This window comes from Barbus barbus, assembly GCF_936440315.1.
Source record: "Barbus barbus genome assembly, chromosome: 17".
In the NCBI taxonomy this organism is placed as follows: domain Eukaryota; kingdom Metazoa; phylum Chordata; class Actinopteri; order Cypriniformes; family Cyprinidae; genus Barbus; species Barbus barbus.
This window is the reverse complement of record NC_136745.1, coordinates 6,778,997-6,851,085: the sequence shown is the minus strand read 5'-3', so window position 1 is coordinate 6,851,085 and position 72,089 is coordinate 6,778,997. Positions and strand designations below refer to the sequence as shown.

At 39.3% G+C, this 72,089-nt stretch overlaps 1 protein-coding gene across 1 annotated transcript in view; it reads right to left on the bottom strand.

The window, feature by feature from the left end:
- The window catches only part of LOC306883289 (fragile X messenger ribonucleoprotein 1 homolog), a 10,289-nt gene extending 9,109 nt beyond the window's left edge, over positions 1-1,180 (bottom strand). Inside the window, exons 1-2 of the mRNA XM_079438449.1 lie at positions 867-1,180; positions 1-38 (exon numbers count right to left, since the gene is read on the bottom strand). The exon at positions 1-38 is cut by the window's left edge and continues 15 nt beyond it. Coding sequence (XP_079294575.1) covers positions 1-38; positions 867-917 — 89 coding nt within the window. The 5' untranslated portion in view covers positions 918-1,180. The remainder of the gene's footprint in view (positions 39-866) is intronic.
- Positions 1,181-72,089: the final 70,909 nt, after the last annotated feature.

Sequence of the window (72,089 nt, the reverse complement as noted above, 5' to 3'; positions counted from 1 at the left end):
ACTGTGACTGTACTCTCATGAACATCTTTAACAAAGGCCTGTAAGAAATTAATGAGGAATTTAATGAACATCGGAGCATCACAGGTGTCTACAATGTCCAATAACAGTCTAAAAAGAATAAATGAAAAAATTACTATATAATAGATAGCATTATTATATATAACACTACGAACAATGAATTTACTTGACTTTCACTTTATTACTTTAGCCAGGGTATAATTTATAGTTGATTATTATTATTCTTTAGAGTGGATTATATCTAGAAAAGTAATTTTTCAGCATTGCATTAATTTATTAATTGCATTGCATTAATTTCAGTGACTGTTTCCAAGTGTGTAAACCAGCATTTTAAAATCCCCTGATATCCCCAGGTTTGCCATGAACATAGAAACGGTGCTGATTTATTATTAGCTGTAATATATATCATAATTCATTGCCCTGAATCTATGGATGATGGCATTTGAAAGCATTCAGGAAACATCAACTAATATTAATACCATTTGCATTAGGTCTAGAACCATACATTTGCCTTTATAATGTATAATAAAATACATTTACATAATTAAGTAAGGTTAGAGGACTCGGCGTAGCATACCAGCACACTGACACATTCTGGTGTCAACACAGATGATATGCATTAATAATATGCATGCTATCAAATTATTGCGATGAATCTTTAAAGCCTGTTCATGCAAACCCTCGTCGAAGAGGCCTTGTGTTATAGGCAGACTGGGCCTACTGCACCATCGTGCATGGAGATCTGCGTTCACGGCGGACTAAATCATACTTTCCAGACATTATTTTCATCATCCGGTGAGTTCGACACACACACACAGGAGGCATATAGCACGACACCTGAAACCCACCTTGTAGAAAGCTCCGCTCGCTCCTCGCACTTCCACCGCGAGCTCGTCCATGACGCCAGTAATCTAATACACACCCGATCACAGCTGCAGCAGAGGCGCGCGCTCTCTTAATCGCACAGCGGCGCTACGCTCGGACGCGGTCGGAACTAAGTTACCGTGTGTACCGATGATCGTGCTCGTTTTTAAAGAAACGAAAGCAAAACATGGATGTGTAGACGCTCTGTTGAATGCATTGATGTAAACACAAGAGCCTCCCTATTTCCCCCGTCACGTGACACGGGCCAGCTTCCCTTCACTCGAGAGGACACGCCCCCGTCACGTGACAAGCATCGGCTTCACTTCTTCTGCACGCATTTTCTGGAATTATGTATTATGTTATGTTTTTTTTTTCTTTTCCCCCTCTAAAAATCTATACCTAAAATTCAACTATATTAAAATAAATAAGTTAGTAAATTAATTAACTAATTAATTAAATTATATTAATTTCCCCCTATCCCATTACTACTTTTTTTTTTTTTTTTTTTTTTTTTTATTGATCTACAACACATTTAAATAACAACAATTACACACTTTGTCGAGTTAATTTATGCAATTTGAAATTTACATAAATTTACGCAATAATGGCATTTACCCAAAGTTATAAAATAAATAAATAATAATAATAAAAAAATAAGCATCCTTAATTTAATAGTTTACCCAAAAATGAAAATTTACTCACTCTCAGGCCATCCAAGATATAGGTCAGTTTGTTTTTTCATTTGGATAAATTTTGCATCAGTTGCTCACCAGTGGATCCTCTGCAGTGAATGGGTGCCGTCAGAATGAGTCCAAACAGCTAGGCTAATAAATACATTTCAATAATCCAGAAGTAATCCACACCACTCCAGTCCATCAGTTAGCATCTTGTGAAGCCAATGTGCTTATGTAATAAGCAAATAATAATTAATATGTTTTAAACATCAAACCATTGCTTCCTCTATCCATACCCATATTAGTTTGTCCATGTGAGAAAACACATTCTCAATCAGGAAAGAAATATGCACAGATCAAGCACCGTTTACAAGTGAAAACAATCCTAAACAGTTCTGAACAAACATGTTGTTGGACTTTGATGTCAGAGGACAATAGGAGAGTAACTTTTTCACTGGAGGAAGAGTTATTATGGATTATGGACTTGTATTTAGAAGCAATGTAAAAAAAATAATAAGAAAAAAAACATGATATACATTCCGTACAAACACACAGATTTTCACCATAAACTCTATTTTGATTAGGTAAAAAAAAATAACTAAAAAATACAGCTAACTAACACAATAAAACACAATAAAATCATAATAACATAATAAAAAAATATTTTATTTTTATTTTTTATTTTGCAAATAAACTCTTCATATGTTGAATGGCATGTCATGTATACAGCCAATCAGCACATTTATTGCATTTTTATACCTGTAATGTTATAATACACCACTGGATGTCAGTATTGTATAATGACTGTTTCACAAATCCAATCACAGTGTTACACAATGTAGTGCTCTGTTTATTGTGTATATCATCCAGACACCATGTAATAGATTGTACAATATCAGGTTTCTCAACACTTTGATCATAAAAAATGAGATTCAGTTGTCAAAAATGGTGAGCAATGTTTCCTTAATTTTACTCAAGACTCAAGAGATTGAAAAAATAAAATAAAAATGTTTTAATGAAAAAGGTCCAGAGGCCAGGTTTACTCGTGTTAATCAACAGCAGAGGCAACATTTGGTCACATCACACTCTCTATTTGTTCCAAAACATTTACAACACAATCCACATGGTTTGTCCACTCTCAGTGCACTGGTGTAGTCCCTGGACACATAAGAATATGAAATCTGACTGTGTCTGACCACATTACGCTGAAGACGAGCGAGAATGACGTAGGCAAGAGGAGAAACATGTGGCTGGTGTGAGCGATACATCCCTGGCCCTCTCAAGCCCCCGCTGAGCGTGATCAGATCAGTTGTGTTTGCTCGTGTCACCGGGGCTCTGGCAGGGTGGGTGGCTTGTAGGTGTGAGCACCGAAAACTCTCTGTGCAGACGGCAAGTGGCCTGCCAGAATACATCAAGCAATCATGTCTGCTTGATACAGGAGGTGAGGAGGTCTATCAGAGACAGAGACACAGTGCGGAATGAAATATACAAAATCTGTACTTGGTCTAAAAACAGATGAAAAATTACTCCAGGAAACGCAAAAGCAGAGGTAAACAGGAATAAAAGCCACCTTTAAAGATTTAAAATTTTTATTTATTTTATTTAAGAAGAATAATTTATTATGAAAACTATTCATAAAATTTTTATTTATTTATCTTTTGAAACAAATATGTTTATATTTAAAAATATATTTGCAATCAAAATATATGTACAGCAACATCAATAATAATGAAATGAATAGCAATTATTATTATTATTATTATATGCTGTTATGAAACAAATGTTTATATTTAATATATTTAAAATATATATTTCTAATCAAAATAGGTGTACAACAACAACAACAATAATAATAATAATAATAATAAAAAGTATTATTATTATGAAAAAAAAAATCTAGGAAAAGTAAAAGCAGAGGTAAACAGGAATAAAAGCCACCTTTCAATATTTTTTATTTTGTTTTGTTTTTTAAAGAAGAATAATTTATTATTATTATTATTATTATTATTATTATTATTAGTTTTTTATTATTATTTTAATTATTTTTGTTATGCTATTTTGAAACAAATATATGTTTATATTTAAAATATATTTGCAATCAAAATGTTTGTACAACAGCAGCAGCAGCAACAACAACAACAATAATAATAATAATTATTATTATTAAATGCTGTTTTGAAGCAAATATGTTTGTAATTCAAATATATATTTGCAATCAAAATGTGTACAACAACAGCAATACATCAATAACAATATTATTATTATTAATGTTGTTGCTGTTATCATTTAAAAATATATGCATTTTTTTATTTATTTTATGTTATAGGAGGATATTTTACTACAGTGAAGTACAAATCTACAAAGGACAAATTATTTTTATTTCTATTTTGTTTTATTTATTTTATTTGGAGTAGAACATGGCGAAATGAGTAAAACACTTAGTGGCCACAAAATTGGACAAACTAAAGTATTTATTATGTATTTATTATTTTATTTATTTATTTTTATTTAATTTTGAACTTACTGGATAAGATGCCTTTGATACATTCAATAAAGCAAATATCAACAACATCACACCAGTGAAATAATTAAGAAATATTAATCAATATGGTGTCCAGCTGCAGCCTGACTTTCATCATGTCGTGTTTAAAAATGCATAAAGGTTTTTGCACAGATATTTTATGTTACATCTCTTCCAAGACATAGCTAACGTTCATCCCTTACTACAGCCTAACAGAAAACGTAATATTTCATTTCTAATCCTGTCAGGTGCCAATCAACCATTTCAAGATGAGAAATTGGAATGATTGTCACCTCGATAGATGGACAGACCTTTAAAACATGGCTGAGGTGACAGACACCCGTGGACAAAGAGAGCCCTTCTAGACTGTAAGAATGGAGCAGAAATTGATGGCGAGTGTCTAATTTAGCTGCCTTGTCCATCACCGGACTGTGATCAGGGCAATGTGGGGCCAAGGCCTTGTCATTTTTCCCTTTGTTGTTCATCTGACTTGCTTCATAGAGCTTGTCTGCCACTGTCACACATGTCCAAGTGAACCCGGTGAAAACCTGTCTGCCAATGTTCGAGAAGCAGACACGTCTCAAAGCTCTCCTGGTGACTGAAGGTGTCTCAGCAGAGTGCAACTGCTCAAAGCTATTTTCAGCAATTTTTGAAGGTGAGGCACCTTTGGATCTGCTGGGGATCAATATGGCATGAAGCAGAGTGGATATCGACAGAAGAGGTTATTTTGAAGCTAGGAATATCAGAAAATGGACAAATATCTGGAGCAGGCTATAAATGGAGCACACACGCACTCAAATACACAGTAACACTTGAAGCGTTGCGTATTGTATGAATACAGAAAAAATGACGAGAGAAAAAGGAGAAACCCTGGAGCTATCTGTACTCAAGCCTGACCTCTCAAAATCTCTTAACACTGACAGAAACACAAAAAACATGGACTTACTGCACAGCTTCACATGGTAGCAAATCATCTAAAACAGTTATCATTTTACGGTTTCCATGTTGTAGACAAAATAAAAGCAATATATAAACATCCTTTGATTTTTGTTTTTTTTTAAACTGTACTTTAGATACTATAATATTGATTAAATAAAAAGGTAATTTAAGTGTACTTAAGGAGAGACACTTTCATGAACACACTTACAGTTTTAAAAAGAGCACTTTGTATTAACATCAAATTAAAATTATTAGATTCAAGTACATTTTTAATCCTTTTGATAATCTTTTGTGATTTTTTTAACTACACTTATTTTGGTGTTTTGACGAACATACTAAAGCATGTGCAAAATACTTCATAATTTGAACTGTAGTATGTTTTAAATTAATATATTTTAAATATTCAGCATTTGTCAGCAGATAGACACAGGACACAGAAGTAAGTGCAATACAATCAACTGGTTTATTGAGTAGTAGCAGAGGGGAAGAATATGAGCAGAATGTCCAGGTAAGCAGGCGGGGAATGGGAATGTTTCTAGGGGCTTATCGGAGTGTGAATGTCCTTATTCCTTTTCCAGGGGATCCACAGGAGCGTGAAGACGGTGGAGAACAGGGATAGGAACTCTGGGGCAACTGGTAAGTAGACAAAAGGTAAGTGGGTCAGGTTAGTCAACATGGAAAGTTTGAGACCAGACAGTGAGTGAACGGGAGGAGTGCAGGGATATAGTGCTGCTGATTAGTGCTGACAGGTGGCGGTGATCAGAAATCAGGGGATTGGGATCTGGTGAGTGTCGTTGGTGCAGACTGGGGTGACTGTGGTGACTCTCTGACAGTACCCCATCATCCAGGGGCGGCTCCAGCACATCGTCTCAGGCCACCCAGGATCTTTCCTCCAGCCCCTATCCCTCCCAGTCTATAAAATATTCCAGGGGACCACCCCGTCGCCGAGAGTCCAAAATGTCCTGCACCCTGTAGGCTAGATGCTCCTCGATCTCGGGAGGAGGAGGTACTGTAGGCTAGTCGGGTTCCTGTAGGGAAGTCGTGGCCTAATGGTTAGAGAGTTGGACTCGTGATCCAAAGGTTGCGGGTTCGAGTCTCCGGCCGGCAGGAATTGTAGGTGGGGGGAGTGAATGTCCAGCGCTCTCTCCACCCTCAATACCACGACTGAGGTGCCCTTGAGCAAGGCACCGAACCCCCAACTGCTCCCCGGGTGTATGTTCACAGTGTGTGTGTGTTCACTGCTGTGTGTGTGCACGTTGGATGGGATAAATGCAGAGCACAAATTCCAAGTATGGGTCACCATACTTGGCTGAATGTCACTTCACTTCACTTCACTTCTGTGATGGAGGGAGAGAAAGGCTTGAGGAGTGAGACATGGAATGCTGGATGGATACGATACCATGCAGGGAGTTGGAGATGGAAGGTGACCTCATTTATCTACCTCTCGATGGAAAAGGGACCGATATAGTGGGGACTCAGCTTCCGGCAGGGCAGGCGGAGACGCAGATCCTGGGTGGAAAGCCAGATCTTATCTCCAGGACGATAGGCGGGGGTTGCAGACCGATGGGCATCTGCATAGGTCTTGAGTCTCCGCACCGCCTGCTGGAGTTGGACACGAGCTGAGTTCCAAACTCTCTCGCTCGCTCGGAACCAGTGGTCGACAGCTGGAACGTTGGAGGGCTCTTCTGTCCAGGGAAACAGAGGGCGTTAGTAGCCGAGTATGCACTGGAAAGGGGTGAGGCCGGTGGTGGTTTGAGGGAATTTTGTGCATACTCAGTACACGGAAGGAAGAGGTTCCAGCTTGACAGTAGGCCTGGAGATATCTCCTGAATCCTCCGCTCAGTCTGGCCGTTAGTTTGGGGCTGATACCCTGAGGAGAGACTGAGGGTGACATCGAGGAGTTTGAAGAATGCCTTCCAGACACTGGAGACAAACTGTGGCCCACGGTCAGAGACAACATCTTCCGGGATGCGGAAGGTGCGGAAGAGATTATGGAAGAGGGCCTCTGCTATTTCGAGGGCTGTGGGTAAACCCTGGAGGGGAATTAACTTGCAGGCTTTGGAGAATCGGTCAACTGCAACGAGTATGCAGGTATAACCTTCTGACTTGGGGAGATCTGTGACGAAGTCGACTCCGACGTGGGACCAGGGGCGACGTGGAATGGGTAATGGAACTAATTTTCCGGCGGGTATGTGATGTGGAGTCTTGGAGATGGCGCAGACTGAGCATCCACAAACGTATTGGGAGACATCCATGGCCATACTATAATATAAATTTAAACTGCACTTTTATTTAATTGAAAACATTACGTTCAGTTTGCAGAACATATATATATATATATATATATATATATATATATATATATATTTATTTTTTTTTAAAGTGTACTATATTTCCATTAAAAGTGCTCTTTTAAGAAGTACACTAAAGTATGCATCTTTTTTTACACCATGTGTTTGCACATGTACCATGGTAATAAAATATTGTTTTAAGTGATTTTTAATATATTCTTTTAAGTTTTATTTTGCCTCAAAGCCTCTGGCTGCACAGTCTGAGAATGCAGAAGGAAACATGAGACCAAGCTAACCATTAGGCTTCTCTGTGAATATAACACGAGCTGAACACTTTTACTTTGTAAGTTTTTATAACGTAAAAACGTTAATTGACAATGGGGCTGATGAGTTTAAAATCTGAATCAGAACCAGAGCTTTATTGCCAAGTCGGTTTACAAACACAAGGAATTTATCTTGGGGACAGGAGCTTCCACTGCAGAATAAAGTGCAGACATTGGACATAGGGCAGACATACATAAGAATTAAGGCAATAAAATGAAATATGACACAATAAAAAAGACAATAACATTTAAATGTAATGCCATACAGTAAAAAATGGCACTTGCTAAGAGGAGACTTCAGTGGAGATTGAGGGTGACCTTGTGCCATATACAACATCAGAATCATTGAGTCAAATGCAACAACATCTAATCACCAAATATATATATATATATATATTGGTATGATATATTTACCATTCTTACTTGTCACTCCTGAGATCGTGAGAGATATATTTGCCACAGTTTGGCTTTCCTCTCCTCTTCATGTAAGTTATGTTTTCCTCACTAAATGATGCATATCCTACATACAGTACAACTTCTCTGATTTGAATATACTCATAAATTTACTTGCGGCCCAGCATACAAATTAGTGCATGGACATTTTATTTAAATCTCTGCCTGGAGAAAAACATAATGAAGGATTTGATTCCAGGACTTTGCAATTACAAAATGTCTTAATATGGTATCTCAAATTTAAAGTGTGCATAAAATGTACACATACAATTTCACATTTTTCTTGAAATCAAGGTACATAAAGTAATAAATGTATAACATCCAGTTTCCCATTTCTAATACATGAAGGAGCATTGACAGATTTTTATTGATACTGTGTTTAAATGTGCGTATTCAATGCGTATTCAATTCTAAAGTAGCAAACAAATGTTTAAACCATTCCAGAAAAACAGCTTTTACCGACAGTGCATACTAACTAATGAAAAAGGATGGTATTTTACCTGAGGCAAAACATGAGCTAGCAGATATAATAAGAATACATACATTTTAAGCTACAGCCGAGTAGATGCATTTCGCTGTTGTCAGCGAGTTCAATGAACACGTTTTTGAGGATATCAAGAATACATTATTGATGTAAACTTGGATTCATAATTGAAATGAACAAAATATTATGATTGCTATGTGCTCTGTTATCCATGTTTTGAAAGTGGCAGCCAGGAGCCAAATCAATTACTGTGCAGGAGACATTATGATGTGGATTACTGCAGTGAAGCATAGTGCTTGACCACTGTCCATATTTATGCCAGCGCAAATTCAATCACAGACAAGAAGACCAAGTCTAGTTTATCCCAAGGCCCACATGGAATCTGCAGCAGCTCGATTTCCATAGAATTCAAATACTTATTCACTAAAATCTGCAGATCTCCACTCCTTAGGCGTTGCTCTGCTAAATATCTTGGCCAAAAGAGCTGTTCTGCCCATTTTGAAGGGCAACACAGAAAACTAATTCATCACAGGTTCCTTTAGAAATTTCTAATGGCTTTGTAGGATAGTGGTTTTTGATTTATGAGTAAAATAAATTCTGTGGTTAAAATTACTTGAAGAAAGTTTTATAGTATACAGTACCACCTTGGCACACCCATCCAAAATCAGTCATAACCTGGGTCTATACTCATCTATTTAAACATTTCAGAGAGCTGTCCTTGCTACTGTCACCTTTGGTTTACTCACTGAAGGTTATTATGAGCTACATGAACCTATCACACTCATAGCTGTACGATATGGCTATATATTAGCATGGCTGTGATTCGGCCGTAGGTAATCACAGCGTGCCGATATACAGCCGAAATACAGCTACAAGTGTGGTACTGCGTTTATACAACAGTTTGACGGCATGAGTGTGTAAATACATAAGAAACAACAACGGAGTGTCTTTAAAAAACTCTCTTTTGTGCAAACTACTTCCTTCCGCCACGGATTCTAATCTCAAATTGACAATCTGTACCAGTGGGGGGAGTGTCAATGAGAAACATGGAGGAATCGGTGGATGCAACGATATTCCACAGTACTTATAGGTAATAGGCAGTGACATTGTCAGGCTTTTTTATTTAGAAAAATAAGATGTTTGAATTAAATATGACATGACTGTAGCATAACAACACATTTTTTATACGATACAGTTTAAAGTTGATTCATAAATTATAATGTGCATTCTTTGCTCTTCATTTTCTAAAAGCAGTGTTAACAAACATTGCTGTATTTTTGTGTGATCTATTAACAGAAGGTACACCACCATCTTGTGCCGACAAAAGTGACTTGATCGCACCTGACGTCGTAAATACAACTTACTAGTAGAGAAACAGAGTAGCGACAACGGAAGTTCAAAATGCTCGATCGTCACGTGATTCGTGTAGACCTCAAATAGTTCATAGCTGGGTGCATTGAGTATGATCGGCAGAACTGCGATTTTTGGTAATTAGTAGACAATAAAATTATTTATTTATATTATTTATAAAATAATGTATACGTAGCATATGTAGCTGTATCAGTTTTGTTTTTAAAAGATAAAATCCGCTAATATTTGAGGATTAATTTGGTGAGCTATGCTTACCTGCCTTGTTAACATATTTTAGGCTGAAGTTACCATTGTCTGTGTAATTTAAATGACATTGTGGTATTTTACCAAGGTAACTTCCGACTCTGAATATATATATATATATATATATATATATATATATATATATATATTTGTATGTATGAATGTGTGTGTGTGTGTGCATGTTTATGTGGTTTATGAGGACACAAATTTGTATAATGACATGGGTATGACAGAGGTATTACAATATGAAGGTGGCTTATGAGGACACTGCCTATGTATGTCTATCTATCTATCTACGTGTTTGTGTGTGTGCGCGTGTTTGTGTGTTCTTGCAACTTATATGTTGTAGTCAAGTGCAATCACATCTAAATGTTCATTTCATATAACTAATCGCATGGTAAATATTAAGTTTGTTCTTAGAAAGTGCATTCCAAATAAGATATTTTAAAATTAAGTGAAAATGAATCTTGTTTAACGTTTTTGATTCTTGTGCACCCCTCAGTAATTAATATATAAAAATATATTTGTAGTATATTCAAATTTAAAACAACTTAAAACATTTTTACACATTTAATCATATATTTTATGTATGTTGACTTTTGTTATGCTCTTATTTACAGAAATCTATTTATATATTTATAATAAACTATACAATTAAATAAATAAATAATTCACATTTATTTGTATAGCACTTTTTATTATACACATAGTTTCAAAGCAGCTTTACACAAAATTAATGTTTCTATATTACAAATAAGAGTTCTGTTAACAGGTGTAACGGTGTCAAAGTAATCTTTGGCAGAAATGTTCTAAAATTAGGCTATACACATCATGCAGTTAAGTAATGTCATGTATTCAGAAACAATGAACAAATTAAAGCAATGGTTGATGTGTATCTAGATAGATAGATAGATAGATAGATAGATACAGATACCCCCTTCAAAGATAATGCTTTCAGCTTTCTAAAATAATGTTGTTAATCACAGTTCTTTCATGATTTAACAGGAGGGGGCAATATTTTTTTTCCACGTAGGGCCAGGCAGGTTTGGACAGCTTTTTTTCCCCTGCATTTTGTATTTACTCGGGTTATTGAAAAAAAAAAAACAGGAAGGGGGCAAAAACTTTTTCACACCACTATATATATATATATATATATATATATATATATATATATGTGTGTGTGTGTGTGTGTGTGTTGACAACTTATACAAGCTAATCTGTTATCACTCTTGCATAAAAATTACAACCCGAATTTCGGAAATGGTGGGACGTTATTTAAAAATAAATGAAATGAAAACTAAAAGAATTTCAAATCACATGAGCCAATATTTTATTCATAATAGAACATAGATTACATAACAAATGTTTAAACTGAAAAAAATTAGCAATTTTATGCACAAAATGAGCTCATTTCAAATTTGATGCCTGCTACAGGTCTTAAAATATTTGGGACGGGGGCATATTTACCACGGTGTAGCATCTCCTCTTCTTTACAAAACAGTTTGAAGACGTCTGGGCATCGAGGTTATGAGTTTCTGGAGTTTTGGTGTTGGAAATTGGTCCCATTCTTGCCTGATATAGGTTTCCAGCTGCTGAAGAGTTCATGGTAATCTTTGATGTATTTTTCGTTTAATGATGAGCCAAATGTTCTCTATAGGTGAAAGATCTGGACTGCAGGCAGGCCAATTCAGCACCCGGACTCTTCTACTACAAAGCCATGCTGTTTTAATAGCTGCAGTATGTGGTTTTGCTTTCTCCTGCTGAAATACACGTCGTCTGGAGGGGAGCATATGTTGCTCTAAAACCTTTATATACCTTTCAGCATTGATAGTGCCTTCCAAAACATACAAGCTGCACTTATGCACCCCCATACCATCAGATATTGGCTTTTAAACTGAACGCTGATAACACGCTGAAAGGTCTCCCTCCTCTTTTGCCCGGAAGACACGGCATCCGTGATTTACAACAAGAATGTCAAATTTGGACTCGTCTGACCATGGAACACTTTTCCACTTTGAAACAATCAGTTTTAAATGAGCCTCTGCCACTTCTGAAACTTTGCTGCATACAGGGTTTGTGTACGTTGGTCCTGTTATCAGCACGTGAAGCAAAACTTTTATTCAAATTCTGAATTGACTATAGCCTAGAAAGTGAATAAATAGTGCTTTTCTATAATCACTTAAAAGCTGTCACTCACTTCAATTTATTGCAATCTCACAATGTTCCGTTATAATCAATGAAGCTCTCTGAACTGCAAATGATATCTTATTTACATCGTGTCTACTTGTGACGTTTAGCATTGAGTGAATTCTGACTGTCTCACGCTGAATGCATGAGAGTTGGCAGCCCTGGTTTATCTATTTATATCTGTATTAATATCTTAATATATTATTACTTCTTATATTAACCATATGCACACACAAGCATTATCCGACTCGGCTCCTCCCAACCACAGACGCAGGTTTACAAGCCAATTTTTCCTGCATTTTTCAGTCAATTTCTTGACTTTTCCTTCCTTATGAACAACACATTTTCATACAAGATTTTGATCTCCTTGTGTTTTCTCGGTTTGACCGATTTGAGCATTCATAAACAACACAAAACACAGGCATTTTGAGTTTCTGCTATTGATTCCTATGGAGAAAAATCACTTCCTGCCCTCCAGCTGCATTTCGTGCCATAGCAATGACATCATGTGCAAACAACCTATATTGTCTAAATTGCCTTATGATCACAATCTTTGGGCTAACAACATCACATCAATGTTTCTGTAACAGTGAAACATGTATTTTGTTAAACATCTGTTGTATTAAGCAGAAAGGATGAAAATGTTATAACACAATTTTCAGAAAAAAAGTATTTGTGCTTGCTATGTAATTTTTGTAAGCAAATAGTGTCATATTGTTTATTGCATAATTTTATTTTTTCAATAAATGTGACATACATATACATATACAGAGAAAACTTGGCCTACTTTACTGGGTTCAGTCTTTGGGTCAGGGATTCTTACAAATGCACTTTGTTATGTAGAAGCACAATATGAACACTGATATAAACAACACTCTTAGAGAGATAAACCAGAGAGCTATTGTCTCAATTGTAAGAACTGGCATTTCATATCGTCTGGATGTATTAAACAGCATAACAGAAAACAAAGCCCGGTTTGTTCAAGTATATCAATCAACCTGACACAGAAAAATTGGCTTAACCAACCGCTTGAGTTTTGGGTAGGACATTCATGAAACCGGTTTGTAAACAGTGTCTATTTTTTAGCTCTGGAAATTGCACACTTCACTTTTAATTAGGCACTTGAGCTTCGTACGAATTTATCATAAAACTCATACTGCAGCATATAAAAACGTTGCAGTGTAAGTTTGTTTTCCGAGAGGCAATTTTTGTGTAAACAGCAAATTCTGAATTTCTCATATATTTATGACCTAAATCGTTGCAGAAAACAATCACAAACGCTGGATGTGATGCTTTTTTTTTTTATGAAGTACCAATTCGTAAATAATATTGCCTATAAACTTTAGATTTAGTCTAAATTGTGAATCACTTCAGCACTTTTGATGCATAATAAATGACATTCTACCAAGTTTAGTATAATTACTAAATAATTACTTTTAGTATTTTTACAAATTATTGAGTCTCTTTCCTCCTATGGAGCAGAGGGCCCTGCATCAACAGTTTTAATTAGACAAGCAATGAACCATCAAGAGAGGCCTTCACACCCCAAGGGCCCAAGGGAGCTTACTGTGAGGACAGAGAATTAAAGCTAAAGTAACCTTAAATGCCATCCAGCTTTATGAACCAGATATTCTCCAACCATTATAAACCACAGCTACTGAAAATATATCAACCGCTCAAATATAGAGGTCTGCTGAGCGCAGGCCACTCTTCTCATCTCAACGGTACTTTAAATCAATGCCTTTGATGATCCTGCACTGATTAGACCATGTGTTTAATGGCTGCGCTTTCTGATTGCTCATGCTGCGATGCTAAACTGCAGGTGTGTTGAATCGCCATTAGCAGATTATAGGAAAACAAAGAGATTGATTTTAGATTATCACTTCTCCTCGAGGCATTTTTTTCATTGTAAAACAATTGCTCAGTAGCCTGAAGATAAACCGAAGTATGTGTACATTTGATTAAGTGGGTGCACTTGAATATGTGTTTCAAAATACTTTGCTGCCATAAAAATGTTGGACATAATAAAAAACCTCACAGCTTGTAGGAACCTGAAGTTTGATTGACATACAACGCTCTCCTCCAAAAAGCTAATTTGCCCAAATTTCAATAGATTCAGTGGATGAATAATTCAAGAGATCACACTTAAAAAAAAAAAAAAAAAAAAGTACATTTACATAAACTCAATATGAAGTATTAGTATCCACATTATGTCTTCATCTCCAAGCCTCTGGTTGAAAAACAGACGGGATAATAACAGACGGACAGGTCATAAACTGATCTAAACAATCTTTGCACCATGGCTCAGCATGACGACCCGATCCATCTTTGTTCACCTTGGAATATTCTTTAATGATTTCCCTGCAGTGACCCTTCAAAGCCTGGAGCATCAGTGGTCAAACTATATCTTCAAGGCATTCTCTGTTCCCTTGAGACCGAAGAAGAAGGGTATGTTTGACCTCTGCTTTGTTAAAAGATTCCCCCATGTTTTGGTTCTGATGGGACACAATTTCTACAGCTGTTATTATGAGCCAAATTCTTAATTGTAACCAGCAGCAAAGGTTGTGATGGATAGGAACCTCCTAACCATAGGGCTTTTGGTTTTGGTCAACTGCCCTGAACTTGGGTCCATTCCACTATCTTTATTGAGACCAATGTTACAGAATACTCAACTAATTATGAAGCCAGTATTGGAGTTCCTTTCTTTCTGTCAATGAAACAACCCCATAGAGGTTTATGTGAATAATGTTTGTGTTTTATCCACTTATTTCCATGGCATTTGATTGACTTCAAAGACATTTTTCTGGAAAGGATTAAATGATCCGGTAAAGTCTTGTTTGCCACGAGTAGAATGGTCATTAGTCAAGTTTATAAACTTCACTCTATGCCTGAGTGGTTCCTCCTACATGATGGCTGTGATTTCAGAGAACCGCACTCCCCCAACCAAGAATCAGCTTTCGCGGGGGCCTCCATTAGCACCCTCACATCAACAATAGACCCCTGCAGTCTCTGAGTGTTCAGCCACGAGTCTTGTCAGGGAAGGCCCTACATTTCAGAAGGCCCCTGCTGATCCTCTTGTTGGGTCTTGTCTTGAAGGCTCACCCTGAGTTTACTGTCTCAGCCACTTGCCATGTCTACTCAAGTTACCCTGTGTCTTCAGTCCCTCAGACTCAGCACCACAGTCCAGGCTTGCCTCAAAAACCAGCCCTGAAGCCTCCATTCACCTTAACCTAAACTTGGTTGAACACACTGGTTTGTAGCGCAAACAGTTTTAGTGTTTAATGCACTTTCTTATTCTTCTTGTGACTTTCCAATGGTGGCTAATGAACCGGACATCTCGCACATGCACAGAAAACAGCTTACTCAATGTTTGATGATCACGTTATTTTGCATATGCGTACATATGCACTTGCTTGTTTCTGCTTCTTCTTCACCATGTTGTCATCCAGACATTCAAGACTCTTTCAGAAGATGTGCTATAGCACCTCTTCTGTATAACAGTGGAAACACGGAGAGCTGGAAAATTCTGTCAATGGTGGATAGTCTTGAAATTCTTGTGGTCCTTTTGTCTTGTTCATTAGTCTTGTGTCATTAGTTCCTTGTGTGTTTATAGCCCTTGTATTTTACCTAAACTAAATAAAAAAAATACAAAATTTAAAAAACTCTCACCCACACAATTTCAAATTGCCCAAAATCAATTACTCTAGATCAGCTTTTTCATCTTCCTTCACTGCCTTACTGAACAAAACACCAACACTTGCTCTCCCATTAAGTCTAGAAACAGGAAACATTCAATCTAACACTAGAAACAGGAAACATAATTTCCTAGGATGGGTCTGTGAATGTGTTCTCTGGGCCAATTAGCTTAGACAGGTTCTCGGATTGCCAACTAGTGAGTCTCCTGCACTGGCAGGCTAAACAAAAACACAACCAACACAGGCTCTTTGGAAAGACGCGCTTATGCGACATTTGTGCAAAATCATATTATGCTGCTTCTTACATTTTTCACAACACTTTCAAAGATGTCCATTGAGTAGCAGTAAAAGCTCATTCAGTTTCCAGTGAGTGGTGCTAAAGGGTTAATCAGATTTGAAAATAACATACCACATACACTAAACCCAACCCCATACCTAATCTGGTGTTAACAAAAGCAGATGTGATATAAAAATGCATTTGCTGATGCAACCATGTCAGTTTATCTTGATTCTTTTTTCGTACTCTTTCACAGGGCTATTTGAGCACTTTACAACTTAAGTGAAAATTTGTACCGGGTGAGTTACTGAGCAAGTTTACTACATCAAAAAAGCTATCATATGGAATAGGTTATTTCATGCAAATGTCAAAATGTATTAGTTTATAAATCATGCACTATGGTGAAAGAGTTTTGAGGTGATAACATTGTATTTAGCAATGAACCTTGTGAAAATAAGGTTTTATTAATGGATAATCTGCCCTGTAATCATAATTTGTGTGAAAAGTAATACAAGTTGTTGGTGTTTTACTGCCTCTAGTGTTCGTTTCACACTCTTAAAAATAAAGGTGCTTCAAATGGTTCTTCACAGCGATGCCATAGAAGAACCATTTTTGGTTCCACAAAGAACCATTCAGTCAAAGGTTCTTTAAAGAACCATCTCTTTCTTACCTTTTTATAATCTGAAGAATGTTAAAGGTTCTTTTTGGAACCCTTTAGACCAAAAGGTTCTTCTATGGAATTGTGAAGCTTTATTTTTAACAGTGCAGCTGGAAACTGCAATAAATTGTATGTTTGATTAGAGTGTCAGAAGGAAATATATTTTCAATTGTCTTCATATAGTAACCTGTTACATGGTGTTTTAAATGCTTTTACAATCCAACTTTTAATCTCAGTTCAAAATGTTTGTTTATACAACAGCTCTTTTTGGTCCTTGAATCTGACTGACTCCAATGTTTTTATCACTCCACTTTCAGTATTTCTCACAGCGAGTGTCATGGCAGACACCCAAATCCACTATAATTTGATAAATAATACTGTTTTTGTGTCCTGGAGTGTAGTTTTACATTTACGTAATTGTAAGTCTACAGTTTTTAGGTGAGAATGTTCTTGTTTAGACTTCAAATATCTGGTTTATTAATAAAGGTAATGCATATTTTAAGATTTGCTTCGACATTTTCGGAGAGGTGAGCTCCAGAGCGTCAGCAGCCGCTCAGCACTCATGAACCCACTGAGAGCAGCCTCACCTTGGCTAGATCCTCGGGAATTTGGCGCTGCCTTTGATTTCTCCATAGTTGTTAAAATAAGATATAATTAGTTTTGAGTGAATCTAACGGGCAGTCTTTGGTCTCATGAATCTATTATTTGTTCCAGAGCAAATAGATTTGGCTGAGGGCAAAATCGCATCATATTATATTTTATGTAACTTTAATGCTGTATTGTATGCCCTTGTACTTTTGACAGAATTGCCCAGCAACTTTTATGATGGCTGTTGTTAATATATATTTTTATTCAACAAATTATGTCTTATATAAATAATAATAGTATTTAGCATTGGGAAACGTGTGTTCATGCTGGTGATTTTAGTTACATTATTCTGCCATTAGATGGTGACAAGAGACTGTCTTTATGAATGAGTCAGCAGTGAAGACTTTTATATTAAAAGAGACTGAAACAGAATTGTAAACAAGGAAGTTGTTTTTATTTTCAACAAAACCTTGTAATGCTGTATTCAAGCCCCCCCTTGGATGTTCATACCAGAGCCATAGAGAGAGGGAGAGTTGCGACAACTCCGTTGACTCCAATGGACCGTTTTTTTTACAGCAATGGCGGAGCGTGGAGCCAAATAGTTCCCAGAAGTTCGCGCTAATACTATCAGCGCCATAGAGATGCAGCAAAAAACGTCTTAGCAACTATAGAAGTACTGTGTTGAAGGAGCAGTGATGCCACAGGACTGAAATGTGATGGAGCATCACTTAACCATTTCTCCTGTGTTTTTCTCCTTCTCTATCTTGCTCAGAACAAGAACCACCTGAAGACTCCCTGTAATGAAACATCACCCTCACAATGAGTCTCTTCACTGGGTTAGGCAAGTCTCTTCATGTTCTTTGTGAAAAAGTGCCAGTTCCCAAGTATGATTCCATCACATTTTGTTGTTGTAATCTATAGATTGCTCCTGTTGACTATATCCAGGCTCTCATGAAGACTTCAGATGACCCAACACTTGTGAAGATATGACGCCAACCCTTGAGAGGACTTCAGATGAAGCTGACTCTGAATAAACATACAAAACTGCTAAATTTTCCTTGCACTGTAATGATCACAGCATGTAACCATTGCTTTAATTTGTTCATTGTTTCTGAATACATGACATTACTTAACTGCATGATGTGTATAGCCTAATTTTAGAACATTTCTGCCATAGATTACTTTGACACCGTTACACCTGTTAACAGAACTCTTATTTGTAATATAGAAACATTCATTTTGTGTAAAGCTGCTTTGAAACTATGTGTATAATAAAAAGTGCTATACAAATAAATGTGAATTATTTATTTATTTAATTATATGTATAGTTTATTATAAATATATAAATAGATTTCTGTAAATAAGAGCATAACAAAAGTCAACATACATAAAATATATGATTAAATGTGTAAAAATGTTTTAAGTTGTTTTAAATTTGAATATACTACAAATATATTTTTATATATTAATTACTGAGGGGTGCACAAGAATCAAAAACATTAAACAAGATTCATTTTCACTTAATTTTAAAATATCTTATTTGGAATGCACTTTCTATGAACAAACTTAATATTTACCATGAGATTAGTTATACGAAACGAACATTTAGATGTGATTGCACTTGACTACAACATATAAGTTGCAAGAACACACACACACACGCACACACACAAACACATAGATAGATAGATAGATAGATAGATAGATAGATAGATAGATAGATAGATAGATAGATAGATAATAAATATATGTAGAAACATACATAGAAACATTACAAATCAAAGTGAAACAAAAACTGATACAAAAATGTGTATTTTCCTGTGTTAAGTGTGTCCTTTATCATAATTGTTTCAAAACACAAACATTTTTGAGCTACCTGGCTGCTCAAGGTCCAAAAAAGATACTCTGCTGAAATAAAAAAAAAGAATCACACTGAGATTATTTAAATGGTACCAAACATGATTTAGAATTCACTGAACATTATATATCGATTACTAACATTCTTAAGAAACTTAAGGTGACCCTGGTCCAGTAGATGAGGAGGAAAGTGGAGGGATATGGGTAAAGCATGAGAAGGACTATTAAATGAATGAATGAATGATGCATTTATATAGCGCTTTATTGTGTATTGCTGTACACCCAAAGTGCTTTACAATCATGTGGGGGGGGGGTCTCTCCTCAACCACCACCAGTGTGCAGCATCCACTTGGATGATGCGACAGCAGCCACACTACAACGGCGCCAGTGCGCTCACCAAACACCAGCTACAGGTGGAGAGGTGAGAGAGTCATAGAGCCACTCAAGTGTATGGGGATTATAAGGAGGCCATGATAGACAAGGGCCAGTAGAGGGAATTTGGCCAGGACACCGGGGTTACACCCTTACTCTTTACGAGAAGTGCCATGGGATTTTTAATGACCACAGAGAGTCAGGACCTCGGTTTAACATCTCATCCGAAAGACGGTGCTTTTTGACAGTATAGTGTCCCCGTCACTACACTGGGGTGTTAGGACCCACACAGACCACAGGGTGAGCACACCCTGCTGGCCTCACTAACACCTCTTCCAACAACAACCATTTTTTCACCGGCGGTCTCCCATCCAGGTACTGACCAGGCTCAACCCTGCTTAGCTTCAGTGGGGAACCGGTCTTGGGCTGCAGGGTGATATGGCTGTGGCTATGGGAGCTCTCACGCAATCCTTCCCAGTGGAATATAAACCAGACCTGCAAACTCATCAGAGAAAAAAGGTGACAGTGTTGCGGGGGTGGGGGGGGGGGGGTTGAATGGGCGACGCCGACACTGTGAACGCATTAGCCTTGCACGTTCGCCAGATTCTAAATAGACATTGTTTACAAGTACAATGTAAAAACAGCCAGGTGTTAAAAGCCACTCTATCAGTTCTTCTCAGCTGTGAAGTTTGTATTTCTAGCGTGTCGTCCTGATTCTGCTCTAACAAACCTAGACTGACTGTTTCTTGTTCATTCTTGACAACACATAAAAACGTCAAATTAGTGCAATAATGACAGAGCACCCCTAAATGAAGATCGGTCCTGTGTCAGATCAGTGCTTGCAGACTTGATTGAAATATATCATGTAGAATTGGCAGAGTGTCACAATGCTGCAAACGCTGTAAAATCTCAGTTCAACATTATCTTTATTCTTATTTGAAGGGTTCTGATAACATACATACGTGTTAAAATAAAAGACGTTACAAAAGAGTTACGGAAAAATACACTGAAAATAAATAAGTGCATGTTTGTCCAGGCAGCTTTTTTCCCCTCCATATAATGAACATCAAAACTGGCTAATTATTCAACAAGAGCAATAGGCAGAGTCACTGAACACCGTGCAACACTATTCGGATCCCAGATGACAACTTACGATGCTTGACTTCTTCGTAAAAAAGGATTGAAGAGATTTTTGCCGCTTTGAACTCATCTCGACCTCTAATGAATGATGGATACAGCGTGGGACCGCGGGCGCAAGCCTGGGCATGTCGTGACGTGACAAACTGAGTGACTGATTGCCATGGAAACGTAAACGTCATGTATAAATTATCTTGTCTTTTTGAATTTTAAATCATTCTGCATTTATATACATTGCTCCATTAAAACCTCAACATGTCAAGAACACAACTGTCCAATGAAAAAGTGCGGGGGACGACTTTACTTTTTATAAAAAGTGGGGGGGGGACGTCCCCCACGTAATCTACGCCCCTGCATCTACCCACATCAACACATCAAAAACGCTTTAAAAGTAGGGCTACATCCAGCTGACTTGAATGACTGCTGCGCACACGACAACCTCCATAACGTGTCGTTAATCAGGGTAGCTCAGAATTGGAGTAGTAGCAAGAACTCAGGGCAGAGCACCTGGCTTAAGTTAGGGGCTAATGATAAGGTTGCAACCTAAGTTGGCTATCTGAAATACTATATATTTACGTAGCAAGCTAAATGGTTAACTTTAGTTAGCAAGACGGTCAGACAATGCAGGAATTAACATTACAACTAGCTAACAATGTTAGATGGCTAGAAAATTTGCTATCTTGCTAACGGAAATTCCAGCATTGGATCCGCTTGTATTGCTTGCTATTAAGCATTTTGCTCGAAGCATAGGCTAACTGTATGAAAAAAAAACACTAACTTAGCTGACGTTATTTGACTTAAGCAAACAAATATCTATTGTTTAGCTCCAAAAAGACTGATTTACCTTGAATTCAATTTCCATCAGAGTTTCCACATTAGGTCAGGTGTCTCTTGACAGGCGCGAACACAGATGGCAGTGTGTTTCAAGATCCTGAACCAAGCGCTGAGATTCCGATTGGTCCAGAAAAAATTTAATTTATAAGAATTGTCCAATAATGGCCTACATGGCACGCAAGCCCACCCCCACCTCCCTCTCTTGACAGGCGCGAGCTCAGTAGAGATTCCGATCGGCCCAGATGTCAATTAACGCAAGACCCCCCCCCCCCCCCCCAACCCCCCCCCCCCCCCCCAAAAAAAACTCTCCGGTTCTACACGATTCACGTGAATGACCCAATTGACAATAAAAGCGGCGATTGTCGCCGAAAAGCGACAAGTTTGCAGGTATGATAAACCCAGGCGTAGGTTTATTCTTTTATTGAGTGGCGCTAGTTTCCTCTGAAACTTCTTGGGCCCATGAGACTCCAGCCTTACATATTTCTTCACTGTTCAAAGTAGACCTTGATCAAAAGATGAAGACAGTGAAGTGTCAAGAAAGAACAGCAGCTGTGCACATCTATAACTGAAGTGTACTCCTATTTTATCCTGAAAATCCTGTGGAGTATAAAATCCAACCCAACCACAGGAAAGAGGTCAAGGTTTGACTAGTTGGCGTGTTAGCTTTTAGCTCCTACTGATAGATATCATTACTACACCACATGGCTCAAAATGAAGAGAAAGTAAGATACATATTTTGACCACAACAACCTACAAATTTAAGCCTAGATATAATCAAGTCAACGAGATGCAAATTTAACTAGCTACATTCATGGGTGTTGTGATGCACTATTGCAATAGGCTTTGGGAGTTTGTCTGTATTCCAAAGAGAATATGTAATGTGAATAAAGAAACCAATGATAGTCGTGCCACAGGATACTAATATGCTGAGGCAAGCACTCTGACAGGGGTTAGAGGAGGCTGTAGGTCTGGTCATGCCTGTAGGCATAAAGAGCCCATTGGGTCACTAACATTAATGAACATTATATCAGCAGACCATGAACAAACCTTCATGCAACGCTGTTGCTTGAAGACACATAAGGATTGTGGCCACTCAGCATTTTGAAACAGAAATGTACTGCCAGACATTAGTGAATTACAGTGGTGGCCAAAATTATTAGAACACTTATATTTTCACCAGCTAAAAAATGGTTTTAAGTCAGTTATTTCTATATGTTTTGCTGTAGTGTGTCAGTAGGAAATATAAGTTTACATTTCCAAACATTCATTTTGCCATTAATGGTAAAAATCCAGTGAGAGTTTTGTTTGCTCCACACAGAGATCTGACCTGATCCTCATCCAGTCTGTCTGGAATGACATGAAGAAACAGAACAAACTGAGTCTAAAATCCAGAAGAGCTGTGGCAACGTCTTCAAGATGATTCAAGAAACCTACCTACAGATAATCTCATATTTATAATTATTTGGAGTAACGGCATTGATTTTGTTTCAGTTCGAGTATAACATGTTTTGGAAAATGTATATTTTATATAAAATTTGAAAATAGTATTTAAGTGCATTTTTCATAACCCAATTTATTGTTCATTGTATAGTTCACCCCGTAATGAAAACTTTGTCATTATTTACTCACCCTCAAGTTGTCCCAAACCTATATAAGTTTATTTCTCATCCTGAACACAAAATAAGATATTGTGAATAATTTTGAACAACCAAAGAGTTGTTGGTCCCCATTGACTTCCATAGTAGGGAAACAAATACTATGGAAGTCAATAGCGACCATCAACTGATTACCAGCATTCTTCAAAATATCTAATTGTATGTTCAACTTAAGAAAGAAACGATATTAAGGTGAATAAAACAATGACAAACAAAATGACAAAATTGTCATTTTTGGGCAAACTATCCCTTTAAATTTCTATAACCATTTTTTTTTTCAGTTTTACATAACTACTGTATACATATAACTCAGTGCCATAAAATCCCCTAAAACTATACAATATTAAATAAAAACTTTATTAAACTAAAATAAAGTGCATACATTTCAGCGCCACACAAGTGGCATCAGAAGATTAACAGTATTGTACTGTAAACGTGCATGAAATAAAGTCGTCTCTATTACAGTTTTTCTCCATCTATACTGACAAATACAAGTAATATTCCAAGTAAGCATCCTACATGTGTTGCTGGTCTGAAATAAAAATAAAAAAATCAGAAAGGCTGTGACGTAAAGCATCAAGCGAGCATCCTAAAGCGTATTTTGCTGACACAGGGCTCTGTGAGAAATGAGATATTGGGGTCCACTGAATATGGTAGACTTAATTAGGTTTATCAGAATAAATGCTGTGTTGTTAGCACAAAAAAAGTGTCTGTTTGGCCCAGAAAAAAAACAGGAGGCAATCACTTCCGCTGCCATTACCATAAACTGTTTTGAATTATGCAAAGAAAGGAACATAATTAGTTCCTCTGGAGCGAAAGCAGAGACAGAGGTGGATGTACTGTCCCACATCTTTGCAAACAGAAAAATAACTGCTCATAAAAATAGACTGCTTTCATGTGTGTGTGAGAGAGATACACAGCAGATCTCTGGTGCACCCAGAACAAAGTACAGAACAATAAGACCTTTTCTGGCTAGATTAAGGGGAATAATTTTTTTTTTAAGAAGCCTGACTTCATATGCTGCTTTCTCTGATACATTAGTCATTGTACAAAGATCCCCAACCCCTCATGTTTTGAAACAAAAGCTTCCCCAGCTTAACCCAGAAAAAGGATGACAAGCATTAAGTTATTTATTATTTGAATAGAGAACAATGGTTCTGTTTGCCAGACTTGCACCAGGTTGCATCAGTTTCTGTTATCCCATCTGCAGTTCTTACCCTTTGTAGACCTCAAGAGCGAGACCTTGATAGTCAGATCGGCGTTCCGAAGCTCTGTTTTACTTTGATGATACCTCATACCATTCTCACAACGCTCAACAAACTTCACAGTCTCAAACTTTAAATATAGTCTTCAACCAGGTGAGGTGAGATACCTGACAGTGTGTGACTGAAAAACATAAGAACTAAGAAAAAATGTTTGTAAAATTTAATTTTAAACGCACGTGGTGTTCATTTGGGGTTGACAACTGTTTATGTTTTCATAAAGTTTAAATTTAATTTAACGCTAAAATTTACTGTGGTGTACTTGTCAATCAAATAAAAAGTAATACATTTTCATTACACCTTGAATATTTGTAAGTGCACAATTTATAAAATATATAGGCAAAGCTATTTTTTGTTGAAATATTATATATTATTCATACTTATCATTAATTTTTGGGGAGTCAAACCTTGTGATATTCCTTTTTGTTGAAAGTAAACTTAATAATATTTTAAATGATTGAGTTTAGAAATGTATGGACATGTGTGGATTACACTAATAATGAAATATATGCATATCTTCTTAATAATACCAACATCTGCAACAAAGCACATATACTATATTCCTCAAAATACATCAAAGCGCACAAGAACAGCATAATACACAAATGCTGCAAAAATTCAAGCATAAAGCAGATTTTCAACACTTTATGGCCATAACATGTAAACTTTCAGTCTTTCACTGATATTCACATTTGTATGTTTGAGATTTGTTCACTGGTGGGTGATAATTCACTTGTTGAAATTAATTGCATATATGCAAATGTATTTAGCTTAATGTCCCATCTGGGTTTGTTTTATAATAAATTATCCATAATAGTATCACATGCTACGCAGTTAAAAATTAATGGCCTTAATTATATTCAATTAATCACATGCTTTAACATGCTAACTTTTACAATCATCCTTCTTTCATAAAAATATTAAATGATGATTATATATTATTCAGGATTATACTTTTGAAACTTTTTTAAAATCAAAGATTCAATTCAGAGGGATGAACACAGTGATGAGGAGAGGTGGAGCTTTAGAAAGAAGATATGTGCATGGAAATAACATGGAAATCAATAAAGTGAAAAGGGGTCATGAGCAAGTATGCTAACAAAAAAACAAAAAAAAATGATATTTTACATTTTTTATTCAGGATATTTTTTTTATTTTATTTTTATTTTTTTAGATTTGTTTGTCGATTACACTGGTTGCACTATATCACAACAAAAAGACATTGTCTATTTATTTCATTTTTTGTACAATGTACTTATTTACTTGTTCAGTGTTTTAAAGGCATAAAGACCATAAAGGAAGTTTTTAAAAAGAGGAGCCACCGTGTCTTTAAAGTCATTGTGGGAAAAGATTTCACAATCACATATCAAGTTAAGGAGCAGGAGCAATAGTTATTTTATAGTGTATGGCTAGAATGTTAGTATGATTCTCAAACAGCTTGACAGTCTTTGAAAATCAATATATCATGATACATGATAAGATGCAATGCAAGGGCGAACCAAAAACCACCAAGATTTCCCCTTTTTTCACTCAACATCAACAGGCCTGCTGAACTCAAAACAATAAAACCACTAATTATTATTCCTGAAAAGGCCCAAAGTTTGGTTATTTGCCATCACACAACTGCGCAGAACAACAACAACACAAACTTAAATGAAATAAACACAATACTTTTTCCTCTACAGGCAGAACAGTTCTTCCTACTTCCTACTGAAGCTATTCTAAAAAGCAATTATGAGAAACTTCCCAAAGGTCCAGTTTCATTTCCGTCAGTCATAGTTCCAAAATGAATTTTAGCAGACTGCAACTTAGACATGACAAGCAGCCTGGCCAGCTGTGTTTATTAACATTAATTCAAGTGTGCCCAACGGAGACTAACAGCTAATCTATCCGACAAGTTGAGTTAATTTCATGCCTGTTCCAACTGGTCCGATATCACCTAGAACTACATAAATCACACTTTTGCAGCAGCACTAAGTTTAGCTAGATGAATATAGCAGCTGCACTGTTTCCATTATTGACACCATTATAGGCAGATAATATTTTTTAGATGAGCAGGCAGAGAGGGAACAAAGCGAAAAACAAGAAAACTGGCAATACTTTTGTTCATTGTGATGCCACTTGCTTTAAATGCAAGTCAGGGGGGTGAAGAAGAGGGCCCTCTCAATAAGTAAAGTAAAAAAGTAAAAAGTCGTGACGTATTGTCAAGTATGGTGACCCATACTCGAAATTGGTGCTCTGCGTTTAACCCATCCAAGTGCACACACACAGCAGTGAGTAGTGAACAAATGCGCACACACACACACACACACACACACCGTGAACACACACCCAGAGCAGTGGGCAGCCATGCTGCGGCGCCCGGGGAGCAATTGGGGGTTCTGTGCCTTGCTCAAGGGCACCTCAGTCGTGGTATTGAGGGTGGAGAGAGCGCTGTACATTCACTCCCCCCACCTACAATCCCTGCCGGCCGGGGACTCGAACCCGCAACCTTTCGATTACGAGTCCGACTCTCTAACCATTAGGCCACGACTTCCCCCACATTCAATGCACATTAACAGAGCACTGTTTGTTTCGCTTCCCTGTCTGACCTTTGGAAAAGCATTTCCGAGCGCTAATTGAATAAATCCAAAATACTTTGTATTGTCAAAGCCCCCCAAATCCTTATAGACAGCGCATTGCACTACCCTTGAATTATTCAATTAAGACTTCCTTAATTGAATTTCTGCAGGGGCTTTAGTTCAGTTCCATAGTTTTCTGAAGGAAAACTGTCTTATTTCGAATAATTTAGTCTGTATAATAGGTTAAATCTGAGCAGTGTTGCTTCCTTCTCAATATCAGCAGCGTACTGTGACCTGCACACCTCGTACAGGAATAACCTGTACGCTCCGGCAGAGGCTGTCAAAATGCATCTGGATCATGATGATCCCGATGTAAGAGCAATGTGTAGCACACAAGCTGACAGATGGAGCATCATGTTGCATTTAAACAGCAGGTATTCCCTGTTAGTGATCATGCAACAATGTTAAACATGACTTTATGTATATTGTTTGGGCTAATAAGGAATTCCACAGAGGAACTAGAAATAGGATTGCTTATTAGTGGTCTTTTCTCTTTCGTTGTTTGTAAACATAAAGATGCACAATGTATGTGATTGAAAAAAAAAAAAGAAGAAGTTTCTATGGGGTTTAAAAGAAAGCATGTGGTTAACCTCAAGGTCGAGAACATTCTCTAAAAATCATAGAGGCATTCTCCACAGCTGCATTTACTTACACATTCTGAATTTCTATTCAATACAGAGCTGGGAGGTGTGCAAGGATCAAAAGGAACACTGTCATACTCAGTTAGGATTTATGGGACCCCTAAGGTCTTAATGTCACAACCAAAGTTAAGAAAATGTAGGCCATCATCTTTGAGACTCTTCACAGAAGACATATTCTCAAGGTTACAATGCAATTATACAACAAATAACCAACAAGTCTTTGAAATTTCATTGGATATTCTCGGAAGCAACTTGGGTGTTCTGAATAATGAGCTACAACTCTGGCCCTCCTGCTTGCATACCAAAACATCCTCTCAGTTTAAAAAGATCAGTGACTGTGCACAATGACTGATGACCTAGCCTCAATCCATGAAACACGTCCCTGCATCCCATGGGTAAATAATGCGTTTCTCCACTTTAGATCTGTGTTTATGCATGCCTTTCCTGCTTTCTGAACATCATTTGATTCTGCTAAAAATGACTAGAATGATGACTAAAGCTTGCAATCTACTGAATGAGACTTTTTTTTTGTTCTGAGACAACATTACTCAGATGTTTGGCTCAGTCACGGGCCCATAGGCTCATGGATCTTATCCAGTCAAAGTCTCTCTGAGTCTCTCTTTGCATCTGTAGACTTGTGATTCATGTTGACAGTAGAGGAAGCAAAGAAATGTTGTTTGGCATGTTTCTGAATCCTCTACATAGCTTCTACCTGCAACAACCCCAGGCACTGCAACTCACAATTCTTGTCAGGTGCCGTTATTATGGGTAGAACGTGGAGCAGGTTTGTCAAATCCTGCTCCTGAAGAGCCACCTTCCGGCAGAGTTTAGCTACGACCCTACTTAAACTCACCTGAACCAGCCAGTCAAGGACTTCAAGACTATTTAAAAACTACAGGCAGGAGTGTTGAAATAGTGTTAGAACCAGATTCTGCAAGAAAATACCCATTCAGGAGCAGATTTTGGCACCTCTTGTGAAGAGGAAGGGGTATACAAGTACAAAAGTACTGTCCAATCCTGCTCCCAGAGGGCCACCTTCCAGCAGAGTGTAGCTCTATCCATAATTAAACACACCTAAATCAGCTCATCAAGGTCTTTAGAAACTCTAGAATCTTCCAAGCAGGTGTAAAGGAGCTAATCTCTACATGAAAATGGTCCTCCTGGAGCAGGATTGGACAGCCCTGGTGTACAAAGTAGCCAAGAGACCTCAGGAGATCCCATTTGATTTAAGTCATGATATTCCCCATGGACAATTTACATCTCCCTTTTTGTTCGGTCGTTTTTATGTAAAACCGATGTCACTCCAAGGCCTGATGCCACACCCACTGTGACTGTCTTTGGCTAGAGCTTACAAACTCCTGAATGAGTAACAAGACTTTTTGTTCTGAGGCATTATTACTCAGATGTTTGGCTCAGTCATGGGCCCATAGGTTCATGGATCTTAGCCACTCAAAATCTCTAGGAGCATTGGTTTGTAGACTCATGTGATTCATGTTGACAGTAAGGGAAGCAAATAAATGGATGTTTGGCATGTTTCCGAACCCTCTCCACAGCTTCTTCAAATATCACAGCCACTGCAGGCCCGACATGCCCAAGATTCTTGTCAGTTGCTGTTGTTATTGTACATGGGGGCCCAGCAAAGGAAGAGGTTGACAGTGGATCTTACTAGTAGATGCATGGTGCATTGCACCACAATATCAATGAGAGATTGGCTCTCTGCTTGTGTTCCCTGCGACTGTCAGTAACAATGAGCTCTCACTCCCTCATACTGTCAGGGCTTGATACAGAGGATTGAAAATCATCTAGTTGTTAATATTCAGCAGTGTTTCAGACTGTTGCACTCAACTATAAAGCTCAGGTGTTAACATCTATTAAATTTGTTGAACACTGTGTGTTAAGTTTCTCAGGGCCACCAGGGGACTTTCAATGATGACCTGATGCATCCTTTTGAACATGTCAAAGTTGATTTAAAACATGTTCTAATGACATATATCACGTTGTCACAAAATGCAAAATGCACCGCATTAAGCCAAACAATTTGGACATTTCAATGTGTTTGCATATTTCAATGCATGTAATACAATGATGCTTGTGTTTACCCTCATGTCAAGCTTTGCAGCTGATTGATTGTGCCCATTATCAATAAAGAGCTAGAGTTGTAATGTCCCCTAACCAAATTATATTATGACACTGACATCAGAGCTGTAATGCTTTATGAGCCTGAAGAAGACATTGAATAAAACAAACCGAATCTTGCCTAATTGCTCTCCATGGATGCTCAAAACAAGAATCCAATTGCAAGCCATAATTGGGTAATATGGATAACTTTCTTTGAAATGAAGGCTTCACATGTGCAGGTATGAGTCAAAGCAGTTCCACAACAAAAATCGATATCAGCATGATTAGATAGAGTGCTGAGCTCCATCTGGTCGCAGTGTACTGTGGCCCTCACATGCAGTCCTGAGGGACGAGAGTGTTTACAAAGTTTGTGTCTTTACTAACGCAACTTTCTGGTCTACACTGTAGTGAATGCAAAATGAGACCGATATTTTCATGTAAGTTGTTAATTAGTTTATTTCTTTCTAGCTTTGGGAAAACGGGTGTGAAAAATAGCAGGGAAGTAATTAAGTTCTCATCTTTGAGACTGAAACGCTTCAGTGATAAATTGTGAGGAGAACTGGTAAGTGGTTGTGTATAAGTCTAAAGGGAATTGTAATCCCGTAATCATGAGGAACGCCAAAAAGAAAACATGCTCAGCTGTGGAAATGATGGGAGTTGAAGTGAGTTTATAAAGTGGAAACATATAAAAAAATATATTTTATGTAGAAAAGATAATGTTGTAGCAATTTAATTGCATCCAGTGAATGCACTATATATATATATATATATACTGCATATATATTTTAGCTGTTTTTAGATAGTTATTTATATTCGCCCAAGAAATAAATAAATATTGCAGATGGTAATGCATTTGTAGCTTTTCATTATTTCTCTCTTTATAAATATATACAGCTTTTGTGCTTTAAACTTAATGCTCACAAATTTAATTAGTGTCCACAAATAACATCAGCTGTTTTAACATCAGTTTTAATGTCTAGAATCCCATAAATGCAGTTCGGTGGTAAGTGGCTTATCATTAGGCAACTAAGTAACAATGCTGTGCTCTAAATAAATGGAAACACATGACTTTATGCTTTGTGTAAACTACAAAATTGTTGCTCTTGTTAGTGCAGTAAAACTCCACTCACTCTTAAAAAAAAAAAAAAAAACAATCCCCCAAAGCATAATGTACTATGCTAATATGAAAGAATGTTCCAAATATATTTGTTTTCCCATATTTTGAATGACATATTTCATTGTATTTCTTTTAGGATTAAAGATAAGTCAATGTCCTCATGAACAATCACCAATAAATAACTCTTTGACTGAACATGATTCAATCATGGACAGTTATTCCACATGATTGAATCATGTTAGTTGGACTTGTCTAATTCTCAATGGGATTACTCAGTGTGCTTTAGTTCATCCTACATTTGAGGAGAGATAACATGTTTCCATAATGGAGAACCACTGTCCATGCAAGTCCAGCTCAAGTGTTACATAAAGTTTTTTGAAATACTGACATAATAGAGCATTAGACTTTAATAAATCTCCTTATTTTCTCATCTTGCTAAAAATGCATACAATAACACTTTATTTCAACATTTCCTCTCACCATATTTAGTAATGTGCAAAGCATGATGGGAAGTGTACAACTTATTTTGAGCTGCCTACTTGACTGAAACATGTTCTATTAAAATGAAAATATCGAGTTAAGCCAAAAAGTTTCAAGTCAGTTTTAACATGCAATCAGAGTGAAAAACTTGAAAATGAAACTGAATGTAGCAGACCTGTCTTCAAGTGTGTACACCTCTTTAACAAACAACTTTAAGATAACCAGATAATTGTCATGTCTAGTTCACAATTAGTTATGCAAAGTGCATGTCAACGTGACAGAAAACAAGAAACTTTAAGTCTTTAAATAAATAAAATGAAATCAGTATTTAAGGTTTGTGACCGGGTTTTTGTCTGTTCTCTAGCCATGTGCTAGTGTACAGCAGTGCTAACATTTAATTGACTTCACTGTCAAGAGTCAATGCTAACATTTGACTTTCTGTCCGAAAAGTCTGATAATGATCAAAATGTAAGATATTAACATTTTAGTCAGATGCAGTAGAATATCCTGCTTATTTTGAGGCATTCTGCTGAGAACCCTCCTGTGCTTTATTTCTCTGAAACGCTTATAGGCTGTGTGTATGAGCGGTGAAGTGTGAACAAACAGCCCACCAACAGCCAATCAGACATTTACAAATACAATCAAATGAGTGTCTTTGCATCTAAACAACAGCATTTCTTGTTATATGTATATCTGATATGTCTTACAAATCAAATGAGCACCATTACCAGCCACTGCACAAAAAGTACCTGCATTTGGCTGTTGGCGGGTGTTGATTTCATCCCCTGCTTGCAGTCCTCTAAAGGCTAGCATCTGCAAGTATTTCTCATTCCTTACACATAAACCTGTGCTGTCTTCACATCCCAGTACAACTCTCCCTGCTTATAAATTCCTCTCTTCATCTCTGAAGCCCTAAATTACTCAACTGGATCATATAACTACATGAGAAATGAAAAACAGCTCTGTACCTAGAGGGTGGAAGCCAAAGTACTGACTCTGTCGGCACCTCTACAAGCTTGAATTATCAATGAATGTCTGTGTGCTAGTCTCAACATTATGTAATGCCACAACCTCTTTTAACACGACTTAAGAACCCACCAGCAAATCTTGTAATGCATACTTGAATATTGAATTTCACACCAACCAAACAAGCAGAAACAGTTAATAAAATACTTGTGTTTTGTGTGCGGAAAACCATAAAAAAGTTCAAATTGAGTAATTTGCATTTTTACAAAGTCACAGATCAACGATGCATCAACACAAAATAGTGAATGATTCAGTGTTTTGAACAAATCAGTTAAGTAAATGATTCAATGGTTCCATTCACACTGCAGCTAAATTCAGTTGTCAGTTCACCTTTAAGTGTATAATCCTGTTCATTACACACACAGTTCAGTCATTTATTGGAGTGACAACTGCATTCTACCAAATTAACTTTTGAAAAAATCAGGCAGTGACAACAACATATAGAAATATTATGCAGTATGAACAACTAGGTCTTAATGACATACTTAAACATGTACTGTATCAAATCACAGGGAATTATGTATGTCTGGTCTAGTGTTGCCAGATCTTGCTTGAAAAAAAAAGAACCAGCCTATAATAAAGTTAAATCCAAACACTTGCTTTATAAGCCAAGACAAAAGATGCTAAATAAGCATTGCATATAATAAGTTGCATATAAACATAATGAGTTTTTTGTCACTGTAATATTACTTAAAAAAAAAAAAACAGATACTAAACGATACCAGAATGTTGCTGTAGTTACCACAATGTCAGTCATCACAATTTTGCATAATGGACCTGCATACATGGTTTCTTAAGACTACTGACAAAGTCTTCAAAGTGAATTTAGAGTGCATATTAAAATTAAATAAACATTAAATCATAGCTAACAATTAAATGATCATAAATGTTTTCAAGTCAAGTCAATATTATTTGTATAGCACTTTTAACAATGCAAATTGTGTCAAAGCAGCTTTACATCGGCTTGATATAAAGCTGGGTGGCTTTATATAAGCTTTACAGTATTTAGACGGGGAAATAGTTTGTCGAAATAGTGTCATTCTCCTCTCGCCAGACAAAATCAGCAGTTTATATCTAGGCTAAAGCAGAATCAGATTGTGCAAAGGACTCATCTGGTTCCTGTGGTCTTGTCCCGATGGCCGTCTTGGAGACAGGGTCTTCACTGGGGATCAGTCTCTGGGGCTCATCTAGGTGTTCTGGCTGTAGAGGTCATCTCTAGGTGCTGGTCCACCATCTGATCTGGATACAGTCTGGATCTGGGTGGCTACGGTGACCTCGGAATAAGAAAGAAACAGACTAATATTAGCATAGATGCCATTCTTCTAACAATGTAACAAGTACATCGGAAAGTGTTCCCGGTTCCGGTTGATCTAATTAATGCAGCCTAACAATCCTTTAACGGATTTGAATTATAGAAATGTGATAGTGTATTATGTGTAAACCAGGTTAAAGAGATGGGTATTTAATCTAGATTTAAACTGACAGAGTGTGTCTGCTTCCCGAACAGTGTTAGGTAGATTGTTCCAGAGTTTGGGCTCTAAATAGGAAAATGATCTCCCGCCCGCAGTTGATTTTGATATTCTAGGTATTATCAAACGGCCAGAGTTTTGAGAACGTAGCAGACGTGAAGGACTATAATGCGATAAGAGCTCACTCAAATACTCAGGTGCCAAACCATTCAGGGCCTTGTAGGTAATTAGCAAGATCTTAAAATGTATATGTAACAGATTGGAAGTCTGTAAATTTCAAATAAATCTAGATTCCCAGCCACACCAACACAGAGAGAAAGACAAGAATTACCAAAATAGTACTTTATTATGTTTTGTAAAAATGAAATTTAAAAGGGCAGTAAAATCACAATTTCATCCTCAAAAGCCAGGGGAGACAATAAAACATGAATTGTCCAATATTCTGTCCCAGGGTGAAACAATACCCAAATCCAGTCAAATCCGGATTTAGCTCCGTGTTTCCCCTGCCGCCGGCAAAGAATGTCTGTTTCAGCGAGACCTCAAACAGCCAATCCCAATCCCGAAAAATCCCGGACCAGGATTTCCGCGGCGCCGCTCTGCGTCTGTCAGTGGAGAGATCGTGAAATCAATGGGCCGCTTGCTCGTAGCCCGGCAACTTAGAAAAGCTCTTAGATGACTAAAATGACAACTTTCCTTTCCTACTTCAAACGGACTCATCAACAATGCTATCGTATCTGCTGCCCTGCCGTCGACTCCTGGATCTGTCACCTTATCAGAAATGGACATCTAAGAACGCCTCCTTCAACTCAGATATTAAAACCACATCAGCGTGGGGAAAAACAAGAACCACTTCCCTTTAGTCGGAGTTTTGCGAGCGTTGACACAGCAGAACCTGGGATTCGACTCCACCAGGCACAGGAAATCCAGCCAGCAACAACACCGAGGGAAGAGAAGATCAGCAACAGTCCGCTTCAGCACACGGCTCGCTCATCTGTCCAGAGCGCATCTCCCCGGTAAGAGATCTAGCGTCCTTTTTATTGGGAGTGATCTGATCAGCTGGCAAATTAGATCGCTGAGGTGAACGGGGTTCCACAGGTGTGTCAATTAGTGTTTGTTGTTATTGCAGTTTGTGAAAGAGGGAAAACAGTACCATCAATGGTCCAACAAAATCACAGCAAACAATATAAAAGTGAATCCACCACAAACAATATAATAAATTAATCCACGGCAAACAATATAATAGATTAAGACAGAAATTGCTACAACAATTTCCAAAATGAAATAAGGTTAACCAATCAATCACACTGCTCCACTTATTTTGTATTATATGACACTCCTCCCCCCTTAACAGTTGTCGTCCCGACAAAGTCTTAATGTCCATACCTGTCTGGAGGCCTACCCCTATTTTGTCTCTGGGACCTACGCAGGGGAGATCTATCTCCTGGCTCAGGTCTCACAATAGGGGCTACTGGGTCATCGTCCACTAAAACTGCAGGAGGGGCACAGGCTATGGGCACAAAGGTCAGAGGTAGCGACAAAGGCCCAGAATACAAGGCATTTGAAAAATTGGGGTTCACCGGTTCAGTCTCTGGGGCTTGTTGAAGCTCCTCAGGGGGGTTGAAAAGGCAAGGCCTTAGGTGATTCCGATGAATTGTCCTGATGGGGCCTTCCTTTCCTTCAGGCTTTATCTGGAAAACTGGCAGGCCTGGGCGTAGTTGGTCAAGAACCACATAGAGTTGGGGCTGCCAGTACGGTGCCAACTTCCCTTGTTCTCTACGGCGGAAGTTGCGCAGGAGCACCCGCTCTCCGGGCAACAAGGGGAGTTTCTTTGTTTTCTGATCATACCTGGCCTTGTCCCGCATTCTGCTTTCTCTGGTTTTTGCTGCCACCTGTCTGTAGACTCTCTGTAGGGTCTGGTTATGTTGGTGAACCCAACCCTCCAAGTCTTGTCTTTGGGTCAATGGTGGCGCCCCAACAGCCGTTTCTACTGGCAGGCGGGCATGTCGGCCAAACATGACAAAGTGTGGGGTCAGTCCAGTGGTCTCATGAGGGGTGTTGTTATACATCTGCAAGAGAGTCGGCAAATGATCTGGCCACCGCACTTGATCTTCTGGACTCAGTGTTCCTAAAAGAGACAAAACAGTCTTGTTAAACCTTTCGCAGGCCCCATTTCCTTGGGGCCTGTAGGGTGTAGTTCGAACTTTGGTACACCCATACAGACTGCACAACTGTGCCACCATGGTTGACTCAAAGGCTGCCCCTTGATCTGAGAGGATTCGTTCTGGACACCCCCATGGCTGGATAAGATGGCGCCAAAGGGCACGTGTCGTAGTGGCTGCTGTCTGGTCTTTTGTGGGGACAACCCATCCGTACTTGGAGAAAAGGTCAGTTATTACCAACAGATACGGATAAGTGTCACCATGCCTACCAAGCGACAAATAATCAATTGAAACGGTTTCCAAAGGGTATGATGTAAGAATAGGCACCAAGGGTGCCCTTACCTCTGGTCCTCTTTTCTGTTGAGTGCAAATTGAACATTTGGATGCCCAATCTTGCAAGTCAGCACCCATTCCGGGCCAAAAGAAGGCTTTTCTCAGCAAGCCCTCAACCTTGGCTATCCCCATATGGCCTGAGGCGTTGTGATACTTCTCCCACAACTTATAAGTCTTGTCTTTGGGAACCACGATTTGATAGAGGCTCAACCCTGTATGACGCTCTTGGGCCCTCCGCTTCAACACACCCTCCTGGATGTGTAATCGACTCCATTCCCTTAAGAGGCGGTTTGTTGCAGGTAGGCAAGCTTTCCTCTCCTCAACTCCTGGAAAACAATTTCCAACTACCCAACCCTTAATTTGAGCCACCGTCTGATCTTTCTCCTGCCAATCCCTCCAATGGTCTTTGGCTTCTGTGGTAGCCTCGGACTCCACCACTGCTGTCTCCACTTGGGTCTGTCGGTTGGATCCTGTTTCCTGTGGTAACCTGGACAAGACATCAGCATTACGATTGGAAGCGCCAGGGCGATACTTAAGCTCAAAGTCAAAATTCGCCAGCTGCGCGGCCCACCGCTGTTCTGTGGCACCCAAGTGTGCCGTATTCAGGTGGACCAGAGGGTTATTATCCGTAAAGGCCAGGAATTTATTGCCCCACAAATAGTCTTTAAATTTTTCGGTGACGGCCCATTTAAGGGCTAAAAACTCCAGTTTAAAAGAACTGTAGTTTTGGTCATTCCTCTCGGTAGGGTTAAGGCTCCTGCTGGCATAAGCTATAACTCTCTCTCTACCATCCTGTAGCTGTGCCAACACAGCCCCCAAACCTCCCAGGCTGGCGTCCGTGTAAAGATGGAAAGGTTTTGAGAAGTCTGCATATGCCAAGATTGGGGCACTCACCAGAGCGGTCTTCAGAGAATCAAATGCCATCTGGCAATCTGTGGTCCAGTTGATGGAAGCATTTCCTCTCCGCATACTAGCAGAACCTACTAGAAGAGCATTCAGGGGTGCAGCTATTTTAGAAAACCCTTTTACAAATCTTCTGTAGTACCCCACAAACCCAAGGAATGAGCGTACCTGCTTAATGGTAAAGGGGATAGGCCAGTTCTCAACGACAGCGGTCTTTTCGGGATCTGTGGATATTCCCTCACCAGAGATGACATGGCCGAGGTAGGTGACTTTCCTCTGGAACAGGCTGCATTTATGGGGCTGCAACTTTAAGCCATGGGCTGCCAGCTTCTCAAAGACCTGCTCCAGGTGACTGATATGGGTGTCAAAGTCTGGGGAGTATACAACAACGTCGTCCAAGTAGATCAGGAGAGAGTCATGGACCTGCCCACCCAGGCACCGCTGCATCAGGCGTTGAAATGTTGCAGGTGCATTACAGAGGCCAAAGGGCATCCTCCGGAACTCGTACAAGCCCAAGGGTGTGGTGAATGCAGTCTTCTCTCGATCCTTCGGGTCCACATCTACTTGCCAATATCCACTGGCCAGGTCAAGGGTAGAATACCAAGCAGCTTGCTTGAGGCTGGTGAGGGATTCTTCTATCCTTGGCAAGGGATAGGCATCTTTGTGGGTTAGGGCATTCAGCTTCCTGTAGTCCACGCAAAAGCGCCAGGATCCATCCTTCTTTTTCACAAGGACAATTGGTGCTGCCCAAGGGCTGGAGCTTTCCCTTATGACGTCATTATCCAGCATGTTTTGCAGAAGTTCCCTCAATTCAGGGTACAGGCTTGGTGGAACTGGCCTGTAGCGCTCCCTACTGGGTGGTGCAGAACCCGTAGGTATGGAGTGGAGGACTGCACTGGTCTGGCCAAAGTCCTCATCACCTGCTGCAAAGATGTCTCTCCATCGCTGTAACAGTGAGTCCATCTGCTGTTGTTGGTCTATGGTTAAGCCATCACCTTTCAGCAGGTTGACTGGATGCTGATCCTTTGTGCTGATATGGTTGGTCTGCACATCCACTTCCACCACGCCTGGATCTAAAGTCTTCAAAACAAGATCCTTTTCTCCTCGGATCTGCCTTGGGTCAACCTGGAAAACATTAGCAAGGGGGCGGCGTTGAGGTATCAATATAGGGTAAGGATTGAGGTTACGTACCCTTATAGGGAGACGTCCTTTCACCACAATAGTAACAGTCCGGGCCACCTGCCACTCGTCATCTCTTTCTGGGCTCTCCACCAAAACACAAAGATCTGACCCAGCTTTTGCACCATAGAGGTGTGTCCACAGTACCATCTCACTATTCGGAGGCAAATAAACTGGGTCTTGGCGGGTTAACCTGGCCACTCCAATCTGTCCCTCGGATAATTCAACCTGTGAAACCTTTTGACAGACAGCAAAAGCACGCTCCCATTCCCCCTTTGCTTCACGTGACATAGTTGCACCGAAGACAGTCAGGCCAGGGTGAACTCCCTGAAACAGCTCTTTCCAACAATGTGAAATTACATTCATCCCTAAAATACCCCTTTCAGCACTCAGGCACTCATCCTTTACAATGATAACCCCTTTACCTGGCACGGTAACTCCTCCCACTGAAAAATCCAAGATGGCGTAGCCAATATAGGGGATCTGTAATCCATTAGCTGCTTTTAGAGAAAGCCAGTGCAGATCTTGTGGGCTTCGCTTCTGCTCTCCACTCAGCCATTTCTGGAAGAAAGTTTCACTAAACAATGTAACTTGTGAGCCTGTATCAAGCAAGCAGGGCAATTTCACTCCTGCAACAACAACTTCAACTCCCGGACACGTCCCCACCAGAGATGGTTTGTCAGTTTGGTTTCCCTGGTCCCCCTCCCCAACCACCTGGCTCTCAGTGGTTGGGGCTGTTAGTTTAACTGCCTCCTCTCCTGTTGACAGTACCTCTGAATGTGACCAGCCTTCCCACAGCCTCTACAGATTGGTTTGCCCCGGTCGTCCCATTCCAAAGTCTGGTGACGCCTGGGGGAGGCAGTATACCGGCCCTCCTGAACAGCCCCCCTAGGGGATAAAGGCGGATCTCTATGCACCCAAGTCTGAGGAGAAAGTTGGCGTTTAATCTCGTCAGTTAAGGTTTCTTTAATAACAGAAAGTTGGTCTGTAATTTCTTTTCTAAGTTCAGCTCTTACTGTCTCCCGCCACTCCTCTAGGCTTGGTGCAACCATGGATTGGTTTGTCTGTGGCACAAAGATACGTGAGGCACAGACAGGCTCCATCTTCAACTCAACTTCTAATGCTCTCACTTCACTACACACCTCAGTGAAGGACAATGTAGGTTTCCTACGTACCTGCCTTTGGAGTTCCTGTTGCACCACACCAGGCTTCAAACCCAGGACAAGCTGGTCCCTAATAGTCATCTCATCCTGGGCAGAGCCCGCTGGTTCTTGCTCCCTCCATGTGGAGAATAATTCCCGGAGACGGAGAATGAAAGCAGAAACAGTTTCCTCTTCCTGTTGATGGCATTTAAAAAATTGTGCCCGGATCTGGGCTACTGGTTTTTCACGCCCATACAGCCTCTTTAACTCACTCAGCAGGTCTACACTTGTTAAGCGTCTTCTTGGATTCAGTAGCCTCATCTCTCTTTTTGCCTCACCCTCAAGTGCCCCATATATAAAATCAATTTTCTGTTCCTCATTTAACCCTTGTGCCCTCAGCATAGCCTGTACCTGCCCACTCCATTCAGAAAAACTCATTTTACTTGAGTCACCATTAAACCTTGGGATCCATGGGACCCCCATAAACCAAGGCATCATCATTGCATTTATCACAGGCTGATTAAGTGGAACATTTTCTAGTCTGGCCCCAGTTCCTTGTGACACATTACACCTTGGGCCTTCAGGCTGCCCTTCATTTTCATCTGCCATTCTTCACTGTGTGGTGTGGAAAGGGAACCCTGCCGACTACGCCACTAATGTAACAGATTGGAAGTCTGTAAATTTCAAATAAATCTAGATTCCCAGCCACACCAACACAGAGAGAAAGACAAGAATTACCAAAATAGTACTTTATTATGTTTTGTAAAAATGAAATTTAAAAGGGCAGTAAAATCACAATTTCATCCTCAAAAGCCAGGGGAGACAATAAAACATGAATTGTCCAATATTCTGTCCCAGGGTGAAACAATACCCAAATCCAGTCAAATCCGGATTTAGCTCCGTGTTTCCCCTGCCGCCGGCAAAGAATGTCTGTTTCAGCGAGACCTCAAACAGCCAATCCCAATCCCGAAAAATCCCGGACCAGGATTTCCGCGGCGCCGCTCTGCGTCTGTCAGTGGAGAGATCGTGAAATCAATGGGCCGCTTGCTCGTAGCCCGGCAACTTAGAAAAGCTCTTAGATGACTAAAATGACAACTTTCCTTTCCTACTTCAAACGGACTCATCAACAATGCTATCGTATCTGCTGCCCTGCCGTCGACTCCTGGATCTGTCACCTTATCAGAAATGGACATCTAAGAACGCCTCCTTCAACTCAGATATTAAAACCACATCAGCGTGGGGAAAAACAAGAACCACTTCCCTTTAGTCGGAGTTTTGCGAGCGTTGACACAGCAGAACCTGGGATTCGACTCCACCAGGCACAGGAAATCCAGCCAGCAACAACACCGAGGGAAGAGAAGATCAGCAACAGTCCGCTTCAGCACACGGCTCGCTCATCTGTCCAGAGCGCATCTCCCCGGTAAGAGATCTAGCGTCCTTTTTATTGGGAGTGATCTGATCAGCTGGCAAATTAGATCGCTGAGGTGAACGGGGTTCCACAGGTGTGTCAATTAGTGTTTGTTGTTATTGCAGTTTGTGAAAGAGGGAAAACAGTACCATCAATGGTCCAACAAAATCACAGCAAACAATATAAAAGTGAATCCACCACAAACAATATAATAAATTAATCCACGGCAAACAATATAATAGATTAAGACAGAAATTGCTACAACAATTTCCAAAATGAAATAAGGTTAACCAATCAATCACACTGCTCCACTTATTTTGTATTATATGACATATACAATGTTTAATAGGGAGCCAGTGCAGTGTTGACAGAACCGGGCTAATGTGGTTATACTTCCTGGTTCTAGTAAGAACTCTAGCTGCTGCATTTTGAACCAGCTGGAGTTTGTTTATTAAACGTGCAAGGCAACCACCCAATAAAGCATTACAATAATCTAGCCTCGAGGTCATGAATGCATGAATTAATGTCTCTGCATTTTACATTGAGAGCATAGGTCGTAATTTAGATATATTTTTAAGATGGAAAAATGCAGCTTTACAAATGCTAGAAACATGTTTTTTGTAGGAAAGATTGCTATCAAAAAGTATGCCTAGGTTCCTAGCTGATGACCAAGAATTTACAGAGTCGTTACAGTCGTTTGTAAATCTAACGAGAGCAAGCTCAGTACTACGATATGGTCTAAATCCTGACTGGAAATCCTCACATATATATTTTTTATCTAAGAAGGAATATAGTTGTGATGATACTACCTTGTATAATATCTTTGACAGAAAAGGGAGATTCGAGATCCGTCTGTAATTATTTAATTCTTTGGGGTCAAGTTGTTGTTTTTTAATAAGAGGCTTAAAAACAGGCAGTTTGAAGGTTTTTGGGACATATCCTAATTACAATGCTGAGTTAATAATATTCAGAAGAGGATCTATTACTTCTGGAAACACCTCGTTTAGGAGCTTAGGTGGAACAGGGTCTAAAATACAGGTTGTTGGTTTATATGATTTAACAAGTTTATACAATTCTTCATTTCCAATCGAAGATAATGAAGTGGAATTGTTCCTCAGGGGATCTATAGTGCACTATCTGATGCGATACTGTGGCTGACAGCTGCATGGTTACAAATGTTATCTCTAATAGCTTCGATCTTGGAAGTAAAGTAGCTCATAAAGTCATTACTACTGTGCTGCTGGGTAATGTCTGCACCTGCTGATATTATGTTTTTTTGTTAATTTAGCCACTGTATTAAATAAATACTTGGGGTTGAGTTTGTTTTCTTCTAAAAGAGATGTAAAGTAAGCAGATCTAGCAGTTTTTAATGCTTTTCTGTTGGATAGGGTACTTTCCCGCCAAGCAATATGAAATACCTCTAATTTTGTTTTTCTCCAGCTGCGCTCCATTTTCCGGGCTGCTCTCTTTAGGGCCCGAGTGTGCTCATTATATCACGGTGTTGGACTCTTTTCCTTAATCTTCCTTAAGCGTAAAGGAGCAACCGTATCTAAAGTGCTAGAAAAGTGAGAGCCAATAGTTACTGTTACATCATCAAGTTGTTCTGAGCAATTGGATATGCTGAGGAATTGAGATAAGTCAGGAAGATTATTTAAAAAGTTGTCTTTTGTGGTAGAAGTGATGGTTTTACTATATTTGTAACAAGGAGTTGGCTTTACCGTCAAGTTGATTCTTTATCGTCTATTTTCTATCTTAAAAAAATTGTATACACTATAATTTTCGTTTCTATAACATGTGAATATCCCCTATAGCATTCTAAAACAAAACCAATCGGAGCGCCTTGTTATCACTAGTTTTATTTAGATTTCTCGAGTCTGCTATTAGCTTATAGCCCGTTAGCATCGGCAGCGTGGCTGCCGCTAATACTCTATTCACACACATTACCATTGTTTCACAGTTACTTGCTTAAATGGCGGATTTGTGTCTACCTTTGAGTGCAGGTGAGGACACGTTCGAGCTGCATTCGGTGCAGCTGGAGCTAGAAGCCATGGAGAAGCAGATCCGCGTCCTGGTGGAGAAGCAGGCCCAGCTGAGAGAGCGGAGAGCCGCGCAGGAAACATCCCGGGCTGATGCTCACAAGTCCGGGGTAAGTATACAGCACACTGCTAACACTCCCACCACCTCTACTCCGTGTGTTTCTCTGCACAGACCCTGTGCACCCAGGATGCGATCTTCCCAGATGTCCTTCACTCCGGCGCCATCAGCAGAAGACGCGAGCCAGGCCCCGGGCGACGAACTCTCCCCCTCTGCCCTTCGAGATCTCCACCCGGAACCGCTTCGCTCCCCTCTGCGAGACGGAATGCGACGCTGTGATCGTCGGAGACTCCATCGTCCTGCACGTCTGTGCTACGTTAGCTGAAGGTAAAGTGCACACTCACCCCGGTGCTCATGTTCTCAATGTTTCTGCGCAGATACCCGCGATCCTGAAGGGCGACGAGAGCATCGGTGCTGTCGTGCTGCACGCGGGGGTTAACGGCACCAAGCTGCGGCAGACGGAGACACTGAAGAGGGACTTCAGAAGCCTGATCGAGACGGTACGCAGCACATCACCCGCGACGACATCATCGTGTCAGGACCGCTTCCCACGTATCGACGAGGAAATGTTCATTAGACTTTTTGCTTTAAACGAATGGTTATTGTCATGGTGTAAAGAACAGAAACTGCTCTTTGTTAATAATTGGAATCTTTTCTGGGAGCGTCCTAGGCTTTTCCGTGCTGATGGCCTGCACCCCAGCAGAGTCGGAGCAGAACTCCTGTCGGACAACATCTCTAGGATGCTACGCTCCATCTGACTAGTAAGCCAATTCTCAAATAACTGCTATGATGACTTTTGTTCTACCCACTTAAAAAAATAAAAGTACTTGCATTGTCCAATCTATACAGACTATGTCTGTTCCCCGAATAGCGAGGTCAAAATATAAATTTAATGCAGGATCTAGAAAAAATCTGATCGTGATTAAACCAGAAAAACGCAAAATAAATGAACAAAAACTATTTTTAAAGCTTGGGCTCCTAAATATTAGATTACTCGCACCCAAAGCAGTTATTGTAAATTAAATGATCACAGATAATAATGAAATATGAGTGTTTTCATATTTGAATGTTTTCATGAATATTTGTGTCTAAATGAGTGTACTCCACCAAGCTACTGTTATAAACATGAGCCCCGTCAGACTGGTCGTGGCGGCGGTGTTGCAACAATATATAGTGATATTATCAATGTTACTCAGAAAACAGGATACAGGAGATTTAACTCATTCGAAATACTTCTGCTTAATGTTACACTGTTAGATATGCAAAATAAATCTCTCCTATCTCTTGCTCTGGCTACTGTGTATAGACCGCCAGGGCCATATACAGATTTCCTAAAAGAATTAGCAGATTTTCTCTCAGATCTATTGGTTAATGTTGATAAACTGCTAATTGTCGGAGATTTTAACATTCACGTTGATAATACAAATGATGCATTAGGACTTGCGTTTACTGACCTAATAAACTCTTTTGGAGTCAAGCAAAACGTCACCGGGCCCACTCATCGTTTTAATCATACATTTATTTATAAATCGATTTAATTATATCGCATGGAATTGATGTTACCGATATAGATATCGTACCTCAAAGTGATGATGTTACTGATCATTTCCTTGTATTGTGCATGCTGCGTATTACTGATATTAGTTATATGGCTCTGCGTTATCGTCCGGGCAGAACTATTGTTCCAGCCACCAAAGACAGATTCACAAATAACCTGCCCGATTTATCTTAACTGCTCTGTGTACCCATAAATACACATGAACTAGACGAAATGACTAGAAACATGGGCACTATCTTCTCTAATACATTAGAAGCTGTTGCCCCCCTCAAATTGAAAAAGGTTAGAGAAAACCGTACTGCGCCATGGTACAACAGTTATACCCATTCTCTCAAGAAAGAAACTCGTAATCTTGAGCACAAATGGAGAAAAACTAACTTAGAAGTTTTTAGAATTGCGTGGAAAAACAGTATGTCCAGCTATAGACAGGTTCTAAAAACTGCCAGGGCAGAGTATATCCACAAACTCATAGATAATAACCAAAACAATCCAAGGTTCTTATTTAGCACAGTGGCTAGATTAACAAATAAGCAGACACCGCCCGATCTAAATATTCCCTCACAGTTTAATAGTAATGAATTTATGAATTTCTTTACTGATAAAATAGATAACATCAGAAATACAATAACAAATGTAAATTCTACTGCATCTAGTATTTCAGCTTCATTCATCGCACCCAAAGAAAAACTGCAGTGCTTTACAACTATAGGACAGGAAGAGCTAAATCAGTGCAGCTAAACCAACAACGTGTTTATTAGATCCTATACCCACTAAACTACTGAAAGAGTTGTTACCTGTAGCAGAAGAACCGCTTCTCAATATTACTAACTCATCGATAACTTTAGGTCACGTCCCAAAACCATTCAAGCTGGCGGTTATTAAGCCTCTTATTAAGAAACCACAACTAGATTCTATTGAACTGGCAAATTACAGACCCATTTCAAATCTTCTGTTTATGTCTGAAATTTTAGAAAAAGTTGATCTCTATGAAGAATTTCAATCAGATTTCAGGCCTCACCATAGTACAGAAACTGCACTTGTTAAAATTACAAATGACTTACTTCTTGCTTCAGACCAAGGCTGCATCTCATTGCTAGTATTACTTGTTCTTAGAGCTGCGTTCGACACTATAGACCATGATATACTCATAGATCGATTACCAAACTATACTGGTATTCAAGGGCAGGCTTTAAGATGGTTTAGATCCTACCTGTCCGATCGCTACCACTTTATATTAGACAGCAAGTCCTTTGAAAATCATATTTCCCATGTTACAAAAACAGCATTCTTCCAGCTTCGAAACATGCTACCTGTTTCTGATGCAGAAAAGCTAGTTCTTGCATTCATGACCTCTAGACTGGACTATTGTAATGCACTGCTAGGTGGTTGTCCTGCATCTTCAATAAACAAGCTACAGATAGTCCAAAATGCAGTGGCTAGAGTTCTTACCAGGTCAAGAAAATATGATCATATTACTCCAATTTTACAGTCTCTGCACTGTCTACCTATTCAGTTCCATATAATTTACAAAATATTATTACTTGCCTATAAGGCCCTAAATGGTTTAGCTCCTGCGTACCTAACTCGTCTTCTACCACGCTACAATCCAACCCGCTCCCTAAGGTCGCAAAACTCTGGACTTTTGGTAGTACCTAGCATAGCAAAGTCCACTAAAGGAGGTAGAGCTTTTTCACATTTGGCTCCCAAACTCTGGAATAGCCTTCCTGATAACGTTCGGGGGTTCAGACACACGCTCTCTGTTTAAATCTAGATTAAAGACACATCTCTTTAGCCAAGCATTCACATAATGCATCTTATAATCTTGTACTGCAGTTATATCTGATCAAATGTACATTATTATTATTCTTTAGCTTGGGTTGAACAAATCATTTTTGCTTAGATGGAACAGCACCTACGCTAATTATGTCTACAAATTATTTGTTTCTCTGTTTGTTGTAGGAATTACAGAAGCTTCAGTCTGGATCCAACCCCTAAATGATCTGAGATGACCGAACACCTGAGAAAAGATAATGCCAACCCCTCAGAGGACCTCAGAGGATGCCAAAGCTCAGACAACATACAGAATTTCCTAATTTTGCCATAAGTTAAATATATTAAGGTTCTGCAATATATAAATATATTGTGGAAACTTAAATTCCTGTAAAACTGCTTTGCAATGATTTGTAACGTAAAAAGCACTATACAAATACACTTGAATTGAATTTACAGCTTTAGCTATATGGAATATACACGAAACTAGATAATGATCTGAGATATCATCGCTCTGCTGCAATATTTAAACGCCACTGACATCAATTCCATATGACAGTATTAAATCTAGAGTATGATTTCGACAATGAGTAGGTCCTGAAACTTGGGGGGTAGACTCGTTTAAAGTATTGTAGTCATCTGGTTTTAGCTAGGTTTCTGTCAAACAAAGCACATCTAGTTTATGGTCAGTCATCACATCATTTACAAAAAGTGCTTTTGTAGAAAGGGATCTAATATTCAATACGCCAAGCTTTATCATTTGTTTATCATTATTATATCTGTGTTTTATTTGTTGAACATCAATCCAATTGTTACTCTTACTTTGGTTTGGATGTTTTCTGTATTTTCTAGTTTGGGGAACAGAAACAGTCTCTATAGTGTGATATCTAGGTGAAGGAGTCTCTATGTGCTGAGAATTAACTGACTTCTGTGACGTGAGGCGGCTAGCATACGGTCGGTTTAATCAGTCTATCTGCTTCCTGATCAGGGCCCCAGGTAGTCAAGTATGAACTCTAAGACTATGTGCCATATTTCTAGAGAGAAGAGCGGCACCACCCCAAGAGGAATGAAGACCATCTCTTTTCAACAGGTCAGGTCTGCCCCAAAAGTTCTTCCAATTGTCTATGAAACCTATGTTATTCTGCGGGACCACTTAGACATCCAGCCATTGAGTGATGACAGTCTGCTATGTATCTCATCACCCTGGTAAGTAGGGAGCGGACCAGAACATATTACAGTGTCGGACATAGTACTTGCAAGTTCACACACCTCTTTAATATTATATTTAGTGATCTCAAAATCAGCAAATACTTTAATAAAGTCTGTATGGTGCCCTGGTGGCCTGTTGTAGCCTCTGTGTAAGCTCATTGATGGTTGATTACACTTGGTTTTAAGAGACCCTTTTAGCCTTTTGACATCTGCATGTAAATTACTGACCTGGCCTCACCATTTACATTTATATGGGTGCTAAATTGCCAATGGTTTTTCCCCACTATCAAAAGATGCTCAACAGGTCACCTCTCTGGTCTCCCTATCAAACTTCAAACACATTCTGAATGAATGACCCCCCCGTGCCAGGCACCAATGGCCTGACTAGACCAGTGGTCTCCACAATTTCAAATACACATCACACACACACACACACACACACACACACACACACACACACACACACACACACACATAAAGACATTTGCTTCTTTTAGGCCATAATTGAGGCAGTTATAAATGTATCTGGTATATGCATGTGTTATATGTATATCCCCCTATAATATTAACCTAGTTACAACCCTTTACTTGTATTAGTTAGACTCTAAATGCCTATATTCAAGTGTATGAGTGCTTTAATATCTTCTATAGGTTACTTTCTTGGTATCAGAATTATCTTCTTTTTATTCCTCGAACAATGAGATACACTATGTGATCGTGAAATGCATCATACAATTTTTACTATGTTTTGAAGTAAAACTGCACCAACTCTCCAGACCGGCAATAAAAATGCAAATGGTCCATAATCAGAGACAAAGAAAGTTCCCCCCGCTAAAAATTCATGCCTCTGATTGGCCACTATACCCAAAAAGTGGGTGCCGCTACAAACTATTAAAAGTTCTGAACTCAGACTAATCGGTGCTCAAAACTCTTCTTCTTGAGACGGACACGCAAAAAACTCTCCTCTTGAGTTTAACCTTCTGGCAGCTTTTAGCTTCAAGTAACTTTGTGTACTTCCTGTGGACCGTCCTATCTTCAGACGAACCAGAGGAAAATCTTCAGCTCACTAAAAAATAAATCATCAATGACCTTTTGTCTACCACATCAAGACTCTCATTCAGCTACAAAACCAATGCAAGTAACCGTATACAACTGTTTAGATGCGTGTTTAAGTTTGAACCCCTTTTTAAGTTGAATCGTGATTCTCTGATGATTCTCATTTGATCTGTTAATTGATCTGAGATACTGCCATTATTCTCTCTCTTTTCCTTACTTTCCTTCATTCTATATATATATATATTGCTTAGTTTAGTTGTATGTTAGCTATAGTTTCATTTATTATATTATATTCACAATTGATTGTCTCTGTGTTCTGCTCATGATTCGAAGTCACTGAATGCTGCTCCTTGCTACATGACCCATACATACATTCCATACTTATTACACATTGGAGCAAATCATATATGCCATTAACTGGTGGGCTTTCTTTGTTCACAAAGTTTTTTGACAGCATTAAGAGGTGAATTAATGTAATGATACATTTTTTTTTCTTACGACAAAGCCATGCATAAAGATGAATCATTTCTGAACCCACTTACGTGAACAGTGTGAGTGGAATCTCTGAGGCGTGTGACTACAGTATCTGATGTCTTGGTGTTCCCAAAGACACAGTTTTGAAAGTACTTGTTTAATTTTTGAACTATGGCTGGATCTTTTAAAACTTCGTAAGAGTCCTGCTGTACTAATTGTGACTGATGGCCCCTCCTGAGCACATGACCCATGTCCATCATGAATATGCATGAGCGTAGGACAGGCGCTGCCTCAAGAGTGGAGTTGTAGGAGGTGAAAAACAGAGGGATGGAGTGATTGATGGCCACATTTTGGGACATAACGTCAGTTGCTCTACTGAGCCAGAACGCCACCCCCCCACTAAACTAAAGGTCATGATTTGAAGCTTGGGAAATCTAACACAGCCCTCTGACTCAATAAAAGCTGCTGCATAAAGCGTTCTCCCTCCTCTGTCTCTCTCTCTCTCTCTTCTTGTAGGAAATGCTAGTTTTCGCTCAGTCAAGTTGCTTTGAGGCAGAACAATGTAAAGTAAGCACATATACATATGTAATTTGTCTGTATGTCTGTAAAAAAAGATTTGTATTGTATACAAATTATAGTTACAACAGAAACCAGATCCCCTAACCAACCCCCCCCCCCACACACACTTTTGATTTTTTCACCTTTTCCAGTTCATTTGTATTCCCTATAGGAAGAACTGCTAGATTTTTCCATCTGTCATTCTAGCATTTATAGATAGCTAAAAGCATTGATTACCCTCAAGTAGAGATTCATAAATCTAAAGCCCTGTAGCGGTTGATACACTACAAGAACATTTAATTAGAATTTCTAGAAGGAAATACAAATGCTTGCAAGCGAAAAAAAAAAGATTGTTAAGGCTTATTCTCTGTGCAAATCAAATGCTGCTTCAGAGCTGCTTTGTCCTTGAGCATCTTAATTGCATGAGTTAGGGTTCAAAACAAACCCAAATCTTAATGTTCGAGGAATATCAATAAAGCACTGCCTTGCAAACAGTTTAATATTTAATACATATTTTAAAACATAAAAAAATGAAAAAAACATTCCACATTATAGCCATCACCGAAAACTACTGTAAATGTACTGATGGTACAGAGAGTAGCAGGAGGTAGTGCTTTGCTCAGTGTGTCACGAGTTGTGCTTAGCAGGTGAATTCCATCTGCATTCCCAGCTCATACTTCACACAGCAGCAATCTATTTACTGTTAATATCTCAGCAACTCTTTCCAATATGAAATCCATTAACATTCTTTATGCAGAGCCATTCTGGGCCACCAGCTGAGCCTCCAAATACATGGACATCAAGATTAATACATTATATGTTTGTTGAGGACAAAACTTTTCTTTTCTTTTCTTTTCTTTTCTGTTCTGTTCTGAAGGTTCAGAGGGTACAGAAGGTTCCTAATTGAAACATGCCATACAGCATCTATCTATACAAGTGTACAACACTTTGGAAACGAGATGTCCGATCAGTGGTGTGAAAAGCTTGCTCTGTTGCATTTAAAAGGCATGTACTATCCAGCCACTAAACCCGGCCCTAAAACTGTCTGATAGCAAAACAAATGCAAACATAAGATAAAAATGCAACCAGGCCATTTTAGCTTGTTTTTTTTTTTTTTTGCTTCTTTCATTGTAACTCTTGTTTCACATGACTTGAATCCAGCACTACGCATCGCAGGTACAAAGCTTTACCAGGTGAGCTACCAATATTATTATCTCCAAAAATTTTATTCAAATGTGAAATTGTATTATTTTTAGGGCTGGTAAGCGATTAAAACTTTTAATATAATTATTTACATGATGTGGCAATTAATTAATCAAATTAATTGCAAACTGAGGATCACGTGACCCTTCGACGGCGATGCAGGCTTGAATCTTTCGCTCTGCTCACTTTGCCATATTTTGTATGATCCTGTCAGTAAAATTTGAACCACTCTGCATTGGACCTGTCATGAGTGCTAAGGCAGACAAAGGGGATCGGAAAAGAGAGATTGAGCAATCGCCAATGAAGCAAAAATTCAGAGATTCCGCCATCTCCAGAGAAGACCTCGACGAGGCTATTGCTAGCCGCATCGAACTAGCATTTAAAGAGCAACAAAACACGTTGAATTCGGTTGTGAATTTGGCAGTAAGAGAGGCGATGGACTCTGTGCTGATTCCAGCATTACGCGAACTGCGTGAAGACATACAAGCGACCAACAAGTCTGTTAAAGAGCTAAGAGAGGAGTTTGAGACCATAACTACCGCGGCGAAGCAGACACGTGACCACGTAGATTCTGTTCAAGCAGCTGCACGTGAGGATAGGAGGACAGTCACGGGCTTAAGAAATCAGCTGGAGCGACTCACCGAGAAGGTGACGGATATGGAGGACAGTTGCAGGAGGAACAACGTACGACTGGTGGGGCTGCCAGAGGGGGCTGAGGGATCCGACGCGGCTGGTTTCCTCAGAGATAATATTTCTAAGTGGATTCCTTCCTTGAAGGGCCGTGACATTGAGATCGACCGGGCAACGTATGCCAGAGTATGTATGACGGAGGGAGGGGCTCCGATCGGCCGCGCACCCTCATCTTCCGTGTACTGAGATGGCATGACAGATCAGATATCCTGAAGGGTGCTCGAAAGGCTTATCTGGTGAAATGCGCACAGAACAATGTCACACTGCTATTTTTTCCCGACTTTAGTCCAGCTACAGTGATCAGGAGAAAGGCATTTGGTCCGGTTTTGAAGAAGATGACAGCGCTTGGTCTCCAGCCCTTCCTCATCTATCCGGCCGTAATCAAACTACGGCACAAGGGGGAACAGAAAAGCTTCGATTCCCCTCAGAAAGCGGAGGATTTTATTAGCTCCCTGTCCCAGCAGAAGACGTATGCCGTGGCTCTGCGCGGGGGAACGGCAGCCGCTGTTTCTCCAGCCCGGCGGGAGGAGTTTGATGGTCGGGATGAACATGGTCCCAGCGGCTCAGGAGCGGATGATGGCAGAACGGACATGGACGCTGACTAAATTTGGTTTTTGCTTTTTTCTTCTCTCCACTCTACTACTGAGATATTGTTCCTAACTTCCTATATATCCGGTACAACGATCTCATTGCTGGCAAGACTGACACCCCTTTTTTCTTTTTGGAGGGGACTAATGGAGAGTTGGTTTAATTTAAAATATTTTTTTCTGGCAGTACGAGCTTTTTGGGAGACATGTCCTGCGTTGGAGTGGATCGGTCACGAACCATCACTAATTTTTGTTGCTCAGTCAGACCTATGTTCTCGGTAATGTGCGGTCTGAGTTGTTCCTTGTTTAAGGTTGTCGGTTGTTCATGTTTTTATGTGTTTTTTACTTTTTACAACAGACATTTATACTTTAATTTATTTTATCTTATTTCTAAAGGGATTTTTCATCTAGGAGGTTTGGTATCTAAAATACACGTCAACGTTTACACGCTATATATTCAATGCATACTCTAAATATTTTATCACTAAATGTGAATGGGTTAAATTCTGCTGTTAAACGAACTCGTGTGTTAGAATATTTACATCGTAAATCTATTTCCTGTGCCCTAATTCAAGAGACACATTTAAAGCAATCCGACGTGGCACGTTTTCAGAATAAGTATTACAAATTAGCAGCTTTTTCCTGCGCTCAAAATAAAACTAAGGGGGTGCTTATTCTTGTTAACCGGAAGTTAAATTTAACAATTGAACACCTTGGTAGTGATGAGAAGGGTAGATTTGTTTTTATCCGATGCAAAATATATAATAATAGGTTAGCCTTGTTCTCTATTTATGGTCCAAATGAGACAGACAGTGCATTCCTTTCACAGATCTCCAAAACTCTGCTTGAGCAGATTGATTGCCCTCTAGTGGTGGGTGGGGATTTTAATGCTGTCATAAATCCTGCTTTAGATAAATCCCCAAGTCCCCTAGATGGCACTTTAATGTATCATTATTAAGTAATCAGACTTTCATTACTTCTTTAAAAGAATATATTAAGGAGTTTCTTGAAATTAATATGCCCTCTGGTGTGGATCCTCAAAAACTGTGGGAGACGACTAAGTGCGCTATACGAGGTTTCTGTATATCTTTCTCTTCTACTCTTGCCAAAGCGAAAACCCGCCAGTTTGCACAATTAGAAAATAAAATCCAATCATTACAAAACCTACAAAAACAAAATTTTACGGAGCAACAGGCTACACAGTTGTCCTCTTTAAAAGAAGAATATGATTTGCTTTCACAATCAAAGGCGGAATTTATTTTACATAGGACTAGGCAAAAATATTATTTTGAATCGGAGAGACCTAGTCATTTATTGGCTCTTAGGTTGAAAGAATGCGAGTCTAAGGCATATATTAGCGCAATAAAATCATCGTAGGATCAGGTCACCACAAACCCTGTGGCAATTAATGAAATATTTAAAGGTTTCTACACAAATCTATTAGTGCTGGGCAACGATTAAATATTTTAATCGCGATTAATCGCATGATCTTCTGCGATTAATCACGATTAATCGCAGCATGCGCCAAATTCAATAATGAAATCAAAAGTAGAGTATTGTGTAACTTTATTCTTTCAAAGTTCTGCTGTATGAACAAAAGTGCAATAACATTTGGTTTGTCAAAACTTTAAACAGATAAAGGGCTTTTTTACACCAGTCAAAAGTTAACAGTTAACATTTCTTGTAAATCTTAACTTTAACATTAATGTAATCAAATTAAATATAACATTAACGTATAAATAAAACATTAAAACAAAGTTTTTAGTTTGTAAAAAAATAAAATAATAGTTGTCCAGAACCTTGACCATAACATTATAACTGGCCCCTTCCGAGCAACAACATCAATCTCCTTTAAGAGACTGAGAATCTCAGTCCAAAAAAAAAAAAAAATCTTTCAGTGCTGCAGGTTGAGTGGACAAAATTAACTGCATTTATCCATTCTTCCAACTTTACATTTACTTACTCATCTGCACCAAGCCAGTTGCTGAGACACACAAGGTCATTCACATTTTCAGATGATAAAGAAACTCTCTTCTTCTGTACAATATGACCAGCAAGAGAAAACAACCTTTCACAGGGTACAGATGTTGCAGGTGTGGCCAAGTACTTCTGTGCAATTGAGGCCAGCCTGCTGTGTGAGCCTGCATGTTTGGACCACCACTGTAATGGACAGGCCTCTGTACTGATGGTGGGCTCTGCTCTGTATCGACGCACACAGTTCTCAATTGAGTCTTCCTCGTGTTCAGAATCAGACTCTGATGAAGCAGCCAACAGGGCAAACTTTCTCTTTGATGGCTTTGATGTTGTTGCTTCCACAGGTTCCTCTGCAACAACCCTCTGTTCCTTGAGTAAGTTGGTGACTGAGGCCCACACCTCACCTCTCTCAGCTCTGGGTATACACTTGAGGTCCTTGAATCTCGGGTCCAATGCGGTTGCAATCTTCAGATATGCAATGTTGGCATTTTCCTTGCGTGTCTCCAGGTCTGCTCTGAATGTAGACTTGAATTTGACCACATAAGCAGGGTCATCATCTGAGCTCTCCATCACCCGAGAGAGATGGCAAAAAGCAGGCAGAACCACAGAGCATGAAACATATTTTTCTCCACCCAGAAGTTCAGTCACATACCTGCAAAAAAAAAAATCAAACCCATTTCACTGAAATGTTTTGCATTCACTTATACACACTAAAAATTTCCTCATATTCATGCTTACACACATATAGACACATTAATTCTCTCTCACATGCACTCACTCAGACAAGACAGTGAGAAATATATGACGTAAAATATACCTGCAGGGCTCCAGTAGCATTTCCAACCTCTGCAGTTTGTCCATTTCAGCTGTTGTTGGCATGGCAATCTTCGTATTGTGTGTGGTGAGGACATCCCTCAGTGGCTGTTCGTTTCTGCGGACACTTTTTATCATGTCCAGAGTCGAATTCCATCTGGTTGTAATGTCTTGTATAAGCGACTCCTTCTTTTGTCCAAGTTCAATTTGTTTTTGTTCTAATTCTGCAGCACTCGCTGGACTGTGCTTAAAATGGCCCACCACCTTTCTGCATTTGGCCAGGACGTTGTCAAACGCGCTGTTGTGCAGAGATACTGTGACAGAACGCTGGAGACTGTGTGCGACGCAGGGGACGTGTTCAAAAGGCAGATGTCTCGCAGCAGCGATCATATTTCTTGCACTATCTGTGCTAAGTGTGCTGACTTTATTTGAAATGTCCCACTGCTGTGCAACATGAATAAAATGTTCAGCGCACGTTTCAGCAAAATGTCTCTCTTGTGTCTTCATTACAGTCAGAGCATGTGAATGCAGTTCCCATTGTTCATCGATGTAATGCACTGTAACTCCGAGGTAATTATGGTTACCCAGCGATGTCCAGTAGTCTCCGGTGAGTGCAACAGTTGGTGCACGTTGTAACGCCGTCGCCTTTATAGTCCTCTCATTTTCATACAATTCATGTATTTTTCTTGCGATGGTGCGTCTTGGCGGAGGCTCATACGTGCAGTCATTCGTTGCGATCCTAATAACATTCTTCAGACCGACATCTTCCACAATACTAATCGGCCTGCAGTTTGTAGCTACCCACTTCGCAATGGCACTGGTTAGCTTGTCTTTCTTTTGTTTATCTATAGTTCTCCCACATGCTGCATCCAATGTAGTCTGCCGAAGCCTTCCTTCAGTGTTTGTTTGGGTGGGTGATTTGCTGGCATCAACGGTGTGCATTGCATTTAAGTGATACTTCAGACTCGAAGTACTCCGATGATAAGAAAATTCAGCTTTGCAGTGGTTACAAATAGCTTTAGTTCTATCAACTCCACCGTGTGTTAGAGGTTTAAAATAAAAATGTCCATTTAAGATTTCGGTACCTTTTTCCATTTTTCTGTCCGCACCTGATATTTTCTGTTTCGCGCTGTAGCTCTCTTAGGCACACAACAAATGATTTCATTGGTTGAGACGCGTGATGACGCTCATCCCAAGCAGCCAGTAGCATACTGATAAACATCCCACCCCAGCTGTGACCCAGTAAGTTAACGCGCGATAAACTAATTGTCGGCGTTAATTAATTAATGCGTTAACGCGATAAAAACGCGTTAACTTGCCCAGCACTAAAATCTATATAAAGCCGAAACAGGTTTTGACGAATCAATCTGTAAGCAGTATTTAGATAAATTGGAACTGCCTCGGATCTCACAGATGGATAAAGAATCTTTGGAGGCTCCGTTAAGTTTGGAGGAACTCCATGTCTCTTTAAAAAGCCTTCAGAAGGGCAAATCACCGGGCCTAGATGGTCTCCCCCCGGAATTATATTTAGAAATTTGGGATTTGGTAGGGACACTTATGCTTAATTCATTTAATTTTGCAATTGAACATGGGGTATTTCATAGAGATCAAAAAACATCACTGATTTCATTACTTCTTAAAAAAGGGAAAGATCCATTAGATTGTTCCAACTACAGACCAATTTCGCTTATCTCATGTGATCTAAAAATTTATGCTAAAGTTTTTGCTTCCCGTATGGAGAAGGTAATTCATAGTCTGATCAAGGAGGACCAAACTGGTTTCATCAAGGGGCGTAATGCATCTGATAATATGCGTCGACTCCTTCATATTCTTGACTTTGCAGACTCCCACCAAACCCCTTGTGCAGTCTTTTCACTTGATGCAGAAAAAGCCTTTGACAGGCTAGAGTGGAATTATATGTGGGCAGTTTTGCAATGTTTTGGCTTCGGTGAACACTTCATTTCTATGATTAAGACATTATACCACTCACCTGCAGCATCAGTCATAACTGGTAATGTTATTTCCCCCCCATTCCCTTTACAGCGGGGAACGAGGCAGGGCTGTCCGCTTTCCCCCTTATTGTTTTGTCTATCTCTTGAACCCTTAGCACAAGCCATCAGGAAGTCTGAAGTATCGATTAAGATTCATGATCATAATCATAGTATTTCGTTATACGCTGATGATATTATTCTATATTTAGACCACTTTGATGTTTCAGTCCCTAATATAATTAAGGAATTTGATCATTTTAGTAGCTTATCAGGATATAAAATATGTAAATTGGAGCAAATCTGCTTTAATGCCAATTAACAATATTAAAGTTAATTGTTCTATTCCCTCATTCATCCCTATTAAGGACTCTTTCACCTATCTGGGCGTTACCATATATAAAAACATTCATAAGATTGCCAGGGACAATTTTAATAATATTTTAGTTAAGGTCAAGAATGACATTCAAAGATGGAAGAATCTTAACGTTTCCCTCCAAGGAAGAATCTCCACTGTTAAGATGAATTTGCTACCTCGATTTAATTTTTTTTTCTCTATGCTACCGCTTTCTCCCCCTCCAGGTTACTTTAAGGAGATTAACTCCATAATCACAAAATTTATCTGGAATGATAAATGCCCCAGAATTAAACTTACCACATTACAACATCCTAATAGCGCAGGAGGACTGGCTGTAGCAAATTTTGAACTGTATTATTGGTCGTTCCAGCTTAAGGCTCTTCATACTTGGGTTGATCCTCAATCCACAGTTTCTTGGAGAGTGATTGAAGCTGTCAAGGTTAAACCAAATAGACTCCAGGACATTTTATTTACTGGCACAGGGAAAAAAGGGGATAATTATAAATTTGGTCCGGTTGTGGCCAATTCTATTAAAATCTGGAAAACGGTTGAACGTCGGATAGGAGGACCCTTCAAATTTTGTAATAGTACACCTTTATGGCACAATTTTAATTTTGTATGCGGAAATCGCCCATTTGTCCAACCCTCTTGGTCTTCTTTAGGTGTAAACACGTGCGGTGATATATATGATAACCAGGGCCTATGTTCATTTCAGACGTTAAGAACTAAATTTTGTCTTCCAGCATCTGCGTATTTTGTCTTTCTTCAATTACGTTCCGCTCTCAAAGCGTATGGCGTTCCTTGGTCTTCTCCCGTTTCCTCTCATCCTATGCAGGACTGGATTGCACCATCTGCTGGTCGGCCATCTGCTTCCTTAATATATAATAAGATCCTTGATTGCATTATAAAACCTCTTTCTATTAAAACTATTTGGAATAGGGAATTATCTGACCTTAATTTATCTGTCGACTGGGAGAGGGTGTGGTCTAATCTCAGTTTAACATCTAAAAATCTGGCGCATCGTCTTATTCACTTCAAAGTCATTCATAGAGCATACATAACTCCTTACAAAAGATTCAAAATTAAACTACAATCAAATTTCAACTGCCATATATGTAATACTACATCATCAGGTACTTTTCTGCATATGTTTTGGGAATGTCCTATCACTAGCAGTCTATGGACACATGTAAACCTGGTTTTATCATCCTTACTGAAAATTGATTGTTCAGTTAACCCAAGTTTGTGTCTTCTTAATGATGATTCTGGTCTTTGTATAAGTTCGATGCAAAAGAGAATGTTGTTTGCTGGTTTTACAGTTGCGAAGAAGACAATAATACAGAACTGGTTTACACCGCATATGTGTGGGAAAACATATTGGATCCGTAGCCTCTTGCAAATAGTGTCTTGTGAATGTACAACAGCACGAATCAATGGAGCCAAGCCTTCTACCATCGATGCTTGGCAGTGCTTTCTCTTTGAAATACGTGACTGTATGGAGGAGTGACTTCTGTGGGTTTCTTTTTTCTGTCCTTCCTTTTCTCCCTCCTTTTGACTGGACTTTGAGATGTTGAGTATGTGTCTGTTGTTTTATTTTATTATTTTATTTTATTTTTTTAATATATTGTTTTTTTATGTTGTGTTATGTATGAAAAAAAAAAAATGTTGATAACAAATGAATTGCAAACTAATCACAAATCAAATTTGGCTGATAAATTACTCCCAAAATATAATTTAAAGTCATTATTGTGTAAAGCCATTACAAAAAGTATCTTCAGCAATAAATATTTTGCTTGATCAAATTTATTACATATACTCTTTTGGACCATGAGGGTGAGTAAATGATGACACAATCGTCATTTTTGGGTGAGTGAACTATACCGTCAATAATTACTTTTATTATTATTATTACTATGAAAATATGAAATTATTTCTTTAATGAAATGATACTCTAAATAATAAACTAAAACTGCCCGTAGGTGGTAGTAAATGTTATTTATTCATTCATTTGATTCATTCAAATGGCTGATTCATTCAGGAGTGAAGTAAATGGTTCTTTATGAATGGTCCATATAGGCTTGTCTGACTGGAAGCGAATCATCACCATCAGGCCGAAGGCCAGTGGTTCAACGTGCCAAATGGTTCATCCAGTTCATTCAAAAAGTGCATTAAAAAATGAAACGCCACTGTGTGTTGCTCGGAGACGAACAGTTCTGCTTTGTCTTTATATTTTTGTTAGCAAAATTTAGCAAAACAGACAAAATTGCTTCTAAAATAACACAATATTAACTTCTTACTTACTGAACTGTTGTATAAGATCATCACATTTGCACTCGGGTGATATTGCTTAACTATATGATGTAAATGTGGGACAAAAACTCAAACGGGGCATTTTTGCCGCATATCTTGAATTTTAGGGACATTCTAACAACGTTCTCTCCATCAGGCAGTGAGTTGTTGCCCTGCCTCATAATTGTCATCAATCAACTGTATGAAATGTTAGGTGACCCACATAGGTCTGGGGCGGTGCAATAATAATAATTTTAACGTGTTATTTTTCACTGTAATTAATTAATCTAATTGATGCGTTAAATAACCAGCCCTAATTATTTTACCAATTATGTACTATGGTATTAGAATCTTAAGGTCATATAGTATTGTACAAGGTGCTACTGGAGGGAGGGAGGTGAGGAACAGTATTAATTAAAATCTTCTCCTGTGTTAAAAATGATAAAAGTTGTGCCAAGTTTACTACCGTGACAATAAGTGTTTATCAGGATCAGCTAAATGCTGGATTTTCAAAAGTATGTTAAGTATTTAAGGGTGCACTAAGCAATTTCTGAAAAATGCTTTTGACCGCAGTGTCGGACCATGTCCCAAAACCACACTTGTTCGTACACCGGTTTTACACACTGGTCTGTTATTGTGGGAACATTTCCACGGCCTTAAATATGACATGGCACAAAATGAAACATGATTGGTTTCTTTACCTTTCAGTCATATGGGCTCTTGCGCGGGCCTTGGCCATTCAAAGCGGCCAAGGTTCCCTGTCTGAAGGTCTGGCTACGCAAAACTTTATCTATCCATCTGTGAACCTATAATTTTTCTGATATGTTACATAGTGAAAATGGTGACACAATGTAGAGGCATGATACAATAGGATATCATTTCAGGCAAGAATTTCTAAAATCGACATTTTTCTGTGAATAATAAGGCCTGCTCTGTCTGTTGTTATGCTCAAAACACCACAAGATTTCACAGTATGTTTAAAAGAGAGAATTGTCTTTTCTTTCCAACAGCCCAAAGACACATTTACTGAAAACCTATAAACCACAAATTATGCCATGCAAACCTCAGACCTTTTTCCAAAATATATGCAATTGAATTCAGACTTTGCTTTCAGATGGCACACCATCAAATATAGTTACATGAACACCCATCACACACAATAAGCCCTTACTAAAAGAAAAAAAAAATGCTTTTCAGAGTGAACTACAGTATATGCATTTTTCAATATCACACTACTATAATCGATATAAATTGTAGGAGATAGAACACACATATTTCGAACTATAGCTACCTATATGCAGAATGTCTTTCTTTCTTTCTTTCTTTCTTTCTTTCTTTCTTTCTTTCTTTCTTTCTCTGCAGGCAAATTGACTGGTTTAAATGAGTGTTTGTTTCAGGGTTAGACTTATAGGCATCACAAAAAATTGTGCCGAAAAAAACAACAAACTGCTCTTTCAACTTATATGGCTCATTTGGTGTCCAGAGGGAATATTGGTTTTACTGTAAAGGCGAGGGAGCCAAAGCATGACTGTGATTTTTCCTATGCATATCAATATGTGCAACGCTTAAAGAAAGCACTTATTCTCCTAACACCTGTCTTAAATTATTTAGGTTTGCACACAGTATGTCAAAGAAAAAAGCTCTTTAAATAGATAATTAAATTCCTATGCTGATGCCACGTGTCTCCCTCATGGCCTGTTCCTCTGTTATGTCTAAATGTCTTAACAGTCGCTGGCGTCTTAATCTCATTGAATCTGATGACCTCCTTAGCCTTGATGGAGGGAAGACATAGATTTTTTTCTCTCCAATCTTTTCATTCACACTGAGTGTTTATATTCAAGTTGAACCTCAGCAAACTATGTGACCTGAGCACTGCAGCCCTAAATGTCAATTAAGAAAATGGACCCATGAGTCATCGTGCACCTGCATTAACACAGATAATGAAGGTACTTAATGAAGTGTATTGTACCATGAGTCTATTGTAACAAATAATTGGATGCTGTCTATTTTTGGAAGCTTTTAGCATGTCGCATATTAGAAGAAACCAGTTTGATTTTTGCATATCCCATTCCTGTGTTCACTCCACATGCTTAACACACTTTTTTCCCGTCTTTTTATATAGAATTGTAAGAAATGCTGGATTATAATGTTTCCTTGTTTGGATGCACCACAAATACCCAAGACAGCTAAAGTGGTGAAAATTGTAAACCCTCAAGGAGACTGTGAATATATTATATTTTGCTTAAAAAATGTGCTCTTTGGCTGTTACAAGGTTGACAACCCCTAGTTAAAGATCTGCAGTGCAATTGTAAGTATACTTAATGGTGGTATTTATTGAACTAAATTATGGTAATGAAAAATAATTGTCTAGACAGGATGTTTTATATATTTATTTATGCACTTATAGGAGGAAATTAATTGATGAGGAAACTGAGAAGGTGCTTAATATGTCAGTCCCAAAGCTATAAATACAGCACAAAAACAAATCAATAATTTTTTATGAGACCCACCTTTGTTGAACCAGTTGCAAAAGTTAAAGTATAGTTATAGATTTAGTTGAAAGTTGATCAGTTATACATGTATTTTCTCATTAATCTGAAAGTATAGTTGGGTAGTCAATATCATGTTGGAGTCAGAAACAGAGTTATGATGTAGCCTTTGAAAACAAAGAGTAGATCATGCACCATGGCAGTAATGTCAAGAATCATAAAGTCTGCTGTTATGCCATGCCATGCCATGCATAAATGCTTCATAAAGCTGTCATGTTTGGTTAATGCATGTTTCACTGTCAACTGAACACACATATATAATTTATGATTGAGGTTATAATCCATGCCATGCTTCACAGAAGGAGGGAAAAGAGAAAGGGCAAGTCAAGACTCCACAATCTATAGAACAGCATGAGAGAACATTATTTATTCATAGACTGATTATTTTCTTTAATGATCTGTGCACAGCTGAGTGTACAGTATATTTGGTCACATATTATGCTATAAGTAAAAAAAGTAAATAAGAATTTTTTATTACATTTAGAATGGATTTTTATTATTATTATTCACTGGAGTGTAGAATAATGTTTTTCTCTTTTGTTCTTTTGTATCTTACCAGTTTATCGCTTTTCCATTTTGAGTGGGAAGTGATACAGCTGTGAAATATACACATATCTTTCAATTATCATAGTGATTTTACACTGCAACATTTTACTCTTGATATTAAAAGAAATATCTGACTGCGATGACCAATCAGAATCAAGTATTCCAGGGATCTGCGTTTTAATATAATTAAAGAGCCATGCATGCCTCATTTCAGGTCACTGATGAATCCTCATTAGTCAAAGCCATTCAAGTGCTTGTCTACTTGTCTTTGATATAATTTGTCCTCAATTATACGGTTGGCGCTTTGAGCCAAATTCATCTGTTCATCTAAACTGTGCTGAGGCTAATCCTTTCCTGTCTTCATGCATTCAAAATGTGTTTTGCTAATTTATGAAAGCACGCAAATTTTGCGGCCAAATTGTTTTCCTTGTTCAGGAAGCACCAGAGGCGATATAAGCACGAGGACTCAGTCCCCTGCAATCTCTTGATACACCAGCGCATAATATGTTTTTTTGTGTGTTTTTGTCTTTGGGATTCAGTTTCCTCAAAACTGTCAGCCCAGCGATGAAAGACCAAATCAGCTCTCTTGGCTGCCATCAAAACAGAACATCCACCATAAAGAAAGAAGGAAAGAAAGAAAAGGAAAAACAATAGAGAGTGATTTACTCCCAGTGCTCATTATAAACATAGATTTGTTCACAAACCCAGTAATTCACTTACTGTGACTTACCATATAAATGTGAGATGGGCTAAAACAAAGGCCAAAACACTTGCCTATGCAAATAAAATAAAAAAATCGTTAAAAAGAGATCCTTTTTCCTTTTTTTGGGAAGCACAGTCATCCTACAATACAAACTACATTAATGCACTTTAAGATTAATAGGTGGAGTGGCTGAAATTGATGTTTTTATTTATCAGATCTGAATTTACGATCTCGAAACTGTTGCAGTCCATCTGGAAGCATTTTACTTTTCTAAAAATTACTGTAAAGGTTTGTTGGGCTTGTTGTTTCATCGATCTTTTCTTTTTGTCGTTTATTATGTTTTCATTTTCATCCACTTACAATGCTGCATTACTGTTATTACTGGCCTCACTTACAAAAAATTCCTAAATGCTTTCTGTCTTGTACGGGAGGAATGGCATGTGTAATATCTATGATGGGCTCATTCTGTCATGGCCTTTAGTAGTGGACGAGAGTGGAATGATGAAATACGGGTGGAAGGAAAGCCGAGGGCTGTGGTCCCACGAGCTGGCATATGACTTGTGCGACTTCTTGTTGTAGCAAATCCTAAATGTACACGCAGACAGCGAGCAGGAGAGACACTATAGGGAAATCAGTGAAGAAGAGGTTTATGAATAAGAAATGAGAGACAAGCAGGACCTCAAAATACAGTATGCAATTTGGAGATGTGAGTAGCACATATAAATATCTATATTGGTGACTGTGATTTTGCCAAGTAAGACATATTCCTGGGACAACATCCTAGTTCGCCCTGAAACAACCTTCCGAGTCAGTGAGATTTTTGGTTCAAGTTAAAGGAATAGTTAATAAGCTGTTATAAAAGAAGGAAGCTTAACGAATGTACAAGCTCCCTCCAAACAACAAGAGTTTTAAGTGAGTTATTCTGTATGTTGTAGTCCAAGACTTGTGTGATACTGTCTCTTTTTGCATGAACTATTCTTTTAAAGGGATAATTTTGCCCCAAAATAAAAATTGTCATTATTTAATCACACTCATGTCGTTCCAGACCCATGAGAAGGTTAATCTCCGAAGCACAAATGAAGATATTTTTAAAGAAACCTGAAAGGTTTCTGTCCCTCCATTGAAAGTCTGGGTAACCAACATTTTGATGCTTCAAAAAGTTCATGAAGAGATCATAAAAGGGATCCAAATGAATCACACAGTTTAATCCACGTCTTGTGAAGAGTTATGATTACTTTAAATGATGAACAGAATAAATTTAGGCCTTTACATCTAAACAATAATTGACACTTATACATAGAGCTCATCAAATGGTGAACACAGAAGCACAAACGTGTGCTTGATAACCAATGAGGTTTGTTCTAGAGAGCATAATGTACCAAATTAAATCTGTTCATTTAAAATGATAACATTTGTGCATTGCCATCTCAGTGATTGTGTTACAGAGGAGGCTCCCGTACCGCCTCCTCCGGTCCACCAGAGGGAACCTTCACCTGAGTATTAGTCAGTTGCTATTCGGACTCAATTTCCCATCATTCCTCATACCTGGAACTGATCACGGCACACACCTGCACCGCATTAACACACACACATATAAGCCACCCAATCACTCAGACTCCTTGCGAAGTCTTGATTTGCACCGGCCATCATTACTGAGCGTTCTACCCGTGTTTGTTTTCTTGGTTTTGATCTTGGACTGTCCAGCCTCAGCAGGGTTCTTCTTCGCGAAGATGGACGGAGGACTTCGACCATGCATCGATTACCGAGGCCTCAACGAAATCACTGTCAAATTTCGCTACCCATTACCACTAGTCCCAGCCGCATTAGAACAGCTCCGTTAGGCCAAGTATTACACAAAGCTCGATCTACGTAACGCCTACAACCTGATTCGCATCTGAGAGGGTGACGAATGGAAGACTGCATTCTCCACCACTAGTGGGCACTATGAATACCGGGTTATGCCATTCGGCCTTGCCAACAGTCCATCAGTCTTTCAGTCTTTCATGAATGACATCTTCTGTGACATGCTCGACAGATGAGTAATTGTCTATATCGACGACATTCTGATATATTCCAACACATGGGAGGAACACATTCAACACTTCAGGTCAGTCTTGGAACGTCTCATACAGTACCAACTGTACGCTAAAGCAGAGAAGTGCGAGTTCCATCAAACCAGCATCTCATTCCTCGGGTACATTATCAGCCAGGAGGGGGTAGCAATGGACGAGAAAAAAGTCAAGGCAGTTATCGAATGGCCACATCCCCAGACAGTCAAAGAATTGCAACGTTTCCTAGGTTTTGCAAACGTCTGCAGGAGATTCATCCGAGATTTCAGCAAAATTGCCGCACCCTTGACAGCCATGACTAAGCGCCACTCCACTCGATTACTGTGGTTCTCAGAGTCACGCCAGGCGTCACGTAAGACTCGCTTCACTTCTGCACCCATTCTCCGACATCCTGATCCAGAACGAGAGTTCATTGTTGAGGTCGACGCCTCTAACACGGGGGTAGGCGTGATACTGTCCCAACGTCATGGTTCCCCAGCCAAAATGTACCCATGTGCCTTTTTCTCCCGCAAACTCACGGCCACAGAACAGAACTATGACGTAGGCAATCGCAAACTACTGGCAATGAAATTGCGCTTGAGTGGCGACATTGGCTGGAGGGAGCTGCTCACCCCTTCGTTGTTCTCATGGATCACAAGAATCTGGAATATCTGAGGTCAGCTAAACATTTGAACCCTCGTCAAGCCAGGTGGGCACTGTTCTTCACAAGATTTCGATTCACAGTCACATATCGACCAGGCACAAAAAACACCAAAGCCGACGCCTTGTCACGTCAAATTGAGAAAGTAGTTCAAATCATCAACAACGACAACATAATTCCCGAAAAGATTCTTGTGGCCCCCGTCCAATGGGACATCATGACCAAAATAGAACATCTCAACCTCCAGGATCCACCACCACCAGAATGCCCAGCTAATCTCACATATGTCCCTGAACCCCTACGACCACGACTGCTTGTTCAAGTTCACACAACGCCCAGTTCAGGTCATCCCGTGATCACGGCCACGGCCAATCTGCTAAAAAAAACGTTTCTGGTGGGCTTCTTTACTGACTGACACAACTAGATTTGTCCAGAATTGCATCACATGCAACACTACTAAATCCCCTAGACAGCTTCCGGCCGGTCTACTAAATCCACTGCCCAGTCGACCTTGGTCCCACATTGCCATCGATTTCATTACCGATCTGCCCAACTCCCAAGGTAACACCACCATACTCACCATAGTTGACCATTTCTCCAAAGCCTGCCGCCTCGTCCCTCTGCCCAAGCTCCCCACTTCTCTTGAAACCGCTGAACTGCTTTGCAATCATGTATTCCGCCTTTACGGCCTACCTGACGACATCGTGTCGGACCGTGGTCCCCAGTTCACATCAAGGGTGTGGTCCGCTTTCTTCCAACATCTCAACGTCAACATCAGCCTTCCTTCCGGTTACCATCCCCAATCTAACGGTCAAAAAGAACGCCTTAATCAGGCGGTAATAAGGTTCCTCAGGTCATACTGTCACCAACAACAATCTGACTGGAGCAAGTACTTATTCTGGGCGGAGTACGCACAAAACCCGCCACAGGGATGACCCCGTTCAAATGCATTCTGGGCTTCCAACCTCCATTGTTCCCCTGGTCAGACGAACCCACCGACCTACTGTTCATTACTGACTGGCTGCAACACAGCGAGGAGATCTGGGATCAAGCACACATCCATCTCCAACATGCCGTAAGAAGACAAGTGCAACAAGCCAACAGACATCGACGTCCTGGTCCCGAGTACGCTCCAGGCCAATGGGTATGGCTTTCAACAAAAGATCTACGTCTCCGACTTCCATGTAGAAAGCTCAGTCCCAGGTATGTTGGTCCCTTCAAAATATCTAGACAGATAACCCCAGTATCATTTCGTTTGGAACTGCCCTCTAATTATCGTATCTCTCCTACTTTCCATGTATCACTCCTGACACCCGCTGGTGGTCCGAGAGGGGAGCCGGAGGAGGGAGCCCAGCCGCAGACCCCCCTGCCGTTTCTGGTTGACGGCGAGGAGACTTACAGAGTGCACGAGCTGCTTGACTCCAGATGCCGGGGCGGTACCCTTCAGTATCTGGACGACTGGGAGGGGTTCGGTCCGGAGGAGCGTTCCTGGGTCAACGCAGGAGATATCCTAGACCCCACTCTCACTGAGGACTTTCACAGGATGCGTCCGGAGAAACCGGCCCCTCGACCACGGGGGAGACCTCGGCGTCGCTTGCTTCCTCGCGTCAGGAGCCGCTCGCAGGGGGAGGTATAAGTATACGTATAAGCCACACGATCACTCAGACTCTTTGCGAAGTCTTGATTTGCCCCGGCCATCATTTCTGAGCGTTCTACCCGTATTTGTTTTCTTGGTTTTGATCTTGGACTGTCCTGCCGTTATTCTGATTGTTTGCCGCCTGCCCCGACCCGGATTGTTTATATTGGACTGTGATTGTTTGCCGCCTGCCCTGATTCCCTGCCTGTTATTCGACTCTGTCTCTACATTTACATTTACATTTATTCATTTAGCTGACGCTTTTATCCAAAGCGACTTACAATTGCTATATATGTCAGAGGTCGCACGCCTCTGGAGCAACTAGGGGTTAAGTGTCTTGCTCAGGGACACATTGGTGTCTCACAGTGGATTTGAACCCTGGTCTCTCACACCAAAGGCATGTGTCTTATCCACTGCGCCATCACCACCCTCTACTGTTCGATTAGCTGGTGTTTGACCCTGTACTGCCTGACTACTCTTAATAAAAGCTGCAAATGGATCTCAACCTCTCTGTCATTTCACAACAGATTGCATGCTTTCAACAATCCCATATGCTGGGTGCACACTGCACAATTTTAGCCCCCAATTTCACTTGTGGAAATCGGTGACAAATGGCTAAAATCTGAGGCAAAAATCGATGCTCGTTCACGTTAGCGATGACCATGTAGTGTGTGTTATCAAATACCCGTGAGATGTTTAGCATGCTAAATATCTGGACCTGTCTGCGACTCAGAATCCGGCAATGTGAAATGTGTTTTGATTGGAAATGACATCGGCAAAGACCTACAGCCAATGAGAGCACAATACAAGGTAAGGGAAAGTTCAGTGGGAGGGGGTCATAATAGACCTGCAACAAAACAACATCAATAATGGCTTCAGCCTTAATTCTTCTGAATTTCTTTTCCTTTTTCTTTGCAAATCAGCATACAGAAGACTTGTATTGCAAGCTTCTTGTGAGCTAGTTGTTAAATTCACTATTGAATCAATAAACTTGTACTACAATGTTCAATATTCTTTCTTATGTTATGTTAACTATCTTCTCTTTTAGAGAATGTTAAAAGATGTTCTTGCATCATTCTCTTGGCCATTTTTGAATAGCACGAAACTGAGGTAAACTTGAGTGACCTTCTGTGCAGCTCAGTGGAATATTTTGGTGTACTGGCCAAACACCATTACTTACAGTTTGTAAATTATCATAGATAATTGTATTGTATTTGTTTGATACTTTGGTAACACTTTAGAATAGGGAACACTTATTCACTAACTACGACTTTTCCCTCAAAAAATTCCTAATTCGCTGCTTGATAATAGTAAGTAAGGTAGTTGTAAAGTTTAGGTATTGGGTAGGATTAGAGATGTTGAATAAGGTCGTGTAGAATAAGGCATTGATATGTGCTTAATTGGTACTAATAAATGGCTAATATTGTAGCAATATGCATGCTAATAAACAACTAGCTAAGAGACCCTAAATTAAAGTGTTAGCGATACTTTTTGCACAATATACAACATTATCTAAATGGAATGGTAAGGGGATTTTTTTTTTCATCTCCTTGCTTACCCCTCAAATCAAGCACTGGAATCATGACCCAGACAGCGAGATGTTTTGAATCAAATGCGGAAGATATTTGCACTTTATGCCTGCAAACACATACAAATCATACCTGGGACTGATTTAACTTATCAAATTCTGTGTTTATTTTAGTCAAACTTTATTCAGTACTTTGGTGATGCTCAATGGCTGCTTACACACCTTTCCCTCTCTACTTTTGGTATTCCCTTATTCTCTATGCCATTCACTGTGCCTTTTAAACTGGCACATTCATTCAAACTGAACATAGTTTGGAACCTCACTTATGCATACCATATGCAGTCCACTTTGCAGGGATTTCAGGGGAAGCCAACAGTTTTTCTAATGACAGCACTACTACGAGTGACGCTGTCTGTAAACTCATGGACAACCAAAGACTGGGTCTCTCCTTTCTGATGCTTTGTCAGGTCCTTCCTGCAGCTGTCTTCAGTTGTTGTTTGTTTGTGGGTCTTTCTGCACTTAGTTTTGCCTGAAATGCATTTAAGATCAGGCAATTGAGATCAGGCCATTGCAGAACATTTAACTTTTACCTACAAAAACTCATGAGTTGCTTCTGCAGTATGTTTTTGGGTCATTGCCATCTGTACTGTGATGTGCTGTCAAATTAACTTCAGCATTTGGTTGAATGGGCAGACAGTATATCCCTATACACTTCAGAATACATCCGGCTTCTTCTTTTTTCACATCAGCAGTAAACACCAATGAACCAGTGCCACTGGAAGCCATGCACGCCACCATGTTTTACAGATGATGTTGCATGCTTAAATCATGAGCTGTTCCAAGCCTTCTCCATACTTTATTCTTCACGTTATTATGGTACAAATTCCAAAGAATGTTTTTCCAGAACTACTCTAACTTTTTAACATGGTTTTTTGTCAAAGTCTAATCTGGCCTTTCTGTTCTTGAGGCTTATGAATGGTTTGCAGCTTGTGGTGAACCTTCTCTATTTGCTCTTTTGAAGTGTTCTCTTGACTGTAGACTTTGACAATGTCACGCCTACTTCATGGAGAATGTTCTGCACCACCACTGTTGTCTGTTGACATCCAGGTCTTTTTATGTTGCTGAGCTCAACAGTATGCTCTTTTTTTGTTGATCAATCCTACTGTTCCTGTTATCTCTCTGTTGGGTTGGATTAGTTTTTGAAGCCTAACGATGTCATGTTTTACTTGCATAGAGAGCTCCTTTGACCGCATGTTGTGGATTCACAGCAACAGCTTCTAAATGCAAATAACACACTCCAGACCTTTTACCTGCTCAGTTGATGAGGAAATAATGAAGGAATAGCCCACACCTGTCCAGAGAATAGCTTTTGAGTCAACTGTCCAATTTTTTTTGGTCCATGTTAAGGAGCTGTAATTCCTAAACCCTTCCTTCAATTTGGATGTGAATACCCTCAAATTAAAGCTGAGTGCATTTTATGCATATATTCATTATATAACTGTAACTTAAACATGTTTTGGTAAACAACTAAAATAAAACTGGTGCTTGTATCCACATATAAATACACTGCAAAAAAATAGTTTTTGTCTTGTGTCTAGTCAAAATATCAAAAACTTATTGCGTCAATTTGCTTATCTATAAATGCATCTTGGTTTAAGATATTTAGTCTTGTTTCCTAGGGTAAATGCATCTTAATTAAGAATGTTTAGATATTTTGACTAGAAACAAGACAAAAATACTAAGTAAGTGTAACAGGGCGAACGAGACTTGAGGATCCATACGCAAAGCTTTATTTATAGACATGGTCATATACAGGCAGGGTCGAGCATCAGCAAACATATATGTTTAAGGCAAGACAAATAGTATAGGGCTGGCGTAGGTCATCGATCGGCGAACAGAATCCAGAGGGCTTGACAAGTAGCATTAATCCAGAAACATGAACAATAGTCCAGACGAGGAACAAACAGAGTCCGAGCGGCGAGACAAGGGTTAATCCATGGTACACAGGCAGGAATCTAGCAAAAGACTAGACTAAACAAGAACTAGAAATTAGGCTCCGTAAAGCAGCTATCACTTGGTGAGTGATAAACGCAGAACAATACTAGAGACTAAATAGAAAATAAACACGGAATGGCTAGGTAAAGTAGCTAACACTAGGAGAGTGATAAACGCAATCGGCAATGACAGAGAGGAAGTCCAAGGCTTATAAAGCCTGTCTGATGGGATTCAGCTGTGTATGTGTAATCAGTGCATTCAGATGTGTATGTGTAATCAGTGCAATGGATCATGGGAACTGTAGTCCGGAGTGTCTGTGTGGTGTGAGAGTCAATATGATGGAAGAGCGACCTCTGAAGCCGAGTGGATGGAAGACCACGGACCAGATTTGTGACAGTAAGATATATACATATACATATATATACATATACATATATATAATATTGTGTTTGTGTGAAATTATTCAAGTGTTACCAAATACATCAGAACAAATTACTGCACAA